General features: G+C 40.3%; 3 protein-coding genes across 3 annotated transcripts in view; all 3 read left to right on the top strand.

Annotated features, from left to right (window-relative positions):
* Positions 1 to 15,523: 15,523 nt before the first annotated feature.
* LOC124287300 (ependymin-related protein 1) lies at positions 15,524 to 22,102 on the top strand. Its single transcript, XM_046723798.1, has 6 exons — positions 15,524 to 15,693; positions 17,651 to 17,758; positions 19,646 to 19,739; positions 20,296 to 20,472; positions 20,978 to 21,076; positions 21,999 to 22,102. The coding sequence occupies exons 1-5, from the start codon at positions 15,568 to 15,570 to the stop codon at positions 21,064 to 21,066; spliced, it is 594 nt and encodes a 197-aa protein (XP_046579754.1). The 5' UTR covers positions 15,524 to 15,567; the 3' UTR covers positions 21,067 to 21,076; positions 21,999 to 22,102.
* A 14,981-nt stretch (positions 22,103 to 37,083) lies between these two features.
* Positions 37,084 to 43,645, top strand: LOC124287305 (ependymin-related protein 1-like). The gene is made up of 6 exons (XM_046723801.1): positions 37,084 to 37,209; positions 38,900 to 39,010; positions 39,453 to 39,546; positions 41,495 to 41,663; positions 42,258 to 42,364; positions 43,562 to 43,645. Exons 1-5 carry the CDS (start codon positions 37,084 to 37,086, stop codon positions 42,358 to 42,360), a joined length of 603 nt encoding a protein of 200 aa, XP_046579757.1. The 3' UTR covers positions 42,361 to 42,364; positions 43,562 to 43,645.
* A 26,762-nt stretch (positions 43,646 to 70,407) lies between these two features.
* LOC124287297 (ependymin-related protein 1-like) overlaps positions 70,408 to 72,089 on the top strand; it is a 4,559-nt gene continuing 2,877 nt past the window's right edge. Inside the window, exon 1 of the mRNA XM_046723796.1 lies at positions 70,408 to 70,533. Within this exon, the coding sequence (XP_046579752.1) occupies positions 70,408 to 70,533 (126 nt within the window). The remainder of the gene's footprint in view (positions 70,534 to 72,089) is intronic.

Here is a 72,089-nt window from a genome sequence, read left to right on the forward strand (position 1 = left end):
TCCAGATAACCCAAGCTGCCTGTTAGGCACTAGCAGCCTAATAGTCTCACGACTTATTTCACCGGGTACCCATTACCACGGATAACCCAAGCTGCCTGTTAGGCACTAGCAGCCTAATAGTCTCACGACTTATTTCACCGGGTACCCATTACCCCGGATAACCCAAGCTGCCTGTTAGGCACTAGCAGCCTAATAGTCTCACGACCTATTTCACCGGGTACCCATTACCCCGGATAACCCAAGCTGCCTGTTAGGCACTAGCAGCCTAATAGTCTCACGACTTATTTCACCGGGTACCCATTACTCCAGATAACCCAAGCTGCCTGTTAGGCACTAGCAGCCTAATAGTCTCACGACTTATTTCACCGGGTACCCATTACTCCGGATAACCCAAGCTGCCTGTTAGGCACTAGCAGCCTAATAGTCTCACGACTTATTTCACCGGGTACCCATTACTCCGGATAACCCAAGCTGCCTGTTAGGCACTAGCAGCCTAATAGTCTCACGACTTATTTCACCGGGTACCCATTACTCCAGATAACCCAAGCTGCCTGTTAGGCACTAGCAGCCTAATAGTCTCACGACTTATTTCACCGGGTACCCATTACTCCGGATAACCGAAGCTGCCTGTTAGGCACTAGCAGCCTAAAAGTCTCACGACTTATTTCACCGGGTACCCATTACCCCGGATAACCCAAGCTGCCTGTTAGGCACTAGCAGCCTAATAGTCTCACGACTTATTTCACCGGGTACCCATTACTCCGGATAGCCGAAGCTGCCTGTTAGGCACTCGCAGCCTAATAGTCTCACGACTTATTTCACCGGGTACCCATTACTCCGGATAACCGAAGCTGCCTGTTAGGCACTAGCAGCCTAAAAGTCTCACGACTTATTTCACCGGGTACCCATTACTCCGGATAACCCAAGCTGCCTGTTAGGCACTAGCAGCCTAATAGTCTCACGACTTATTTCACCGGGTACCCATTACCCCGGATAACCCAAGCTGCCTGTTAGGCACTAGCAGCCTAACAGTCTCACGACTTATTTCACCGGGTACCCATTACCCCTGATAACCCAACCTGCCTGTTAGGCACTAGAAGCCTAATAGTCTCACGACTTATTTCACCGGGTACCCATTACCCCGGATAACCCAACCTGCCTGTTAGGCACTAGCAGCCTAATAGTCTCACGACTTATTTCACCGGGTACCCATTACCCCGGATAACCCAAGTTGCCTGTTAGGCACTAGTAGCCTAATAGTCTCACGACTTATTTCACCGGGTACCCATTAGCCCGGATAACCCAAGCTGCCTGTTAGGCACTAGCAGCCTAATAGTCTCACGACTTATTTCACCGGGTACCCATTACTCCGGATAACCCAAGCTGCCTGTTAGGCACTAGCAGCCTAATAGTCTCACGACTTATTTCACCGGGTACCCATTACCCCGGATAACCCAAGCTGACTGTTAGGCACTAGCAGCCTAATAGTCTCACGACTTATTTCACCGGGTACCCATTACCCCGGATAACCCAAGCTGCCTGTTAGGCACTAGCAGCCTAATAGTCTCACGACTTATTTCACCGGGTACCCATTACTCCGGATACCCAAGCTGCCTGTTAGGTACTAGCGGCCTCATAGTCTCACGACTTATTTCACCGGGTACCCATTACTCCGGATAACCCAAGCTGCCTGTTAGGCACTAGCAGCCTAATAGTCTCACGACTTATTTCACCGGGTACCCATTACCCCAGATAACCCAAGCTGCCTGCTAGGCACTAGCAGCCTAATAGTCTCACGACTTATTTCACCGGGTACCCATTAGCCCGGATAACCCAAGCTGCCTGTTAGGCAATAGCAGCCTAATAGTCTCACGACTTATTTCACCGGGAACCCATTACCCCGGATAACCCAAGTTGCCTGCTAGGCACTAGCAGCCTAATAGTCTCACGACTTATTTCACCGGGTACCCATTACTCCGGATAACCCAAGCTGCCTGTTAGGCACTAGCAGCCTAATAGTCCCACGACTCATTTCACCGGGTACCCATTTCCCAAGATAACCCAAGCTGCCTGTTTGGCACTAGCAGCCTAATAGTCTCACGACTTATTTCACCGGGTACCCATTACCACGGATAACCCAAGCTGCCTGTTAGGCACTAGCAGCCTAATAGTCTCACGACTTATTTCACCGGGTACCCATTACCCCGGATAACCCAACCTGCCTGTTAGGCACTAGCAGCCTAATAGTCTCACGACTTATTTCACCGGGTACCCATTACCCCGGATAACCCAAGTTGCCTGTTAGGCACTAGTAGCCTAATAGTCTCACGACTTATTTCACCGGGTACCCATTACCCCGGATAACCCAAGCTGCCTGTTAGGCACTAGCAGCCTAATAGTCTCACGACCTATTTCACCGGGTACCCATTACCCCGGATAACCCAAGCTGCCTGTTAGGCACTAGCAGCCTAATAGTCTCACGACTTATTTCACCGGGTACCCATTACTCCAGATAACCCAAGCTGCCTGTTAGGCACTAGCAGCCTAATAGTCTCACGACTTATTTCACCGGGTACCCATTACTCCGGATAACCGAAGCTGCCTGTTAGGCACTAGCAGCCTAAAAGTCTCACGACTTATTTCACCGGGTACCCATTACTCCGGATAACCCAAGCTGCCTGTTAGGCACTAGCAGCCTAATAGTCTCACGACTTATTTCACCGGGTACCCATTACTCCAGATAACCCAAGCTGCCTGTTAGGCACTAGCAGCCTAATAGTCTCACGACTTATTTCACCGGGTACCCATTACTCCGGATAACCGAAGCTGCCTGTTAGGCACTAGCAGCCTAAAAGTCTCACGACTTATTTCACCGGGTACCCATTACCCCGGATAACCCAAAGCTGCCTGTTAGGCACTAGCAGCCTAATAGTCTCACGACTTATTTCACCGGGTACCCATTACTCCGGATAACCGAAGCTGCCTGTTAGGCACTCGCAGCCTAATAGTCTCACGACTTATTTCACCGGGTACCCATTACTCCGGATAACCGAAGCTGCCTGTTAGGCACTAGCAGCCTAAAAGTCTCACGACTTATTTCACCGGGTACCCATTACTCCGGATAACCCAAGCTGCCTGTTAGGCACTAGCAGCCTAATAGTCTCACGACTTATTTCACCGGGTACCCATTACCCGGATAACCCAAGCTGCCTGTTAGGCACTAGCAGCCTAACAGTCTCACGACTTATTTCACCGGGTACCCATTACCCTGATAACCCAACCTGCCTGTTAGGCACTAGAAGCCTAATAGTCTCACGACTTATTTCACCGGGTACCCATTACCCCGATAACCCAACCTGCCTGTTAGGCACTAGAAGCCTAATAGTCTCACGACTTATTTCACCGGGTACCCATTACCCCGGATAACCCAAGCTGCCTGTTAGGCACTAGCAGCCTAATAGTCTCACGACTTATTTCACCGGGTACCCATTAGCCCGGATAACCCAAGCTGCCTGTTAGGCACTAGCAGCCTAATAGTCTCACGACTTATTTCACCGGGTACCCATTACTCCGGATAACCCAAGCTGCCTGTTAGGCACTAGCAGCCTAATAGTCTCACGACTTATTTCACCGGGTACCCATTACCCCGGATAACCCAAGCTGACTGTTAGGCACTAGCAGCCTAATAGTCTCACGACTTATTTCACCGGGTACCCATTACCCCGGATAACCCAAGCTGCCTGTTAGGCACTAGCAGCCTAATAGTCTCACGACTTATTTCACCGGGTACCCATTACTCCGGATAACCCAAGCTGCCTGTTAGGTACTAGCGGCCTCATAGTCTCACGACTTATTTCACCGGGTACCCATTACTCCGGATAACCCAAGCTGCCTGTTAGGCACTAGCAGCCTAATAGTCTCACGACTTATTTCACCGGGTACCCATTACCCCAGATAACCCAAGCTGCCTGCTAGGCACTAGCAGCCTAATAGTCTCACGACTTATTTCACCGGGTACCCATTAGCCCGGATAACCCAAGCTGCCTGTTAGGCAATAGCAGCCCAATAGTCTCACGACTTATTTCACCGGGAACCCATTACCCCGGATAACCCAAGCTGCCTGCTAGGGCACTAGCAGCCTAATAGTCTCACGACTTATTTCACCGGGTACCCATTACTCGGATAACCCAAGCTGCCTGTTAGGCACTAGCAGCCTAATAGTCCACGACTCATTTCACCGGGTACCCATTTCCCAAGATAACCCAAGCTGCCTGTTTGGCACTAGCAGCCTAATAGTCTCACGACTTATTTCACCGGGTACCCATTACCACGGATAACCCAAGCTGCCTGTTAGGCACTAGCAGCCTAATAGTCTCACGACTTATTTCACCGGGTACCCATTACCCCGGATAACCCAACCTGCCTGTTAGGCACTAGCAGCCTAATAGTCTCACGACTTATTTCACCGGGTACCCATTACCCCGGATAACCCAAGCTTGCCTGTTAGGCACTAGTAGCCTAATAGTCTCACGACTTATTTCACCGGGTACCCATTAGCCCGGATAACCCAAGCTGCCTGTTAGGCACTAGCAGCCTAATAGTCACACGACCTATTTCACCGGGTACCCATTACCCCGGATAACCCAAGCTGCCTGTTAGGCACTAGCAGCCTAATAGTCTCACGACTTATTTCACCGGGTACCCATTACTCCGGATAACCGAAGCTGCCTGTTAGGCACTCGCAGCCTAATAGTCTCACGACTTATTTCACCGGGTACCCATTACTCCGGATAACCGAAGCTGCCTGTTAGGCACTAGCAGCCTAAAAGTCTCACGACTTATTTCACCGGGTACCCATTACTCCGGATAACCCAAGCTGCCTGTTAGGCACTAGCAGCCTAATAGTCTCACGACTTATTTCACCGGGTACCCATTACCCCGGATAACCCAAGCTGCCTGTTAGGCACTAGCAGCCTAACAGTCTCACGACTTATTTCACCGGGTACCCATTACTCCGGATAACCCAAGCTGCCTGTTAGGCACTAGCAGCCTAATAGTCTCACGACCTATTTCACCGGGTACCCATTACCCCGGATAACCCAAGTTGCCTGTTAGGCACTAGCAGCCTAATAGTCTCACGACTTATTTCACCGGGTACCCATTACTCTGGATAACCCAAGCTGCCTGTTAGGCACTAACAGCCTAATAGTCTCACGACTTATTTCACCGGGTACCCATTACTCCGGATAACCCAAGCTGCCTGTTAGGCACTAGCAGCCTAATATTCTCACGACTTATTTCACCGGGTACCCATTACTCCGGATAACCCAAGCTGCCTGTTAGGCACTAGCAGCCTAATAGTCTCACGACTTATTTCACCGGGTACCCATTACTCCGGATAACCCAAGCTGCCTGTTAGGCACTAGCAGCCTAACAGTCTCACGACTTATTTCACCGGGTACCCATTACTCCGGATAACCCAAGCTGCCTGTTAGGCACTAGCAGCCTAATAGTCTCACGACTTATTTCACCGGGTACCCATTACCCCGGATAACCCAAGCTGCCTGTTAGGCACTAGCAGCCTAATAGTCTCACGACTTATTTCACCGGGTACCCATTACTCCGGATAACCCAAGCTGCCTGTTAGGCACTAGCAGCCTAATAGTCTCACGACTTATTTCACCGGGTACCCATTACTCTGGATAACCCAAGCTGCCTGTTAGGCACTAACAGCCTAATAGTCTCACGACTTATTTCACCGGGTACCCATTACTCCGGATAACCCAAGCTGCCTGTTAGGCACTAGCAGCCTAATATTTCTCACGACTTATTTCACCGGGTACCCATTACTCCGGATAACCCAAGCTGCCTGTTAGGCACTAGCAGCCTAATAGTCTCACGACTTATTTCACCGGGTACCCATTACTCCGGATAACCCAAGCTGCCTGTTAGGCACTAGCAGCCTAATAGTCTCACGACTTATTTCACCGGGTACCCATTACCCCGGATAACCCAAGTTGCCTGTTAGGCACTAGCAGCCTAATAGTCTCACGACACATTTCACCGGGTACCCATTACTCCGGAAAACCCAAGCTGCCTGTTAGGCACTAGCAGCCTAATAGTCTCACGACTTATTTCACCGGGTACCCATTACCCCGGATAACCCAAGCTGCCTGTTAGGCACTAGCAGCCTAATAGTCTCACGACTTATTTCACCGGGTACCTTTTACTCCGGAAAACCCAAGCTGTCTGTTAGGCACTAGCAGCCTAATAGTCTCACGACTTATTTCACCGGGTACCCATTACTCTGGATAACCCAAGCTGCCTGTTAGGCACTAGCAGCCTAATAGTCTCACGACTTATTTCACCGGGTACCCATTACTCCGGATAACCCAAGCTGCCTGTTAGGCACTAGCAGCCTAATAGTCTCACGACTTATTTCACCAGGTACCCATTACCCCGGATAACCCAAGCTACCTGTTAGGCACTAGCAGCCTAATAGTCTCGCGACTTATTTCACCGGGTACCCATTACCCCGGATAACCCAAGTTGCCTGTTAGGCACTAGCAGCCTAATAGTCTCATGACTTATTTCACCGGGTACCCATTACTCCGGATAACCCAAGCTGCCTGTTAGGCACTAGCAGCCTAATAGTCTCACGACTTATTTCACCGGGTACCCATTACTCCGGATAACCCAAGCTGCCTGTTAGGCACTAGCAGCCTAATAGTCTCACGACTTATTTCACCGGGTACCCATTACTCCGGATAACCCAAGCTGCCTGTTAGGCACTAACAGCCTAATAGTCTCACGACTTATTTCACCGGGTACCCATTACTCCGGATAACCCAAGCTGCCTGTTAGGCACTAGCAGCCTAATAGTCTCACGACTTATTTCACCGGGTACCCATTACTCCGGATAACCCAAGCTGCCTGTTAGGCACTAGCAGCCTAATAGTCTCTCACGACTTATTTCACCGGGTACCCATTACTCCGGATAACCCAAGCTGCCTGTTAGGCACTAGCAGCCTAATAGTCTCACGACTTATTTCACCGGGTACCCATTACCCCGGATAACCCAAGCTGCCTGTTAGGCACTAGCAGCCTAATAGTCTCACGACTTATTTCACCGGGTACCCATTACTCCGGATAACCCAAGCTGCCTGTTAGGCACTAGCAGCCTAATAGTCTCACGACTTATTTCACCGGGTACCCATTACCCCGGATAACCCAAGCTGCCTGTTAGGCACTAGCAGCCCAATAGTCTCACGACTTATTTCACCGGGTACCCATTTACTCCGGATAACCCAAGCTGTCTGTTAGGCACTAGCAGCCTAATAGTCTCACGACTTATTTCACCGGGTACCCATTACTCCGGATAACCCAAGCTGCCTGTTAGGCACTAGCAGCCTAACAGTCTCACGACTTATTTCACCGGGTACCCATTACTCCGGATAACCCAAGCTGCCTGTTAGGCACTAGCAGCCTAATAGTCTCACGACTTATTTCACCGGGTACCCATTACCCCGGATAACCCAGCTGCCTGTTAGGCACTAGCAGCCTAATAGTCTCACGACTTATTTCACCGGGTACCCATTACTCCGGATAACCCAAGCTGCCTGTTAGGCACTAGCAGCCTAATAGTCTCACGACTTATTTCACCGGGTACCCATTACTCTGGATAACCCAAGCTGCCTGTTAGGCACTAACAGCCTAATAGTCTCACGACTTATTTCACCGGGTACCCATTACTCCGGATAACCCAAGCTGCCTGTTAGGCACTAGCAGCCTAATATTTCTCACGACTTATTTCACCGGGTACCCATTACCCCGGATAACCCAAGCTGCCTGTTAGGCACTAGCAGCCTAATAGTCTCACGACTTATTTCACCGGGTACCCATTACTCCGGATAACCCAAGCTGCCTGTTAGGCACTAGCAGCCTAATAGTCTCACGACTTATTTCACCGGGTACCCATTACCCCGGATAACCCAAGTTGCCTGTTAGGCACTAGCAGCCTAATAGTCTCACGACACATTTCACCGGGTACCCATTACTCCGGAAAACCCAAGCTGCCTGTTAGGCACTAGCAGCCTAATAGTCTCACGACTTATTTCACCGGGTACCCATTACCCCGATATAGCAAAGCTGCCTGTTAGGCACTAGCAGCCTAATAGTCTCACGACTTATTTCACCGGGTACCTTTTACTCCGGAAAACCCAAGCTGTCTGTTAGGCACTAGCAGCCTAATAGTCTCACGACTTATTTCACCGGGTACCCATTACTCCGGATAACCCAAGCTGCCTGTTAGGCACTAGCAGCCTAATAGTCTCACGACTTATTTCACCGGGTACCCATTACTCCGGATAACCCAAGCTGCCTGTTAGGCACTAGCAGCCTAATAGTCTCACGATTTATTTCACCAGGTACCCATTACCCCGGATAACCCAAGCTACCTGTTAGGCACTAGCAGCCTAATAGTCTCACGACTTATTTCACCGGGTACCCATTACCCCGGATAACCCAAGTTGCCTGTTAGGCACTAGCAGCCTAATAGTCTCATGACTTATTTCACCGGGTACCCATTAGCCCGGATAACCCAAGCTGCCTGTTAGGCACTAGCAGCCTAATAGTCTCACGACTTATTTCACCGGGTACCCATTACTCCGGAAAACCCAAGCTGCCTGTTAGGCACTAGCAGCCTAATAGTCTCACGACTTATTTCACCGGGTACCCATTACCCCGGATAACCCAAGCTGCCTGTTAGGCACTAGCAGCCTAATAGTCTCACGACTTATTTCACCGGGTACCCTTTACTCCGGAAAACCCAAGCTGTCTGTTAGGCACTAGCAGCCTAATAGTCTCACGACTTATTTCACCGGGTACCCATTACTCCGGATAACCCAAGCTGCCTGTTAGGCACTAGCAGCCTAATAGTCTCACGACTTATTTCACCGGGTACCCATTACTCCGGATAACCCAAGCTGCCTGTTAGGCACTAGCAGCCTAATAGTCTCACGATTTATTTCACCAGGTACCCATTACCCCGGATAACCCAAGCTACCTGTTAGGCACTAGCAGCCTAATAGTCTCACGACTTATTTCACCGGGTACCCATTACCCCGGATAACCCAAGTTGCCTGTTAGGCACTAGCAGCCTAATAGTCTCATGACTTATTTCACCGGGTACCCATTAGCCCGGATAACCCAAGCTGCCTGTTAGGCACTAGCAGCCTAATAGTCTCACGACTTATTTCACCGGGTACCCATTTTCCGCTTGGTGAACAGGGTCATTTTTTTTAACAAACTCACTTGCCTAAAGTGAGACCACATGTATCTTATTTGCTTCGTTGTGGGGCAGGACTGAAGGCCTAGAAACTGTCAGGAGTCATACACGGTCACCCACCCAAAGACTCTCTGCGCCTAACGTTGCTTAACTTCAACTGATTGTGACCCGAGTTCCATGCACAGGACCGCACGCCACATGTGTACCATGGTGATGTCTTTCAGTGTTTGCATACTTTTGTGTTGAGTTTTGACGTTTCGCATTTAGTGTCCAGACTTTGGTCAGCGATCCACGTAACAGCAGCCAGTGGTTGCGTCATGCTGGAAGATCCGGGTTAAATTGATCTTCAGCAGCCCATGCTTGTCGTAATAGCGGTCAGACTCGCTGACTTGGTTGACACATGTCATCGTATTCTAGTTGTGTAGATCGATGTTCATGATATCAATCACTAGGAAATCTGGTCAGACTTGGTTATTTACAGACAGCCGTCATATAGTTTGAAAACTGCTGCGTGCGGCGTTAAACAAGAAACAAACAAACGTCATTTTGGTCAGCCTGACAGGCACTGGCCTTTCGGAGTAGCAATCTCCGGACGAAGGGCGTTAAAGTAATAGGGACTCCAGAATCAGAATATAGAAAAGAGAGCCGTTATACCTTTAAGCCAGACTATAACATAAATTTTTAATCTGGGCTTTACAGTGATGATACTTCCCCACTGTAACGCTTGTGTCAGAAAGATGTAAAAGATTGTTTATGTTTGTACAAAATTTTTGTTAGTCTCTCTGAACTCGAAAGATTCCATGATATACTTGGTATATTATATGTTAACATAAAACACAATGGAGAACAGAGATACCCACAGTTTCAGACGGAAGAAATGAAAACCTGCTGGGACTGGGTTTTTTTTCTGTATCAAAGCAAAATTCATCCAGTGGACATTCTATATAGTTAACCTCTGTGAAGTACACTTTTCTTCAATGAAGCAAAGCAGAATAGGGACGATTGTGTAATTCATAGCTGCAAGATGTATGCCATCGTTCTGTCACAGTCGCTTCATGCTATCAACTTGACTGAATCTACTCACATAGAATGTTAACCAAAGTTGCGAAAAGAGATTCACTAAATAATACAGCTACGACAAACTGTGATGAGCAGACCAGGAGGATAAGAGAGAGAGGAGATAAAAAGAGTTTAAAAAGTGGGGGTGATTGTTATCATGAGACAAATATTAAATGGGTAGTCTCCCTTCCGATTTTTTTTATAATTACAGCTGCAATAGTTAATGGTAACATACTGATACTATGAAAGTTATGGTTGTTGCGAGACTTTTGCCATTATGTGTATATAGAAGATGACATGTAAAAACTTATTTTCATTGATTGAATTTAGTTTTACGCCGGACACAGAAATATTTCAGATATATGGCGGCGGTCTGTAAAATAATCGAGTCTGGATCAGACAATCCAGTGCTCGACAGCATGAGCATCGGCCTACGCAGTTGGGATACCATGACATGTGTCAAGGGGCCTGACCACCGCGATCCCGTTAGTCGCCTCTTGCGACAAGCATGGAGTGGCTCTAGATCAATTCTAATACGGATCTTCACAGGTCTGCCCAGTTACTTGGATAGTTAACTTTATTCTCACCCTATTCCTAAAACGTTTGCATGGTATTCTCACTGTTATCATGACATTATCAACAGAATATTACATTACATGGACGTGCTGAATCAAACATGCGCAGAACGCCTGATATATTACTTCGTCGAGATTTACGAGCATGGCGTAAACAAGTCTGACACGCGAGAGGTGACCAATGAAAACTAAGAAATATGAATATCGGTAGCTGCCTTTGTAGCTTGGCTGTAGCAATATCAATCAAGAACAACAGGAGGAGTGTGATAACCCAAAGTGCCTGATTTATTGAACTAGCATGCTAATGGTCTTTCAACGTTACGGACTTGTTTTTACAATACACCAGTTCATATGTAAACTGTATCTTCACAGTAAAGCGAATATTTGAACCAAATCTAGTTTAGAACACTTGACTGAAGTAAGTGGCTACATTTACTCTAGTGATAAGTCTAAACTTTGATGGCGCTAGCAATATTATTCTCTACATATTCGCTGCCGTCACACACCCCTATCTGAGTTGGACTAATGTGTCATATTATTCTATTATATCCCTGATAGTCTCACATTTATGTTCATAAGATATTCACCGTTACACACACTTCATACCTGAGCGCTGATTTATGTTGGATGTTATTCCGTTCATAATCCGTACACATATTTCTTATATTTCACCGGGTACCCATTACCCCGGATAACCCAAGTTGCCTGTTAGGCACTAGCAGCCTAATAGTCTCATGACTTATTTCACCGGGTACCCATTAGCCCGGATAACCCAAGCTGCCTGTTAGGCACTAGCAGCCTAATAGTCTCACGACTTATTTCACCGGGTACCCATTTTCCGCTTGGTGAACAGGGTCATTTTTTTTAACAAACTCACTTGCCTAAAGTGAGACCACATGTATCTTATTTGCTTCGTTGTGGGGCAGGACTGAAGGCCTAGAAACTGTCAGGAGTCATACACGGTCACCCACCCAAAGACTCTCTGCGCCTAACGTTGCTTAACTTCAACTGATTGTGACCCGAGTTCCATGCACAGGACCGCACGCCACATGTGTACCATGAGTGATGTCTTTCAGTGTTTGCATACTTTTGTGTTGAGTTTTGACGTTTCGCATTTAGTGTCCAGACTTTGGTCAGCGATCCACGTAACAGCAGCCAGTGGTTGCGTCATGCTGGAAGATCCGGGTTAGAATTGATCTTCAGCAGCCCATGCTTGTCGTAATAGCGGTCAGACTCGCTGACTTGGTTGACACATGTCATCGTATTCTAGTTGTGTAGATCGATGTTCATGATATCAATCACTAGGAAATCTGGTCCAGACTTGGTTATTTACAGACAGCCGTCATATAGTTTGAAAACTGCTGCGTGCGGCGTTAAACAAGAAACAAACAAACGTCATTTTGGTCAGCCTGACAGGCACTGGCCTTTCGGAGTAGCAATCTCCGGACGAAGGGCGTTAAAGTAATAGGGACTCCAGAATCAGAATATAGAAAAGAGAGCCGTGTACCTTTAAGCAGACTATAACATAAATTTTAATCTGGGCTTTACAGTGATGATACTTCCCAGTTTACACTGTAACGCTTGTGTCAGAAAGATGTAAAAGATTGTTTATGTTTGTACAAAATTTTTGTTAGTCTCTGAACTCGAAAGATTCCATGATATACTTGGTATATTATATGTTAACATAAAACACAATGGAGAACAGAGATACCCACAGTTTCAGACGGAAGAAATGAAAACCTGCTGGGACTGGGTTTTTTTTCTGTATCAAAGCAAAATTCATCCAGTGGACATTCTATATAGTTAACCTCTGTGAAGTACACTTTTCTTCAATGAAGCAAGCAGAATAGGGACGATTGTGTAATTCATAGCTGCAAGATGTATGCCATCGTTCTGTCACAGTCGCTCATGCTATCAACTTGACTGAATCTACTCACATAGAATGTTAACCAAAGTTGCGAAAGAGATTCACTAAATAATACAGCTACGACAAACTGTGATGAGCAGACCAGGAGGATAAGAGAGAGAGAGGAGATAAAAAGAGTTTAAAAAGTGGGGTGATTGTTATCATGACAAATATTAAATGGGTAGTCTCCTTCCGATTTTTTTTTATAATTACCTTTGCAATAGTTAATGGTAACATACTGATACTATGAAAGTTATGGTTGTTGCGAGACTTTTTGCCATGTGTGTATATAGAAGATGACATGTAAAAACTTATTTTCATTGATTGAATTTAGTTTTACGCCGGACACAGAAATATTTCAGATATATGGCGGCGGTCTGTAAATAATCGAGTCTGGATCAGACAATCCAGTGCTCGACAGCATGAGCATCGGCCTACGCAGTTGGGATACCATGACATGTGTCAAGGGGGCCTGACCACCCGATCCCGTTAGTCGCCTCTTGCGACAAGCATGGGTGGCTCTAGATCAATTCTAATACGGATCTTCACAGGTCTGCGTTACTTGGATAGTGCTATTCTCACCTATTCCTAAAACGTTTGCATGGTATTCTCACTGTTATCATGACATTATCAAATGAGAAATATTACATTACGGACGTGCTGAATCAAACATGCGCAGAACGCCTGAATGTATTACTTCCGTCGAGATTTACGAGCATGGCGTAAACAAGTCTGACACGCGAGAGGTGACCAATGAAAACTAAGAAATATGAATATCGGTAGCTGCCTTTGCTTGGCTGGCAATGTCAATCAAGAACATGGAGGAGTGTGATAACACAGATGAATTGCACGAGGATCATGCATGAACTTTCTGAAAAACGTGCAAAAATAGTGCATGTGAACAGTTTTGTTAAGAATTCGCCAATTTTCCCTAAGTTTCATGATTTATTGAACTCATGACAATAGTCTTTTCAACGTTACGGACTTGCTTTACAATACACCAGTTCATGTGTAAACAGTATCTTTAAGCAGTATGGAATATTTAACCAAATCTAGTTTAGAACACTTGACTGAAGTAAGTGGCTACATTTACACTAGTGAGTCTAAACTTTTGATGGGTAGTATATATTCTCTACATATTCGCCGTCACACACTTCCTATCTGAGTTGACTAATGTGTCATATTATTCTATTATATCTGATAGTCTGACACGTATGTTCCCAAGATATTCACCGTTACACACTTCATACCTGAGCTGATTTATGTTGGATGTTATTCCGTTCATATTCCGTACATATTTCTCAAATATTCACCATCAAACATTTTATACTGAAGAGATGCAGTATCTGATAGTCTGACAAGTATATCGTCTATATATTCACCGTAACAGACATCATAAACTGAGTTGACTTAAGTTTGATGTTATTCCGTATATATTCATAAATATTCCCCATCAAACATTTAATACGTGAAGAGACGGTATACCATATATCTGATAGTCTGACAACTTGAGTATACTGTCAAGATACTCGCAGCCACATACCTCATATCTGTGTTGATGTATCTTTGATATTATTCTGTATATATATTCCCAAATATTCACCATCATACACTTAATACATGAGACGTCGCAGCTTAATATGTTTGATAGTCTGACCAGTGTATTCTCAGATATACACTCTCACAAACATTATGCGTGATATGTGGAAATGTCTAATGCCTGATATAATGCTCGATATCTTCTTAGATATTCGACCCGTAAAGGTCCGGGTTAGAATGTTGGCCTTCAGTAATCCATGCTTGTCGTACAAGGCGACTAACGGGATCGGGTGGTCAGGCTCGCTGACTTGGTTGACGTCATCGGTTCCCAATTGCGCAGATCGATGCTAATGCTGTTGATCACTGGGTTGTCTGGTCCAGACTCGATTATTTACAGACCGCCGCCTTATAGCTGGAATATTGTTGAGTGCGGCGTAAACCTCAACTCACTCACTCACACTCTTAGATATTCACTTCATATGTGGCATGGCAATGTGTCTAATGTTTGCTAAAGTCTGATACTAAACATCAAGTTCGTCCTGCCCAATCAATGTTACAATTCAGGTTGAAGTGATTTCCCTTCGGAAACTTCTGTAACTCATACGACTTCATATAAGAAAGACTCTTTTCTATTCCATATCTGTATACTGAAATAGTAAGTTGATTTTAGCAACGTTTTGAACATTGCCACGACTCACTCACTGACTCACTCAGTGACACACTCATTTGGCATGACAATAAACACATTGAAGAGCCAAATCGGATATGGAACGTTAACATCAACTGGAAGTTCACATTTATTATAGTTAATGATTTATAATAATAATAATATAATATAATATAATCATAGTTAATATTCAGGACATATTGTATGGCTGTGTTCTAAGTAACACTTTTGCAGCCACATATATATGATAAGCTTCGCAGGGCGATCACCTTGTTACATAATTATATTACTGTCTTTCATATTTCTGTCTGCATGTTACATTGAATTACTTATTTTTATTAATTTATCACGTAAACGTCGAGTGTTTCATTTCGGGAAAAAGCTTATGCTTCATAAATATTCATTTTAGCTCTATAGCTGCATCACGTGATAATCCTCTCTGTGGATAAAAGGGACACAGTATCGAATTTCGTTCGTCGGGACGAGTTTGGCAGAAAACTTGGTACAGGTACATCTCCAACGAAACCCTTCCATCATGATCCTCCAAGCTGCACTTTTCTTCGCTGGTCTGACTGTTGTCAGTGGCAGCATCTGTTGTCCACCCAAGCAATTCAACGCATTCCAGTATGTCACCTTTGTCAACTCCACGACTACTTTGCGCGTAAGTACAGAGCCCGTCAACCATGATTGACATATGTTACCACTCTCTTTCTGTAAACTTCCAGGTAATGCTTTCGGAATGAGCCGAGTGATCAGGTATGCCTAAGCTTCAACGGAACAGTAACAATTATATGGAAGGAATCTCTTCTGAAAATCTCAGGTTGCAGCATCGTTCTTCAGTTCGGAAAAAACAATACATTGTATGCTATGACAGATTAACGTTTCAGGTTCTAAAACGTCTTAAAGTCTGTCAAACACTCAAATGACTGTTATATTAATACTTTTCATTATAAATGTCAAAATTAAATCAGGTTCCTCCGAATTTTATCTTAAATCGTATATTCTTTAAGAAAGACGTCCGTAATCACTCGTGTCATTTCCGAACAAGCCGAATGGCAATTCCTGGCCGTTATATCAATCATCGGTTATTCAGAAGGTAAACACAGTTACAAGGTTACTTTCACTTGGATGCCTTTTGGATACAAACTATTTCTTTTAACACAGGCATACTAGGAAGAAAGTCTATGAGCGAAGTACTAATTCTGATTGATGTGTTGTGTTTTCACACAACCGTTGATCGATAGAGCGATGAGTTAATCTTAAGTTACAGTGACAGGCGTGTGACTGTGTGTACTTTAAATGTTTCACATAGCTGTTGCCCAGCAATCGTTCATAAACTGATGTGGTGTAATAGTTCGCACATTGGCCTAAAAACAGTGCACATAGGCATGATGCACACACAAATCGATTTTTCTCTTCAGAAAATACCGACCTTCACAAAACAGGTGGTATTTGCTTCAAACACAGGCAGATTGTAGCGCAAATAGGGTTGCGCAACAAAGAGAAAATGACCAGTCTAGGAAGACTGTCATTTTCTCTTTGTTGCGCAACCCTATTTGCGCTACAATTTGCCTGTGCTTCAAACCAATATCCTCTGTTGTCTTCTTCTTCTCAATAGCCTCTATCCCCAGCTAACAATTTCACGTTGTTGTCACAACGTTGTCACAACGTTATGCTTTCGTTGTTACATCGTTATGCTGTGGACTCCCATTTACGTTGTCACAACGTTGTGGCTTGAGGTTGTGGTACGCCGTTTTTACGTCGTCACAATGATAAAGTTATTTCATGCCATCGCACTTTACATTATTTTAACGTTCTATTCAACGTTCATAGTTGAATAGTTTTCCCAGTAATGAACAGTACATAAGAAAACAAAGCAGAAATTCTCTTCAATGTTTAGTCGTCAATTTGGATGTTGTTTGGTCGTGTGTATTTTGAAGCTGTAGCTGAATAGTGAAGAAAGAATCTCAAAGTGAAAAGTTTTACAGAAAATTCTATCGTGACACCAAGTTATAAGAAACGTTGTTATAACGTTGTGCGGAGGCCAAAGCATAACGTTTCCTCAACGTAAATTTGCAACGTTGTTATTACGTTATGATAATCCGGATTAGAATTGAACTTCAGTAACCCATGGTTGTTGTAAGAGGCAACTACAGGGATCGGGTGGTCTGGCTCGCTGACTTGATCGACACATTCATCGTATTACAATTGTGCAGATCGATGCTCATGCTGTTGATCTCTGGATTGTCTGGTCCAGACTAGAATATTTACAGACCACCGCCATATAGCGGCGTAAAACTAAACTCGCTCACTTACTTACTTGACCTGAATAGTAATTTGACCCATGACATTAAGAAGGTAATTGAGCGCAATTTGGCATTTTAGAATTTGGAATAACAATACTAATATTTCTTCGTTTTATGACCCGTTGACAATTAAACTTAGCAAAAAAAGTAATATATCATGTCATGCCATTAGATATTAACTATGGGAAAAGGAACGAATCGTGTGTTTTTAACCTGCCATTGAACAGCACGTCCTCTTAGACACGGTTTTTCCAAAACACAACTGATTTTTGAAAGCGAAATGAAGAATGCGGCGTTTTGATTTCTTTTCAGGCCTTGTATTTCATCGTTTACGACGGTGTCAACCAAAGATATCTCATCACCGGCGACCGCAGCAACAAATTCGTCGGGACCACCAAAGTGATCTATGACTACAAGAAGGTAAGGAAGATCCCCAACGGCCTTTTCGACTCAATCCATGATGCATTGTAACACTGTGACTCGGAAGACAAGCACAATGAAGCTCACGCTCATGTTTTCATGCGAGGTTAAGCCTCCTTACTTTTTACTATTGGTCCCCCCTGGCATATACGTTTTTGTATTTTACTTCACATTATTTCCGTGATTAGGCCGACGGCCCATATTACAACACATAAAAACCCAGTATCCCAGCTAACAATTTCGGTTATGCTTTCGTTGTTACAACGTTATTCTGTGTGGCCTGACGTTGATATACGTCATTTTTACGTCGCCACAAGGTTAAAGTTATTTAATGCTAACGTATTTACGTTGTCTTAACGTTCTAATGTTTTGCTGTCTACCTTCTTCAATCATTATTCCATAATTAGGGCCCCTTGCCTCTAGGCAGGAGACCTGTTGTAATCGTTCGGATTATTATTATTTTTTATTCCGCCGAATTTTGTACCAAACATACATCCTAAACTAATGCTCCGAATCGCTTACAAAAAAATCACACAGATGCCCACCGAGGTGTAGATATCCCCCTTAAAAATCTCTAGGCTCTACACCCAATAGCAAGGGGGAGATAATTAAGAATTAATTCCCAACAATTTTGAGTGCACGGGTCAAGTCGCTAAAATGTACCGTTTGGCAGTTATTTTTGTTCTCAGTTTTTGGCGATGTTTTTCAGCATTTTCCTGAGTAGTTTGTTCCCAAAAAGTGCTGAGCTCGAACCATCGGCTCTAGACATTCTCATAACTGAGGCTCAGTAACCATTGTGCAAATTCTGCACAAAACGTGCCAGGATAAAGTCTTGGTGATTCCAGAACACTAATTGTTTTGACCGTAGACCGAAGAACAACTGAGATACCGCCTTTCAAAGAGCGAACTATTTCTTCTCCAGAACTTCTTAAAAAGGTACATGACCCCCGCGACCCGCTATATTTGGAAGATCCGCTCGCCTGTCAAAAACGTGTTCTGGCTCCATTTTGGACGATTTCTAGCCCTCAAATACAATTCAAACATCCGTAACTCTGAAACCATCCGTCCAATTTCGACCAAAATGTACCTGTACAAGTGGGCTATTAGTGTCGATTATAACTACCGATTGCAGTAATGTATCTCCAAAGAAAACAGAGGGACAAGTGAAATTATATTTTCCACACGTTAGTTGCTATCTTCGTAGGTTCTCCAGAGTACACAATGAAATGTGGCCATATGTATCTCAAACGTTAGCTGATCAGTTTCTGTTCTTCGGTGCATGTGAAAAGTATCACCGTTTGGTACATATCGTCTTCGTGATTGTTAGAGGTAATTAAGATAGCTATTTGAACAAAGTGTTCTTCTGTGTTTAGAGATTCATGATACCCAAGTTATATATTTTTGGTATCTAAGAAAAAAGTTTTTGTGATGAATTTATCGAAACTTAAGAGCATTCGACTAGCAGTGATATGATTCATATTAACTAAAACTAGTACTACTTTCATCAGATATGTGAAAGACACAATAGGCTAGATGAAACTAAAGCCAAGGAGCCTACATCGTTGCTTGTAACTATATTTACTATATCTAAATTCACTCAAGGCTATTCTATATGCCTTCACCTTTTTGTGTAATACTGACTGACTGAGTTTGGTTTTATGCCGCCAAATGGCACCAGAAAATGGGCACATTGTACCCATGTGGGGATTCGAACCCGGGTCTTCGGCGTGACGAGCCAACGCTTTAACCACTAGGCTACCCCATTGGCCCTTTATGTGTAATAAAAATGAAATACTTCTTCATATTGGGTGATAATAATGATGAGTATGGTTGTGTCACGAAGACTGATTTCTTTATTATTTCTAAATAATAACTATTTGTTTGCAGAGGATTGCTTACAGCATTGATGCAGAGGCACGTACCTGCACAAAGTTTCCCGTTGAGGGTAATTTCGAGGATCAGCAGTATGTCTGTGTTCCAAGTAAGTCATTTCAGATTATATCTACAAATGTTTGAATGTTCTATCCCGTGATCAGACTTCGAACAGAGAATGTCCCAAGTCACCTTTGAAGGTCCCACGGAAACCTTGCGGAAAACTGTTGGAGTGTGGGTAACGGAAACCCTTAGAAAGTGGGCAATTGTAAATTTCCGTTATTACGGAAACTCAATGTAAAAGAACGTAAACTCACTATATTCTAGGTGGAAACGTTTCAGTTTCAGTCCACTTTCTATCAAGTTTCCGCATTGCGGAAACCAAGTTATTTTTGCTGTGACAAGTCGACTAATAACGGTCGGTGAACGTTTGTTATTGAGATACTGATTGTATGTCATCATGTTATCAACCACTGGTTTACATGGTCCAGACTCAGAAGAATCGTAGAATCACGAACGATGAACATACGAAGACAACTGAGCTGGAAAATATCATGGTCAATCATTCGATACGGCCTGGAACTACTTTTCATGATATTTTCGGGACTTTTCCACTTTTCATACACCATAGATGAAATTGTCTTTGAAATACTGTTTTATCTCAGGTGGCGCTGAATCTGTGGGTCCTTTGTTTTACGGCTACAATCAGAGCAGGTTGAATTCACAGGCGTACGTCTACAACAGCACCGCCCCCGACGGGAGTTTTCAGAACGTCGTCACAACCGTCTCACAGGATGACTGCGTACCAATAGTTATCTGCGCGACCATAACCGGCGGTCCAGGTTGGTATTGCATAGTTAGAGAGTGGAGCTGAGAAGGTGACTGACCACACTGTAGTGAGTGGATGATTTTGTGAGTGATCTTACTTAGGCCATTCGCCCGCATCGACCGGAACTCTCCATCTAACACGGCTCAGGGCCAAATGCTCTATCTCCTTCCAGGTCTTTCCTATCAGCTTTGCTTCCGCATCCAGGTACTCCTGGGCCCTCCTCTCTTCCTTTTCCCTTGTGGGCTCCAAGACGAGCGCATGTAAATGCCCGCTTTGAACAGAGCATAAGAATTATCGCTGTCTGTGAGCTGAATGTTTAGAAAGAGTGCGATTGTCATTTCGTACAGAATAGATGAGGTTCTAGATATGCTTTGAAGCAGTCTCCTTAAACTCAGATCTTTATTGCCTTACAACACCTTTCTGCTTGAAGGTGAGCGTTGATGTGACTATAGTATAACTTCTTGTGACGAGAAACAACAAGGATAAATTGTTAACTGTGAAATATCTTCTCCCCCCAGGAGGAAACTCTGTTTACACTGTCGGGTACAACGACTTCTATCCCGGCATCAGGGACATCACCGTCTTCGACATTCCGCCATACTGCTAAGCCTGATACCGTACGTACATCGACAATATCAAGTGTGTAATTCCAATAATGTGCAAAAGCACCAAATTCTACCCCATCACTCAATAACATAACAACTACAATAATGCTCTATGAGCACTAATGATTCATATTTCCCTCACTGACTGACGGGCAAACTTTCACTCAATGGCTTAGTCAACATGACATATTATCCATTTAATTTGTGCCACAGTCAACATCAATTGGCAGCTTTTCACTCAATGACAGAGCTGCCATGACATACTATCCATTTACTCTGTGCCACGTCAACATCAGTTGGCAGCTTTTCACTCAGTGACAGAGCTGACATGACATACTATCCATTTACTGTGTGTCACAGTCAACATAAAATACCAACATTTCACTGAATGCCTCGGTCAACATTTAATCCAATCATTTCACCAAATAGCACAACACTCAGTGACTCAGATGTCTGACAAAATCCTGAACCTCAAATGCTAACATTTTACTCAATTGCACAATCAACATCCAATAGCAGCTTTTCATTCAGAGGCACAGTATGAAATACTATCCATTTATTCAGGTCAACACTGAACATTACAATTACACTCGATACCACTGGGACTTTTAATCGTGTCTCAACAGTGAAAATTAAACACTCACTTTTCACACCGTAGCAAACTCAACAATAAAGATAGACTTTCCACCTAATGACACGGCAGTGAATCTGTTATAGTGTTCCTCTACTGCATTCCGTCACATATTTATGACTATTTTTGATTATTCTTGTTTCAAAATGACGAGTTATGTCCGGGGTTACAATACATTACAGCATTTCTTCAGAATATGATCCTCCGTTTGATACAATTTAACTTTAAAACCGATTTCGACCAAACTGATGTTCCTTGGCAACTATACGAATTTGTATACATATAATTTTGTTTTTGTTTCAGAACATTGCTGAAAAGAAACACAAGGATCTGAGCTCCCACTACAAATGTCTATCTTGCAAGATATTCATGTTATAATTAATAAAAAGCATTTCAGAAAAAAAGTTTCTAACACTATGCTTTTGTTTTTCTACGACAGTGTTCCGACAATAAATCGAAATTAATTGAAAAAAATTGTCCAAATACAAAAAAGACACACCAAGGGTTGAAGTGGCATGCTGGTTGGTCACACTAGTACTGTGGACAAACTATTGTCTATTCCTGGAGCACAAACAATGACCTTACTGATTGATCGATTGATTGATTAACGCCACACACAGCAATATTCCAGCTATATGACGGCGGTCTATAAATAATCGAGTCTGGACCAGACAATTAAGTGATCAACAGCATGAGCATCGTTCTACGCATTTAGGATATGATGACATGTGTCAACCAAGTCAGCGAGCCTTACCGCCCGATGTCGTTAGTCGCCTCTTACGACAAGCATTGGTTACTGAAGATCAATTCTAACCCGGATCTTCACGGGTTGTACGTGTACTGAAAGACGCTGTTGCACCCTACTTATCATAACGCTAATATTTCTGGAACTGGAGAATATCGTTTTGGGGTTTCCTTCAGAAATGCTTTGTCCACAAACAATATTCACTATCAGTTTTATCGCATACTTTCACCATGCATTGTGTTGATATACCTTATCTCATACCAGTGAGAAAGCTGGTTCTTTAGCGTATGTCCAGCTCTATATTCTAATACATTCATCTCCCCTACTTGTTGGGTGGTGGTAGCCTAGTGGTTAAAGATTCGCTCGTCACGCGGAAGACCCGGGTTCGATATTGCAGGGAATATTGCTAAAACGGCGTAAAACTAAACTCACTCACTCACCTCTTTTGTCCTCGTTTAGTGGTTAGAAGACAATGTTTATTCTCTTGGGACATTAAAGGGACCCTGTCAGGTAGTGCAGGTTACTTTCTCCGACGCCCGAGCACTTTCAAGCGTTACACGTTCAATACATACTCAGGATAAAACATCACTGTTTTAATGTTCAGAAATATACTCCAAAGACCATTGTAGAGTATAACATATGTTATATTTGGGATTACACTTTCTTAGTAAAGTACAGATTCTAGTACTTTTTTGTGGTTGAGTCCCATCCGGGATTCGAACCCACACCCTCAGAGTCAGGCACCTAATCGCCAGCACACAAAGTCTGACGCCTAGACCGCTCAGCCACCGCGGCTTCCACAAGAGTAGATACATGTGGTTGGTGTTTGGTCTGGGGGTTAAAACATGTAGCTAACACTGCTCTTGGCTGTGTTGCAGACATGTTGTGACATAACAAAATAATTAAGTAGATCAAGTCGCAAACGGTCGCCACTAAAGCAGCAGGTTATTGCTCACTTGCCAAGGATCTTATTCCGATTCAAACCAACAGCAAGCAAAAGGCGACAGTCGAAACCTCTGAGCCAACCAACCATAAGTTATGGCAAACTGAAATCATGTTCGCTGTTCCCAGCTGCATTGAGCAACAGTCCAGCTACATCCTGAGAACATGTGACTTAGGATTTGACAAATTAGTGTCATTTAATGCCACCCAGCATGATTCACATATCTCTTCACTCCCATAATGACTACTCCCAGTTTGACTACCCGCCCAATACTCAACCTGTTCCGGTCAAATGGGTTTTAATTTCTAGCTCTCTCCCCTCCATCAGGTAGACTGTTCTACCATAATAGTATATACTAAGCGTCATTAATGAAGGGTCAAGCTATGGGTAACTCTATTTCTTAAAAATCTTCGTTTTTGTTTAAAAACATATACAGCTGAATGTTCTAAGTATGGAAAAACACACCAGGCCGTTGAAATGTTATTATTGAGTTCTTTCTCGTCAGATACAGTCTGTTACAAATGGCATATGTTTTATTCAAATTGTCAAAAAGGAAAACCACCTGCCACTTAAATGTCAATGATTTGCACGTGCAAGTCACTCTATCCATGGAAAGTGGAGGACAATTCAGCTTGTCCAATAAACACGACCGATACAATTTTCTCCTCGGACAAGGTTTTACATTATTGTCACGAATTATAATAGACGGAAAAAAACCCATTTATTCATTTTAGTTTCTCATACCGTACACAAGGCATGTAGACTGTTTGAACATAATCTTTGTGGCAGACGTGAAAATTTGGGTCTTCATTGCGGGCTAAATGTGGGACAGTTCGTTGCAGAACGTGGTTGGAAGTCAAGGAGGGCCCTGGTGTAACAGACGGACGCCGTTGCAGGCCCGCGGGCGCCACACGTGACGTTCAGGTGAATTTAATTTGGCTCCCAAATTAAAAAAATCGAATTTTAAAAATCAAATCAAATGCAAACAAGACACACATGTCCCCGAAAATACCAACAACAGCCAACAGAATTGGACAGATGTTTGTCTATCATTCCTATTGTCCTCACAAGTACACTTTCGGATGTTTGAATGCTTGGGTCTTCCTCAGCAAAGTCATCTGCATCATCGGTCTGATAGAAGATCTTCTACCTTACTGAGAGGGGTGGTGAGGTAGCCTTGTGGTCACTCGTCACGCCGAAAGCGCGGGTTCAATTCCCCACATGTGTGTGAAGCCCATTTATGGTGTCCCTCCCCGTGATCTTGTTGGAGAAGCAGCGTAAAACCTTACTCACTCATTCCTACCTGAGGCTTTGATTTGCCCTGGAAGCAACAGAGGGTGAGACAGTTTACATCACACACAACTAGAGCAACCGTTGGCTTGGTTTCAAATCACTCACAAAATCAGATACTTTAATCACTCACTCGGACGTATCAAAGCAGAATTTGAATCAATCTACTTCATTGAAATAGAATATTTTACCCTCATAGGATCTTCTCTAGCCGTAAAAAAGAAACGAAAAAAAAGATTCTGATGAATATCTTTTACATATTACTTTCTTATCTTGTACATCGCTTCAACAACATTACATCGCTTCAACAATTTTCCATCAGTATCACTGGGAGCGAAACAACGTGCAAGGGTGCATCGTGCATCTCATGCGGCAATATGAGACACGACACATACTTTATGTATCAGTATAGTCGTTCACTTACTAAATTATTTATACTCGTCTACAGAAGTTTCAAGTTTATTAAAACCAACCAAAAAACATATGACATGCGTCTGGAGCTAGCTTTTCTTTTGGATCCTGCTTTTTTATATAAAAGATGTTTCTACACACTTTGACGTGAATAGTCATATGTATCGTATCGTGATACTTATCGTATCAGGACCTATCTTTGTTGTTTTGCCCTTAAATATCACCGCTGGGGACACATGCAATTGGCGTCATGTATCACATACATGAAGGAGATTCGAGCTTGGGTTGCATGACATATACAAGCCTAAAACATCAAATCACATCGAAGCACCTGATTAAACAAAAACTACTATACCACCATGGGGATTAATGGGGAGTCCTCCTGCACCAAAGCACATGTTTTTATTACTAACGAGGCAACCAGATAGCATAGACATCCTCTGGGATTAGGGTTCTTGCGTAAACATCTGAACCCATTGCTGAAAATGTATCCCCTTTTCGCACGAGGGCGAAAACGAAAAACGGCCCATGTGTCTACACGCCCCAAAAGTCGCCTTCCTGCGAAGACACCGTCATAGACAGTAGCCATGTTCACCATTTACTTGCAAAACCAAAAAGCATAAGCATGCTCATCTTATATCTATCATTAATACTAATAGTTACTGAGACAAAAAATATAACAAAGTAGAAATAGGAATCTTGGAAATATTTGACCATTTGCGAAACATCATTTTGTTAGGTTCTGGTAATCTTACGCTTCTTTGCACGTTGACGTTTCCTGATATTACATTGTATAATGTCACTGTAAAGGCTGAGCATAGAGCATAAACGTCTTCCTTTCATTATGATAAGGGCATTATGTTTCGACATTGATTGCGTGAACATTGTTAAAGGGAATAAGTGTTGTCACTCAAATCTGTATGCTATGATTTGCCTTCAGTATTCTTGTTTAAAGCTGCTCTCTGTAATATTCCAGATGAAATAAGCATTGGTTGCTGCAGGAACCCGGCCCCCGATTTCTCGAAAAAAACTTTAGTTTTTACTCAAATTTCAAACTGAGTCTGACAATTTGAAACAGCTGATTTTTTAACTCAGCCGCAATTTTTAAAATAAAAAGGCCCAAACAACTTCAGTAATCTATCCACCAAGTCAAATTGTCTACTATGTATAAGTTTAATATTGATTTCAGTTCATTCTGGGAAATGCATTTTCCTGCGTTTTCTCAAATTTGAGTAAAAAGTCTAACTTAAGTCAAAACTCAGACTTAAGCTTGTTTCGAGAACTCGGGGCCAGGTGCGATGACACGATATAGTTATATAAAGATAGACATAAGCACAAAATACTCTTTTGATGGCACAATAAAGAAGAAATTGCCATCCATATACATGTACTCGTCTTATATTATGGACATTTTTCTCGTTCTGCAGGTACATTTACTAACTTTGTTGCAATAAAGCCAAGCAGTACGCATGGCAGTCACGTGTTCAAGATGAATAATGTGGGAAACACCTGGAAACACATCACACCACATGCCGTTATTATCGGTGACGGAGGATGCTCACCTCGTAGACATTGACTTATCTAAGGGCATCTACTCTCAGCAAAGTGACATCTTTAATATGAATGAGTTGCTGATTTGAATACAAGGAAGAGATCTTTTTCCTGTAAACTGATGTAGAATATATATGGACTTAATGAGACTATTTTACATTTTACAAACTCAGGCACGACGTTCAAGGAAGTAACTGTCCACAGTACAATGCCACACTGTTTGCTTTGTTCCCGACACAGTACTGTACATTATGTAAAAGTACAGTACATGGCAAACTACAATAAGAACAAAATGCTCTCTTGATGTCACAGTGCACAAAACATAACAAAACACGCTTCATGGTCGCAATATGCTGCACAACATGCTCTCAGGCTTGTACAGTACATGGATGGCACGGTACATTACATGGAAAACTACCCGACCTGCTGGATGGCTTACAACGAACTGTGGAAACGCGAACCATCACATTAATTTCCACGTCAATATACTTTTTTTCTAAAATTCAATTCTCCGCGTAAATATTTAGACAACACATGCGCTAAATAAGGATGTATTGGTGACTTTATAATATGTCAAAAATGACTAATGGAGTTTTCAGTGTTGTCCTGTGTCAGTGAATGGTATCATAGATTTCCATAGAATTCAACACTGAGAAGTGCATTTATGTTCATGACGTATCTGGATATTTTTTCCACATGAGTGAAGATGGAAGAGGAGGGATTCATTTATTCATTTATTCATTCATTCATTCATTCGTTAAATCACTGATAATGGTAGAAAAGAAATCGACGATATAGGTCAATATTGTCAATGAAACAACGTTGCGATTTAGGTTGTTCAATATTCTCAGGACGAAAATCAGATAGTTTTGGGCCTGGCTAAGAAAATTAGATATGATCTTAAACTTGATGGCAAATCGAACGTAAAGGCAGGTCAGGCTAACCGACGCCCTACTCAGATGCTAAGCCCAGACCATCACTTGTTATGTTTTCATCTTACCGTTAAAATACAGCCTTCATTAGTCAGAAGCCTAGCCAACATCCTCTGGGAAACAGGATCTTCGTTTATGATGTTCTGACAAAGTACAGGGTGCGTATTGCAGCTAATATCATGGTCAACACAAGGAACAGAGGATCTTTTGGACATGGAAGAGTCAAGGTGTGATATTCGTCAAAGCCAAAGGTCCTGCAAATCAGTATGAAATCGCAATACAAAGAACTCCTGAAATCAATGAAATCGACTTAAACTAACAAAAGAGAGTCAAAACGAAACCAGTGACGATTCATGAACAGATTTTGTGTATCTGAGAAGATGATTTCAACACTGGTTCGAATTCTTATTACCCGCAGTGGAAATATTTTGAAATGATGACGAATTCATTTGCTGTTTCATACTGCAGTAATATTTGTCTTTGATCATTTAGTTCATTATAAAGTTGATTTCATGATAAAAGGGTTACCGCTTCAAAGACGTTGTTCCCCTTTGGGCTTTGCATTTCCTTCATCATTTCTGCTGAACAATTTTCCAATGGATTTAGATTCAAACCGAAACCAGAGACGATTCACGAACAGATTTTGTGTATCTGGAAGGTGATTTCAACAATGATTCGAATTATCATGTTTATGACTGCAAAATAAGGTGAATGTTGCCAGTTCATAGAATAAATAGAAATGTCTTTCTGCCAAAGCAAAGACAAATGCTTTAGAACTGTGCTCATTTGAGTTAATGATAAGAATTACATCGATGTTGTTGGGTTTTATGTATTAGTTTTGCTTTTTGTTTTCTCATGCGCTCAGTGGGAATAGTTTGACATCATGACAAAACAAATACAGTGCTATATGTCTTTGATCTCATTTAGTTCAGTATCATATTGAATTCATGGTATATGGATTACTGTTTCATAAAAAACAATCTCTTTATAACACGATATGGAATAGTTTGACAACAGGACTGTTGTTATACAGCAATATTTGTCTTTGATCTTATTTGGTTCAGTATCATTTTGAAATCATGATAAATAGTTTACTCTTCCATAATTGGGAAAAGGTGATCTCATTACCCGCCGTGATATTATTTTGACATGATGGCAAAATGATTACTGTTTCATAGTGCAGTAAAATTTGTCTTTGATCATTTGGTTCATTGTAAAGTTGATTTTATGATAAAAGGATTACCGCTTCATGCTAACAAACAAAAAAGACGTTCCTGTGGTCCTTGCATTAACTTCATCATTTCAGCTGAAGATTGTTTATATTAATTTTCCATCCATTTAGAAAAAGGCGCACATGCATGCGCATTATGTGGCGTGTCACAACCGACGGTACATTGTGTCAAGTTATGTAATACATGACACAATTACTGTAACATCATTTTATGCTACAATATCATTTTTAATAATTCACTTATTGGTTATCTTGAGTACTATTAGTGTGTGATCATATATTGTTCGACATCTTTTTTTTTTATGTTAACACAATCTAAATTACTGTCTCACAATACAGAAAATCTCTATCCTATTTGGTTCTTTTTCTCCGTTCACCATTGTATTTGAAGGTTGTTGATATCTGCCATTGATTTGCCGGTAAATGAATGGAGTATACTCAATTTTTCACCAGGACAAACACGTGAACAGTATTCTTAAATTTATTGAAACTTCAAAATGACTACTGCTACTCACCAGGTGTTGGACAATCCTGTTCCATCAAAACATCAAAGGACAGGCTTGACTCCCCACACAATCGTGCATGTTCATCTTTCGGTACAAACAACAGCCACATGTATGATGGTGACAAGATAAGTTGATATAACGATGACCCAGCAAAGAAAAAGCATGTTTGCACTGTCGGCATACCTGGTTATATAAGGTGTCCTCTTATCCCCGGACTTTATATTACGTCCTTGCCCTGAGACGTGTTTATCTATCGGGTCTTTACCAACATATTCCACAACCACGTCTGATGCAGCATCTCAGGACAAACAACTTTATATTATTCATGTTACTTTGTTCAACGTTTGTTCCTTTTCTTTAAATAAAAGCGACAAAACCCTTCCACATTCATAAGAAATATCTGCCAAAAGCACAGTCGATTGTACAATTGTGACTATATTATGAGCGGATATTTGTTTCAGCAGTATTACAGCTGTATGATGTCGTTTGTAAACAAATCGGGTCTGAACCAGACAACCCAGTGATTATCACCATGCGATACGATGACAGAGCATGTGTTTATGAGTCACTATAAAATAGTGATGATACCAGGTGTTCCAGAAAAAGTGTTCCCAGCGTGGCACCCGTCATAAGTATATGCTGAGTCTAGTCATTTTTCCATAATTCTGGTACGTACTCCTACTGTGTCAGATAACCAAAGACTTCACGTTGCGAAATCCAGTGCTAATGAAAGTTCACATGATGGGTGAATGTGTAGGTGCGTTGTTCTTTTCTTGCTGGACTACGGTCAACGTTATTTCTATTTGCTGGATACTCATCTTTGATGCTGTGATACAATACACACTGGCGGTAGGTTTGTTTATAACTATGTTTTCTACATATTTTCTATCTGCAGGTTACCTACGCTCTTCAGAGCCTTTGCCTACATTGCAAATATCTGTTCATCTTTTTGTTCTATCACTGTGCCTGGGTGATGTTTACCCCAATCCAGTCCCAGATGAGATTAAGATTGTTCATCTCAACTTGCGCAGTTTACAAGATTAAGCCTACGTGAAATATGGTTACATAGTATATTCACAACAATGCCATTTGTACCTCAGGGTCAGACATACCTTTCAACCTGTCATATGGTAACTTGGCTATCTTTATGTTAGAGATACACTATTTGGGAAACAAATAAATCATTTAAATATGATGGAGCTTGAGGATAAATCCGTCAAAATCAGCTGTACAAAGAGAAAATATTTAATAGGTTCTTTCTACTGTCATGATAAAATCCAGACATATTGCCAATTAATTGGGTTCATTCTCCTGTGCTGATAAAACCCAGATGTTTTGGCAATTAATGGAATGTTCTGTTGGCAACGCTATTGGTATGAACATAAGCAGTATTATTGCAGGTGACGTTTATGATGATATGTAAAGTGACAGACAAAACATAGTTCAGCTGATGCTGCAATATGGTTTGAAACAATTAACTATTGATCTAACTGGGAAAAAGCAGAAGTTAAGTACACTTAAAGAAATAGTATTTGCTTCAGTTACATAATAAAAAAATTATATCGTACAGAGTTACATTTGTACATATATCGTACTATACAGAACAGTGGTCATTGTCCATTTGTTTTTGTTTGTCTTTGGTTTGTTTATTTTATTTTTTTTTTTTTAAAGATGCTTACCTCATGTCCCTACACCAAAACGGAATAAATATTATTATGAACTATAAATGACTAAATAATTACGTAACAGCAATGTGATTGGCAAGATTTAAGAAAAGCATGCTAAATATGCGGACCTCGCCTTTGAAGTGTCTCGGTTGCATCGCAAGTACAGTGTCGTCAGTCTTCCCATTGTTCTCTCTGCCCTTGGTTTTGTACCTGCTGATCTACCTTCAGACACACTGGGTAATACGAAAGGATGATGTGTTGGGGAGCCTTCATATTCTCCGGAAAGTTCTTGATGGGTTCGACAAGGCAGCGTTTCCTGGGAGAAGTTCCATTCGCTGTCTGGGCTGCGTGTAGATAGGGCAAGGGCCCTGAGCTGATGATAAGCCGGATTGTGCCAGGATCACCCGAACCCTCTCTGCTGCATTTTCATCTTAATCTGTTAAACACATCAGGCATAATTTGGAGGTGAGGTGAGGTGAAATTGGGTTTAACGCCGTGCTTGAGAATATTTCGCTCATATGACGACGTGCATGCGTGTGTATGTGTATGTGCGGCTGCTTGTACTAGCCCAGACTTTAGCTTGTTTTATAGTGCTAGCCCACTGAGATACCATGCCGCAGTGAAGCATGAATACCCCACTCAGACACATTATACTGACTCCGAGCCGACCAGTCCTTGTTGTACCCATTAATGCCGAGCGCCAGGCAGGGACCAACAAGTACCCTATTTTAACGTCTTTTGGTATGACGCGGTAATACTGATGTTGACAAAATAGCAACTAAGATAACTGCATTACTGACGAACACCTGTAGCAGACACATACCTTACTGAATAGTGAATGTCAGACAGATGAATAACGACATTCGGAATTAAATGTAAACGTTATCGACTTCAAATAGCAAAACGAGATAACAACGACTCTGCTCTGATTAGGCATATTTCAGAGTAAGAAATATTACGAAACAGAGTACTAACGGTCCGGTAACAGAAAGTATGATTTTTTCTAAAATCGATGAAACAAATAAATTAATAATAATCGAAGCAACATTAACGACTGTGGAAACTATAAACCTGTCGCACTTACAATCTGTAAGTGTAAATTATGTTAGAGATAACAATTACTTTTCAAACTTACAATCTGGTTTTACTGTTTATCAATGCTTTTATTGTCATTTTATTGCAATGTGACTGTAAAAGCTGAGCATGGAGCATGAACCATGATAAGGACATAATGTTTCGGCATTGACATCCTTTAGATGGTTAAATGAAAATTAATAATTGTTTTCCCAAAAATCTGTTTGATGTGATTTGGTCTCAGTGTTTGCTGTTTAAAGCGGCAAAGAAATAATCCCGATGACAGTGGTTGCCACAGGAACCAGGGTTGATAACACCATGAACATTACATGAAGACTGACCATTTAGTCACAAAATGCATTTACTAATTTAGCGGCAAGCCAGTGGTTCCCTATATCTACTAGGTTTTCTAACTTAGCGGCAAGCTGGGGTTTGTCAATGTTGGACAGTGGCTCGTGTGGGTTGCCGACAGTCACTTGTTCAAGATGAGTAATATGCGGAAATACCTTGAAACACACCATAACAGCTTACAAGACGGGGTTATTACATGGGACGCGGATGCACATGCCGTCCGTGTTTCTGGACATTATTTGCACGCAGTCTCTGACATACATACAAGGAAGTGTTCCTTTTTCTGGAAACGGAAATGAAATATTTGTGGCTTTTTGAGCTTTTTTACAAAATCAATCGTGATATTTAAGAAAGTAACTGTCCACAAAGGTTTTGTAACATTTAATGACAAAAATATTAATCCCAAGCCCGAAACACGTAAAGTAATCTCACTTAGCAGCTGTTCACTTTTCCGACTTGTTGAGGATGAACTTAAGCCACATTTGGGTTATGGATCCATAGAAGCTGCAAGAACCGTGAAGATCCAGAGTAGATCTGGTCTTCAGTAACCCATGCGTATCGTAAGGGGCGACTGACAGGCGTAGGGCGGTTGGGGTCGCTTACTTGGTTGATACATAGCAAATTGTCGCCTCTTGCGACGATGGATAACTGAAAATCAGTGATGATGGCAGGTTTTGGCGCAAATGGAACACAGTTTGAATTACAACTGCTGTGTTGATGTACAGCCATTCCGATGCTTATATGTAAACTTGATTTGGTTTTCAACACATTGGGGGTCAGTTTAAATACCTGGGACAAGACATGTCCTTTGTAGTTGACTCGGCATACTTATATATGCTACTTCAGTCCGCAAGTAGAAACATCAGCCCAATTGAATTGAATAAAGAACATCAGTGCAAAAGAATAGTTTTACTGTCTATCCTACGAAACAGGATAAAGGGAAAATACAACAATAGAAAATATATGAATGGGTCACTAAACATCAGTGACAACACAAGATATTCGCTGAAAGGGTAAGACCTACGTACCTACCAGATGTGTCGACATATTTTACGACATAAGTTTATTAGCTGAAGATAATGCTTTGGGAGTACGGTGTTTAAATCGGGACATCGTTTTATAGTCAAGGTGTCCTTTCGACATCACGACAACGCCAAGCAACAGAGCGTCAGGATACGCCAATATTGCAATACAGCCAAAAGCCAAAACGGATACCTTTCAAGGACAAAACCATAACGTTAAACAACGTAACACAATATGACATGTTGATAACGTGATACGACATTGGAATATGGTTACACAATATGCGGAAATGGTGACACAGAGCTATATTGATATTGCGATTTTGTCAGTCGCCATTTGTGAAATGAGTGAGTGAGTGAGTTTAGTTTTACGTCGCTTTTAGCAACATTCCAACAATATCACGGCGGGGGACACCAGAAATATTGTACATATTGTACCCATGTGGGAAATCGAACCCGGGTCTTCGGCGTGACGAGCTACCCCACCGCCCTTTGTTAAATGAAGGAACATCCAGATCTAATGTCTGATCATAAGAGAAGAAATGAGATAAACACAACTCTGTTCTTCCACAAGAAATTATTCAAGTGGAAGACGCGGTAGCTGACTGGATCAGGCGTCTGACTTTGTGTGCTGGCGTTTAGGTGGCTGCCTCTGAGGAGGTGGGTTCGAATTCCGGATGGGACTCAACCCAACAAAAGTACTCTAAAAGCTGTACTTTACTGAGAAAAAGTAATCCCAAACATAACATATATAATACATTTGACCACTTTCTAAATGACATTGTGTATTCAAAGCATTGTGTATTCAAATAATTCAACGACAAGTTGTGTTCATCGTTGAGGCGGCAGTCATTTGAACAAATTTCAAACGTGGACCTGTCACCAAATCCTACAAAGTATGGTAAAAGAACAAACTGTAACGTTTTAGGAGCATTTCGTATTCGTGATGTCATATCAATTAATCATTATGTACTCCTTAAAAGGAGGTTGAACACTTTTATTGCACACCCAAACGCTTTACGAATCCAAACACACTCAAACTGTGACACCTGTCCAATATGAAGACATTACACGGAAAATAACAATGTCAAGATCATGAGTACTCTGTGGGATAGTACAATAGTAATTATGAGAATTGCCTTTGGACTGTTACGGTTTCTGGCTCCAGGTTTGACCAACTTCGTTGCTAGATAACCGCCTCATCATATGCCATCAGGCCTGTGCAGTATCAATCATCGCATTCAACGCTTTTCTCACACTGTAAATATGGGGAAAACAAAGTTTGAGATTACAGAAATGGTGGTAACTTATCATAAACACACTCAAACTGTGACACCTGTCCAATATGAAGACATTACACGGAAAATAACAATGTCAAGATCATGAGTACTCTGTGGGATAGTACAATAGTAATTATGAGAATTGCCTTTGGACTGTTACGGTTTCTGGCTCCAGGTTTGACCAACTTCGTTGCTAGATAACCGCCTCATCATATGCCATCAGGCCTGTGCAGTATCAATCATCGCATTCAACGCTTTTCTCACACTGTAAATATGGGGAAAACAAAGTTTGAGATTACAGAAATGGTGGTAACTTATCATAAACACACTCAAACTGTGACACCTGTCCAATATGAAGACATTACACGGAAAATAACAATGTCAAGATCATGAGTACTCTGTGGGATAGTACAATAGTAATTATGAGAATTGCCTTTGGACTGTTACGGTTTCTGGCTCCAGGTTTGACCAACTTCGTTGCTAGATAACCGCCTCATCATATGCCATCAGGCCTGTGCAGTATCAATCATCGCATTCAACGCTTTTCTCACACTGTAAATATGGGGAAAACAAAGTTTGAGATTACAGTGGTAACTTATCATGAAAGAACATGTCACAGTTTGATTCTGGAAACCCATCAGTCCACAAACTGTGGCCAGTTTCTGACAAAGGATTTGACAAAACTCAACATGCAATTATGAATATATAAAGGATGAAAAAAAGGAAATACATTTTGTTTGAAAACTCAAAATTTAAACTACCTCCCATGGGCGAGGAAGATTATAAAAGAAACTGTTTCACTTTTGCATACGTAGGTGAGTATAAAATGGCCAGACAATAACTTGAAAATCAAAATAGTTAACAGGCATATTACAAACTCTAACAGTTTATGAAAATATTACACGTGATATTTACAATATAATATAGAGATATTATAAGATACAAAATTAGGCCCGATTCAGTTTTATGGAACACGTTAGTGGGGCCTTGAACGTTTAGATATTCTATAAAAAGTACTTGTGTAAGTATGTAAATTGTTTCTGAACGGAATATCCAGCACGTAAAAAGCAAGGTTGAAGCAGGACAGTTATTACATTAACAAATGTTACGAGATGTTTATTGCAACAAGCAGCATGAATGTATAAGCCGTTAGTCACAGTGACCCCACCCCAAACCATGACTGAGCCACCTCCAAAACGACCGCTCGTTCTGTCTATCGTTAACGTTAGGAAAGCGTTCATTCTGTCTGTGACACACACTGTTGCACCTGTTGGAAGACCGAAATAAACCTTGCTTCACCTGCTTCTCCAAAGACTTGCCGTTTTTAGGAGTGTGACATATGTCTCGATCAGCACAGCCATTGGTCTTCCTCGGTCTACGACCGGTGGTCGACTATTAACCATGTGTTTAATGTTCAAATTAGCACTGATGTTGCGACAGAATACACCTGTCATACGTGCCAACAACTTGCAATCGTGTGTTTTCTTAAAGTATACGTATTGCCATGTTTTAGATCTGCCGTTTATTTAGAAATACGTCCAGAAAAAAAGTAGAGCTCAAACTGAAACATACTCCAGAAATGCTATTGTATGATAGCCTGTCTGGACCAAACTTTTGAAAATTCGTTGGTCGGTGCCCGAATGTTAATGTCTTATGCCTGATGATACTGTGCATCAGATTCAGATTTTATGCTACAATTCAAGTTTTATTATCTTTCGAAAGTTTCTGTAATCACTTGCTACAAGACAGACATGTTTTCACGTTTCAATCTCTGTGCATGTATACTGAGCAAGTCAGCATGGTGTTTCTATCAACGCTTGGAACGATGTTTCATTTTCATCACAGCCTGTGGGTAGAAACCGACTCATTCTATTTCGTACGACATAAAGTCAGAATCTACGTGAAGATGATAAGTTCGTTATTGGTTAAGTTAATATTCAATATGTATGGTATTCACACATTCAGAGGAACACTGCAACGGTAATTTAATTATTTTATGACAAATGGAATACCCCTAGGTGTGGATTACACGGCCATTGACCTGTATATCATCCAATCAGCTTATTCCCCATATAAAGGCGGCTCCGGATGTTCATCATGAACGTCAAAGGTGGATGAATCTATTTATATGATGTCTATCCTTCCCATGAATGTTACATAAATGTATTCATGAACGAACCGTCAAGGCTTTTATCTTATTATTTTAGGGTTTAAAAATGACATGATATTTATACACTGAGAATTAATATGGAACATAAATAGGTCACCTGAGATATTTGGCTGCATCACGTGATGTTCCTCTGTGTGGATAAAAGAGGAACAGGTTCGAATTCCATTCGTCAGGGTGAGTTTTGCAGAGGGCTTGGTACAGACACATCTCAAAGAATGATCCTACAAGCAGCTCTTGTCCTCGCTGGTCTGACTGTTGCCAGTGGCAGTCTGTGTTGTCAACCCAGGCAGTTCAACGCGTTCCAGTATGTCACCTATGTCAACTCTACGTCCACATTGCGTGTAAGTACGGCATCCATTAACCATTGTTGTCATATGTGACAATTCTCCCCTTTCAATAAACTAGGAGGGGATGCGTTCGGTTTGCCCCAGAATAAAATATAAGAGTAATCGTGAATGCTTTAGCTGAAACAAAACAGTTAAATACATGTGAAAATAATCTCTTCTGAAAATCTCTGAATGCAAGATCGTTTTACGGTTCTGACTGATGTTGTATGTTTTCATACATTCCTTGATAGACAGAGAGGTATGTCTGTAAGTTACACTGAAAGGCGGGTGGCGGTGAAAACTTCAAACCGTTCACGTGCGTGTTTCTTTGCAGTGATTGCTCATAAACTGAAATTCTTCAAAGGCATTTGGAAGTTGGTGTAGTAATACAAGACAAATCTTACGGATAACAACTTCTTGATTTATTTTTCACAACGTTTCTGGGCTACTTCTTGCACCTAGTTCTTGCACCTTCTTCAAGTGGATGAAGAAGTTGCAAGGACTAGCCCAGAAACGTTGCGAAAAATAAATCAAGAAGTTGTTATCCATAAGAGGTGTCTTGTATCGCTCATAAACTGATATGGCAAATTTGTAATTGCCAGGGGTATTTTGCATATTGGCCTCAGTATAGACACGTTGGAACCATGCATACAGAAATATTTTTTCGCTCCTCTGCATTGACGTAACGGCTTATTTCTGACAAAGAACTGAAAATATGAAGACTGATTTTGGCTCATATATATGATTATATTTTCTGACATTTGAAATCAAAAGTGGTGGGGAGAGTGTGCCTCGATTAGAGATACCACATATACAACTCCAAAATAAAAGAATGTCTAATTTAAAACATCCACTTCATCTTACTAGTAGTTAATATGCCATTTCATGAAAATTAAACTGAACGAATAGTGATTTTCATCTTTTTCAAGAAGTACGTTTTTTCAGTTTTGACTTAAAAAAAGGGCAATAGTCTTCTTTACAATGAAAGACCGCAAAACTACTTTAATCGTACAGCTTGTCACAGGACGCCCAGCGTTTGCTTTTAGGTACATTTAGGAGATAAAACATTTTCTGAAACATTCTGTCTAAGTTCCCCCTAAAATATGTTTTTTTAAACCTTTAATATTCAAGGATGCGATGGCCAACGTCAGGCAAACGGAATTGCTTCGAATTATTAGTTCCTTTTTCGGCTTTTGTTTCATTTCATTGGACATTAAATCAGAAGTGCCAGTTTCTAGCTCAGGCCGAAAGCTAGAAGCATAGGACTTTCTGGTTCGGAGGGCACAGGGATATTATTCAATCTTTGAACATTTGCTACCAATGGGCTGGAATGAAATCCAGCTGAATATGGCATGTTTTGAAACCAGTAGACACTCATAAATATCACACTGAGGTTTGAATATTCCTGAAGCATCTCTTGAATGCATGTGCTATGTCAGTTACAGGTGCATTTGTCTTGTTCGAGGTTTCTGCCTCTGCCGAGGGTATGCTACGGTGTTTGGCCCTTATATAGCTGGAATGTTGCTGCGTGCCTTAAACAACAAACAAATAGGTTCTAGAAAATCGTACTGAAGAGTCTGCTTATGATTTGGCAAGTACTTTAATATATGTGTCTCGCTGAATTTAAGATTTAAGAAATATTGTCTTTGTTACATTAATAAACTGATAATTCAAAACATCTCGCCTTATTTTGGCATATTTTCAGGCCTTGTACTTCATCGTCTACGACGGTATCAATGAAAGATACCTCATCACCGGCGACAGAAACAACAGGAAATTCGTCGGGACCACCAAAGTAATCTACGACTACAGGAAGGTAAGGAAAACCTCCAATGTGCTTTACGACTGGATCCATGATAAATTGTCGCATGGCGTCTCAGTGGACTTGGGCAAGAAAGGTTTTTGACAAATTCTTTCATGCCCTTCTTGGGCGGTGGGGTAGCCTAGTGGATAAAGCGTTCGCTCGTCACGCCGAAGACCCGGGTTGGATTCTCAACATGGATATAATGTGTGAATCCCATTTCTGGTGTCTCCAGCCGTGATATTGCTGGAATATTGCTGAAAGCGGCGTAAAACTAAACTCACTCATTCAGGTTTTTCTTCCATGATGTTAGTTAAACCTCTTAACAATTGTCACGTCCTTGACATATTCGTCTTCGTATTGTGTGCATTTGTATGGGCATTTGTCACAAAGACTGGTTTCTTCATAATGACTGGTTTCTTCATAATTTCGAAATAATTATGCTTTTTATTTGCAGAGAATTGGTTACAACATTGATGCAGAGGCACGTACCTGTACAACATTCCCAGTTCGTGGAAACTTCAGGGATCAAGAGAATGTCTGTGTTCCAAGTAAGTCATATGAGAATAAATCGACAAATGTTTGAATGTTTTTATCAAACACATTTACTTCAAGCAGAGTTGGTCCATGTTGGGCTTGAAAGTCCCAACAGTCGATCAATACCGTCGATCACTGTCACGGGAAGATATACCAATTGTGTCTCATAACCACTGGTTTATCTGGTCCAGATTCAATCATTTACTGGTTTGTTCTATATGTCGACGAATATGCTTTAAATGTAAAGCCGAACCCTTTCATTTTGATCCCAAATACCTGAATGTACGATATCTGAAACCTGTTCAGGTTCCAACAGCCTTATTACAGGTTATCAGGTTCCAACAGCCTTATTACAGGTTATCTCAAATCTATACAGGATCCAACAGCTTTATTACAGGTTATCAGGTTCCAACAGCCTTATTACAGGTTATCTCAAACCGATCAGGATCCAACAGCCTTATTACAGGTTATCAGGTTCCAACAGCCTTATTTCAGGTTATCTCAAACCTATACAGGATCCAACAGCCTTATTACAGGTTATCAGGTTCCAACAGCCTTATTTCAGGTTATCTCAAACCTATACAGGATCCAACAGCCTTATTACAGGTTATCAGGTTCCAACAGCCTTATTACATAATCACAAGTACAATGCCTATTTATTCCCAGTTCCTAAATAATTATATAAGATTATCCTGAGGTTGGAAATGACCTCGTTGACAGTTTTGAGAAGCAAAAGTTTAAAAGTTACAGATGGTTCTACTATGTCAATTCATTGTCATATGGAATGTACTGATACCTCCTACCAATTATCTGGTACTGCCAAGATTCAGGCAACGTTTTCGATTCGATATTGATTGCATATTGTTTTACACCGCAGTCAACACAATTCATATAACCGGCGTCTGGCTACAGTCGAGTCCAAGCAGAGGCAAACCAGTGGTTGACCATTGATTAACACTGACGACGCACAATATAATGATCTACCCGTTGGGATTATGATGTTCAAGTACGTTGCTAGGCTGGCAGATGTTAGCCCACTGCATGTCTTTACAATTTACATTTGTATAGACTGAACATGCAATAGTTTTTTTTCCGTTTGGGATTCTACATGTTCTTGTGGACATAATTATGTCTGATGCAGTTCCATTTTGACTTGTACCATACGTTCCCTAAGTATTTCAGGTGAACAGTTGACTAGACTTGGCATATGTTTATAACGCGTGCCACCTGTGGGGCAGCATACGCTCACTTTTTCGCGAACACCTGGCATTATCACTATTTGATAGTGATTCATAAACACATGCTTTGTCATCGTGTCAATCACTGGGTTGTCTGGTCCAAACCCGATTGTTTACGAACAACATCGTACGGCTGTAATGCTGCTGAAACAAATACATGCTCTTGATATTGTCAGAATTGTACAATCGTCTCTGCTTTCAGCAGATGTGGAAAGGGTTTTGTTGCATCTATTAATATATTTAGAGTTACAACTTATCCAGCTAGTAAATATTTACAGCCCTTGCCACTTTAAATAGATTTATGAAATATCGTTAACTCTTGTATAGTGATGGCAAGCCGTTCCGACTAACTAAAATTTGAAAGCGCAAAATATTGTCCATTTTGCTTGCAATAAACATTGTCGTTGAGTTTTGATCAAATGGTTTCAGTCTGAGAAAGGTTCTGCAGTCAGGTAACGTTGTGCTGTTATATATTATTAAGAGTGCATCCCGAACCGAGTCTACTACACTTTTTTGAACTTGTTTTAAAGTACAATTATAAATTACACACATGCAATTGCATTTTGAAAAGTTCTCTTCGGTGAAGAAATATCAGGGTCCAGCCAAGATGCGATACGATCCCTGGCAAGGTACTTAGCAGAGCTTGTACGGGAGAGTTGCCACTTTTACAAACCCCTGATATGAAATGGTCGCATCCTGTCTCAAAAGAAACGTTTTATCTCAGGCGGCGCTGTCTCTGTGGGTCCATTCTTTTACGGCTACAATCAGAACAGGCTGAATTCCCAGTCGTACACCTACAACAGCACCACAGCCGACGGCAGACAACAGAACGTCGTGACTACTATCACAGAGACCAACTGTGTACCAATAGTCATCAGTACGATCACATACGGCGAAGGTTAGTATGGGAGAGTGAGAGTGGAGAGGAGGGAAGGCACTATTGAGGGCATGAGTGACAAACACTCACAGACACCGGCCTTGAACAGTGCATCAGAAATGTTTTCTAAAAGACAGTAAAATTAATACCTGTTTGATCAGTAATTCTGTAGATTGTGTGCCAACTAAATTAAGGAAACTTTGGAAAATTATTGGTTTCATCGCAGCTAAGAACGTCCTTTTCGTGGTATGTCAGCTCACTTCCGTAGATTGGCCCGTGAAAAACTGATCTTCAGTAATCCATGCTTGTCGTAAGAGGCGACTGACGGGATCGGGTGGTCAGGCTCGCTGACTTGGTTGACACATGTCATCGTATCCTAGTTGCTTAGATCGATGCTCCTGCTGTTGATCACTGGATTGTCTGGCGCAGACCGCCGTCATATAGCTAGAATATTGCTGAGTGCGGCGTAAAACTAAACTCACTCACTCACAACAACAACAAAGAAAACTTGGATGCTTGATTGGCATTATAGAAGATGCTATTTGATGGACATAGAGATTTTTCTGGGTTGGATGAAAGGGAAACTTGCTTACTTTGACATATATTCTTACTCTCCAGGGGGAAACTCTAATACCATGGTCGGGTACAACGACTTCTATCCCGGCATCAGAGACATCACAGTCTTTGACATTCCGCCATACTGCAATGAATGATACCGTACGTGCATCGTGTATATTTTGGAACCTTGTGCAATGCACCATATTCTAATATCATATATCAGAATATTAGATATCACATTACATATCACTTGATAAAATAGTATGCTTGTCGTAGGAGGCAACTAACGGGATTGGGTGGTCAGGCTCGCTGACTTGGTTGACACATGTCATCGGTTCCCAATTGCGTTGATCGATGATCATGCTGTTGATCACTGGATTGTCTGGTCCTGACTCGATTATTTACAGACCGCCGCCATATAGCTGGAATATTGCTGAGTAAAAGTGAACTCACTCACTCATAAAATATTAACATTTCACTGAGAGAAATCAAATTACTATGATTCACTCGAAGACACAACAGTGAACAGTAAGGACTCACATTTCTCTCACTGACACAAGCGTCAACATGGACATAAACTTTCACTTTATGAAACAATCAACATCTAATACCAGCTTTCCACTCAGTGGCAGAGATGATAACAAGTACTATCCATTTACTATGTGGCACAGTCAAACATGAAATACTAGCATTTCACTCAGTGGCAGAGATTATAACAAGTACTATCCATTTACTATGTGGCACAGTCAAACATGAAATACTAGCATTTCACTCAGTGGCAGAGATGATAACAAGTACTATCCATTTACTATGTGGCACAGTCAACATGAAATACTAGCATTTCACTCAATGACACGGTGAACATTCGATTCTTTTCACCCAATAGCAAAACAGTGCCAAAACATCAAATAGTAACGTTTCACTCAATGTCATAATGAACATCAAATGCCATCTTTTCCTTCAGAGGCACAGTATCAAATACTATCCATCTACTCACTGACATAGTCAACTCAAAGCATTACAATTACACTCAATGCCAGAGGGAACTTTATATCGTTTGATCGAATAGTACAAAGTGAAATTTCACATCGTAGCACATTCAACATTAAACTCACACTTTCCACCAAATGACACTTCAGTGACATTGTCAAGTTATAGTGTTCGTTTACTTTATTCAGTCAGTTTTATACTAATGATTCTACAAGTGATGATAAGTGAAAATTAATTGTTTCAAGGTGACGAGCAATCAGACATTAACGATTTCTTTTATTGTCATAAATCTGACACAATTAAACATCATTGGCCAAACTACAGTTCCTTTGCAGCTACACGAACCTGTATATTTTTCTGTTTCAGAACATTGCTGAAAAACAACACTAGGATCTCTCGTTTCCAAATCACTGTGAAAATGTCTACTTTGCAAGATATTCATGATACGATTAATAAAGAGCATTTCAGAAATCAATTTCTTACATTTTATCTACATTTTCCGACAGTCTTACAAGTTGGGACGTCCTTGATTCCGGATTAGAATTAGAAGACAGTTAGTTTGTCTGTTTCCTTGCATTTAGGGTTTAGGAGGTTTGATTAATTAGACTGTTAATCGTTACTTTTCCTCAAATGTTTACAAATATACAACCATGACAAACAATACACGAAGCAGATACGATCAATAAGGTTAGTTGTTTTGGTCTTTTGGTTACAAAATGAAGCCTGCTCATATTGTGGCTGTACATTATGCATGTAATAGCAATAACATGTAACATGTAAAGTGAAGTGACACAAGTCGTAAACGTGTACGCTAACGCAAGAACAGGATCTTATCCTGATTCGAACCAGCGACAAGTAACAAGCAACAGCCGAGACCACTGAGCCAACAAAGCAGCCGGGATGACGAGACAAATGACATTAACAACAGACACCAACAAGAACAACCAACAAATGATGAACACAAACTGATAGTTTGTCTGTTTACAGTCGTAAATAGTCTTTCCTAGACTCTGGACAAGAAAAAACACACAATAACACTGAATGAATGATACCATCCAACAATGATATTTCTCTCATTTTAGGAAGTGTTAGGAGGTACGTATTCTAAATATTTGTTACTGTATCAACGTATTATTATACTGTTGTGTTTTGGTGTTTTGGTTCAAAATAACAATAGGTACGGAAAATGACACACAATAAATGAAGACCGCCTAATTTTCAATGACCATTTTGAACACGATTAATTAACTTACAGGTGAAAGGATGGCCAGGATGTGCAAGAGACGGCGGTCCAGAACCTTTATCGAAAATTTATTTTCTCATACGGATTTTATATCAGGGCTATCTTAGGAGAACAACTATCATTAGCAAAGCAGTGTTTGAAATAAGCCAAAAACCCAGACAGACATCAGGGCTGGTAACTTCAAAATGTTACCAGCCCAAAATGGATTTAGCCAGACCAGACAATCCAAAGAAAATAACTCAATTTTAGTTACAATGAATAATTCCATGAACCTGAGACATGTATTTACTATCTAGCAGTCTATTCACAACAGTCATTTTCAAGGAAATCCGACTCCGCGGTGTCGCTGTTTTAGTGATAATATATGTCAAGGTAATGCTTTGAGCTTGCGATACGATAGTTCAATGTTCAAACAGAAATTGTCAAGTCTAAATGTAACGCTCAGTTTGAGATTTTAAGATATGGTGAATTTACTCAGATGTATGGAACATATTACTAAATTTTTTACCAGACCATTGTGCTGGCTAGCTGTAAATTTAGACCGTCCGCCAGAAATCTAGCCCGTCTGACAGCAACAATCCCCTTCAACAACATTTATATCCACATCTCACCCGTGAAGATCCGAGTTAGAATTGATCTTTAGTAAACCATGCTCGTCGTACGAGGCGGCCAACGGTATCGGGTGGTCAGACTCGCTGTCTGGTGTGACACATGTCATCGTATCCCAACTGCGAAAGTCGATGCTTATGACGTAGATCACTGGGTTGTCTGGTCCAGACTCGATTATTTACAGACCGCCGCCAAATAGCTAGAATATTGCTGAGTTGACATTATTACGTTTTGTCAATTGTATAGCCAATTCCTTTTTACAATATGTATGTTCAAACACATTTTATGTAATATTGACAAGTTTTTGAAAATAATGGTTCTTTTGAGTGGTGAGTGAGCGAGTGATTGAGTATGATTTTACGCCGCTTTTAGCAATATCTCAGCAATACCACGGCGGAGGGACACCAGAAATGGGCTTCACACATTGTACCCATGCAGGGAATCGAACCCGGGTCTTCGACGTGACTAGCCAACGCTTTAACCACTGGGCTACCCCACTGCCCCTTGAAAATAATGACTGACAGTAGCATTTCCGAATCCTTATCTTTGTACATGTGTATCTTGTAATGTAGAGGTACCAGGCAATTATGTATGAAGGGGAGACAACCACTTGTCATTTATGCAACACAAAGCAGAGGTTAATCGACATACGCATACATCTATCCAAATTAATAGTGTTGTCGTTTCTTTTATCTTAACTAAACGATTCCTTTTGGCGATGAAATTACCTATCATTGTTTATTAAATCAAGTCAATGTGTTGGGCGCAAATAGGCCTCTTATTGGTCCACGTCGCCCTAAAACTATAAAACCAACCAACCTACTGATACTTAACTGAAACTATAAAACCAACTAACCAACGACTGATACTTTTAGTGAGGTAATCAATACCGCCACTGAAGCACTTAATACTTGGATTATCTCACTTAAAAGCCTTTTTTCTGAGCGCTAAATACTGTTAATTTGAATTGTTATTATTGTTGCTTATTTTCAACCTCCAAAATACAAATTTGAAGAAGTTAAGGGAGATAACCCATGTTGTCTTAAAATCCTGTATGATGTTAAAATTAACTGCAGTGTCTGATGACATGTGGATTGTATTTTGTATTTATCATGCACCTTATTGTACTTATGTTGTGTTATAACATGGAATTAATTTGTTGAACTTTATCTACACGTCTACTCAATAAAAAATCTTGAACTTGTTTCCATATTAACCATGCTAACACCCCTACATTGATACAGATTTCACTATAAGTACACAGCATAGCTTGAAATATAACCTTTATAGTTTTAAATGATAGCTGCCAAAACATGTGTCTTTAAGGACAGCCCAATTGTATTCGGCTGTTGACTAGTGGGTTGTTTGCTTACAGTCTGAGTAAATCTCTCAGCAATCAGCTCTCGCATTCATAGTTTGGCCCTCATTCTTTAAAGGCTCATGCACATTGAGCCCCACACAAAGTTAAAATCCCATAAGGATATGTTGACTCACATGTTATTATGCGTGTTAGTACACAATATAAAATATAACAGAACACTTGTAATGCGCATATATCCATGACTGATTGCATGTTCACATCACACAGTGAGAAAAGGCTTGAGAGAAGGTGAGGTGAGGTGAAATTGGGTTTTACGTCGCGCTGGAGAGTATTTTGCTCATATGACGACGTGCATGCTTGTGTATGTGTGGCTGCTTGTACTAGCCCAGACTGAAGCTGGTTTTATAGTGCTAGCCCACTGAGATACCATGCCGCAGTGAAGCATGAATACCCTATTCAGACACATTATACTGACTCCGAGCCGACCAGTCCTTGTTGTACCCATTAATGCCGAGCGCCAGGCAGGGACCAACAGGTACCATATGTTAACGTCTTTTGGTATGACGCGGTCGGGGATCGAACCCACTTCCTTCCGCTCTCCGGGCGGACGCTCTAACCACTACACCAAGGAGGCCGTCTTGTGATGTAGGATCGATTCTTACATGAATGGGAAAGTCAAAATATGGTAATCTGGCCAAGAAGTTTAATTTGAGCTTCAGAGAAGAAGAGATAGTTGTGACCTTAAAAGAGTCAAGTCTGTACAGTCTCTCAGGTACTGTGGCAGGTTGTTCCATAGGGTCGATGCTGCGTAAGTAAAAGTCCTTTTGCCATTTTGTGATGTAATTACTCTTGGGACAGTTAACAGGTGTTTATTTTCTGAGCGAAGGGTCTGCTTGGAGTATAAATTTCTACTGGTTTCTGAAGATAAGATGGTGCAGTATGATGAAGACATTTGAAAACGAAGCAGAGGATTATGAAAGAAATTCTGTGGTCAGTTGGGAGCCAGTGGAGCTGTTTTAGAAGAGGAGTGATTTCAGTTTTGCGTGTTAGAGTCACAATTATTGCAGCAGTGTTCTGGACACCGTTGAAGTTGGTAAAGCAGAGCTTTAGTTGCGCCGGAAAGGACACTGTTGCAGTAATATGCTTGTATTTAATTGAAAAGGGAAACAACTCCCCATAGGTGAGATATTTCAATAAAACTATTTAGCTACGTTAGAGGGGAGGGAGAATTCCTGTCAATATTGATCTAACCTCACAATGTATCAGGTCACCAAGAGCAATCATGGTATACCCCACTGCTTGACCCATACAACCTACAGCAAAAATACAGCATTACTGCAGCCAATGAGGACGCAGTATTGAATGAAAATGGTTCAAATTGTATTTGTCATCACTTCACTCTGATACGTTTTATTGTGGAGAAGAAGACTGACTGTATAAAAACATCCAAAGGAAAACTATAAACCTTTGATGCAAACAACGTAACTGAAATATTGTTATATTAAAGTCACGAGGGCATGTGCTTACTTCCTTTGCCTGAACATTTAGGAAATGTGAAGGCCATATAACGATAAACGTAGTTCAACCATCAGAGGAAACTTCAAAGAGCAACACTGGAGAGTCTATCTAACTACCAGTCTACCAAACCTGATCTGCACTTTCTTTGAGCAGACCCAACTCAAGCAGCCGCTATGATGGCCAACGGCATGACTATTAACCCCCTAACTGAATATAGTTGGTTGGTTGGCTGGTTGGTTGGTTGTTTAACGCCACACTCAGCAGTATTCTGCATGCGGTCTGCAGATAATCGAGTCTGTACCAGACAATACATATACATTGATCAACAGCATGAGCATCGATCTACGCAATTGGGATACGATGACATGTGTCAACCAAGTCTGAGAGCCTGACCATCCGATCCCGTTAGTCGACTCTTACGAAAGGCATGGGTTGCTGAAGACCAATTCCAACTCGGACATTCACTAATCCAATGTATTGGATGATGATATGCAGTTTATTACATCTTGTCAGTTGTATTAGTCAGTTCAGAAACACTTTTATTATACTGATGTACAGGCAGTTCATGTATACTTGACTAGTTTGTGATTAGCAGAAGGCAATGACTGACAGACTGACTGACTACGCAGTTGGGATACGATGACATGTGTTAACCAAGCCAGTAAGCCTGACCACCCGTCAGTCGCCTCTTACGACAAGACCAGTACTAACCCGGGTCTACATGGATTTAATGGAATATAGGGAGACACGCACTGAAGTTCTACCTGGTCAATATATGCAGAGTGGTGACAAGTCCGGATGTATCATATTACTTGATTTTGGCACTATCTCTACATTTGGCCGGGGAGAGTATCCAGCATTAACGCTTATACTTACTAAAACAATTATAACAAAATAAAAAGAAAACACTGTGGAAATATTTGTAAAAATGTGACACTTCAAAAGCAAATCCCCAATATAATAGGTTCTGGCAACCCTTTGCAAGTGGACGTTTTCAGAAAATAATTGGCAACACAGCATGGATTGACAAATCTTCAGCTTGTGTGTAACTGTTTGTGTCAACGGCACACACGAACGGATACAGGCACCATCAGACAACGAGCCGGCCTGTGTCAATTTGAAAGATTACCCGACCTTTATCAATGTAAAAGGTTACCCGACCTATGTCAAAGATTACCCGACCTATGTCAGTTTAAAAGGTTACCCGACCTATGTCAATTTAAAACGTTACCCGACCTATGTCAATTTAAAAGGTTTCCCGACCTATGTCAATTTAAAAGGTTTCCCGACCTATGTCAATTTAAAAGATTACCCGACCTATGTCAATGTAAAAGGTTATCCGACCTATGTTACTTTAAATGGTTACCCGACCTATGTCAATTTAAATGTTGCCATTCGATTAACATTCAAACGATGTGTGAAAGCAAAGGTGCGTTAAGTTAAATGTCTGAATAAATTTGGCAAATGTCACTGTAAAACATGCGAAACATGCATGAATGTCGTCCCTTCATCATGATAAAGATATATTTCTTTGTTAGAAGAAATAATTGTCGTCCCGCAAATATGTATGCTGCATCAGTATTTGACATTTAACACCATGTTAAATATTATATCTACAATATGACAGGGGTTGCGGAACAAGACAGGTTCGAGGACACTACATAACGGCATGCACATTGACCATTTTCTCTCGTTCTGTGGATAAATAACACAGGGGCGTATGCAAGACAGCCAGGTGTTCAAGATGAGTGATGTGCGGCAACACATCGTAACACTGCACAAGACGGCTTTAATCCTCGCTGACATCTCGTTTGTCTAGGGTGTTTGACGGTTTAGTATTTGAAGTCTTTTTGCTACGAAAGAGTTTCTAATATATGAGGATTCTTCCTTTTGACTTGATGAGACATAATGCAAATAATAATAATTCAGGACTGGGACTGTCCATTAATATATTTTTTACAAAACAACAATAACTGTCCCAACCAATAAACGAGTACACGCAGTCTTGCCAGCAACGTTTCCAGTTTGATGAGGACGAACTGAAGACACCTCTTCTTCAACAGCTTTATTAGGGAGCAGCGAGTGTCGGATTTCAAGCGGCAAACAATGAGTGAACTCTTTGTAACCAGTAAAACAATGATATTATATGGCGAAACGGCGGTACAAAGACATAACGCTTTTTTGCAAAGGAAAAATGATGGAAGATTCACAATGGGTCATTGAATATACAATCATCAAATAGCGGAAAGGGGAATAAACGCACTCGCAAACCCATACAGACAGCCGGACAGACATTGTATTCAGCCATAGGCCACTGGCCCAAAATACGTTAATATATATATATTTTGCATGAAGTTACATGGGTTTTACAGAAAAACATCAGAATTTATTTTCCCAAATTTATATAAAAATAGGCATAAATTATTTATAACATTTATGTTTTTGAAGACATTATGGAGACAATGTTGTGACAGAGGGCGTTCAAATATTATCCAGAAATCTTTCATCATAAGGGACATTGTTTATATCTACCGGTCTCAGAACTAAGTTTAAAATTACCACATCCAAATTTTGTCAAACAATTTTTTAAATATGTGACAATATCTAAACTGAGATAAGTTTCAACATTTAGGAGGGACTTGAAAAGTATATGATTAGAACACTTGGTTGTATTATGTACAATGCAAACCCATACTAAATCAACACACAAGAGTGCACCTTGCAGCTATAAAGTTGTTGCAATTACAATACAAAATGATTTAATCCTAACTGCAAGTTACTAAAATAACAAGCAAGAGTGCACCTTGCAGCTATAAGGTTGTTGCAATTACAATACAAAATGATTTAATCCTAGCTGCAAGTTGTGTCAAGACGGCAATCAGTTGAACGAATTAGAAACGTGAAATTATCACCAATTCCTCCAAAGTAGGGTACCAGTATAATCAGATATGTTTCAGAAGCGTTTCTTATTCGTGATGTCAAATCATAAAACATAGATCACTTAACAACAATTCATTTTGTCGTTAAATATCAGATCCATTATACAGTGCTTGTAAAGAAAGTTGGGCGTATGCCATAACACATTTTTTGCACACCCAAACGTTTAATAAATGATAACATATTCAAACTGTGACACGTGTCCAAGATGTTGAGAAATCTGTATGCTTTCAAAAGAATAGCTCTTGACTGTTACGGTGCCTGTCTGCCTGCCTCCACCAGGTCTGTGCAGTATAAATAATTGTATTTAACGCATTAGTCATACTGTAAATATAGAAGAAATACAATGTTGCATTTTGAAAGAAATGTGGTAAATTAGAACAAACTGAATAGAGTTGTGAAAGTTGCATTTCATCTCATCTCATCTTATCTTACTAGAAAGAAAGAACGCATTATGCAACAAAAGCTGAAAAAATTGTTCCATATTATAAGTACACGCGTGTATATTCTAGAAATAGAAATGCTCAAATAATGAATTGCAAGCCAAAACTTGCTAGTAGGCATATTCAGGAACCCTACAGGTTATGATAATATTACATAATATGCATTAAATATTTCATATAAAAACTGAGCCCGATTTTGTTGCATTGATAAGATCATTTTGATGAGAACAATTGGATGTTATGTCCAATTATGTAAGTGTGTAAATTTTTGAGGGGAAAATATAGCACACAAAATGCAAGGTTATAAGATTGACGTGGACATCTGTCTCTGTAGACTACTGCCAAAATCTTTATTTCCTTATACGTGTTTTGAACAAGGGTGCTCAATGGGTTGCGCACGGACTGAATTTGACAAACATAGAATGAGAACTGAGCTGTAAGGTAACTATGAGATGCAAATGTGTTCACCAGACCATAAACACAAGGTCAGTCAGTCTAAATATGTGCACGACCGTTCCACTTACATGCATGAACGATTTAACTTCGACCAAGTCTATCCCGAAGACCATTTGTGAATGTGGGCCTATTCCTGTAGAAGATCATTTGGGTTTGCACATTTTACTGTTGATCAGTTTTCATGCTGAGTATTCGTGCTTGGGGATACCAAAGGTATCAGTTTGCTGCAGCAGGAAATTGGTAGTGAATGCTTAGCACCATGTATTGTGCAAGATTTAGAATCTTTCCACTAACTAAAGGTAATCCTTTCACGCTGATAGATGGAAGTCACACCACTAGTTCATTCATTCTGTGTGGGAGTGTGACACCATGTCAGAGCTAATATTCTGTATTGGCATTTTAAAAGATGAATAACAAGAAAGGTACGATACGTAATGGATAACAACTTCTTTATTATATCATGATGCGACGTTTCGGTATAGATTCTTATACCGTTGTCAAGCAATATATAGAACTGGCATTGTCCATTTTAATATTTGTTTTCCAAAACACCAATAACCGTCACAACCAATACACACGTACACGCAGTTTTGCCCAGCAACTTCCACGTTTCCAGTTCGATGAGGACAAACTCAAGACACTTCTTGTGGAACAGCTTCATCAGGGAGCGGGCGTCGGGGTAGCCTAGTTAAAGCATTCAGTCGTCACGCCGAGGACCCGGATTCGATTCCACACATGGGTACAATGTGTGAAGCCCATTTCTTGTGAGCCCCGCCGTGATATTGCTCGAATAATTGCTAAAAGCGGCGTGAAACTAAACTCACTTTTTCATCAGGGAACAGCGGCTCGTCTGGGTTGATTGTTTATGAGTGAATTCTCTGTAACCGGTCATACCATAATATCATATTGAGTAACGGTGATACAACGGCATAACGATATTGCTATTTCGTCAGACGCCATTGTTTGAGCAAGGAAAACGGATGGCAGATCCACACTGAATATAAAATCATAAAGTAGCAGAAAGTGGAATAAATGCCCTCGCAAACCCATTCGACACACAAAGCACGAGAGCAGTTTTAAAGTCTTGCTTGATAACGGAATAATAATCTGTACCGAAACGTCGCGTCATTATAGTAAATAAATTGTTACCCATAACGTATCGCACGTTTCATAGAGTAAATACTAGGAATAGGTATTGCAGAGAATTTTCAAATTGCGATGCGAAAACATATATTGCGATATGTATTGCAATATATTGCAAGAAGTTTTTTTATACAAAAAACGACTTATAATCGAGTTAATGCTTGCTCCATGAAGCAAAAACACAAGAAGATCACTATGCTTGATTAAGCTTTAATAAAAACCTTTGATCATGACAAAATAGAAATATTTATAATATTTGGCACAAATGAAACCAAGACAAGAACAAATTTAACATCAACAGAGTGGTTGAACCCCAAATGCTGCCACACTGAAACCTTTGCCCTAGTATTTGGCAACGCAATAAATTGTTCGTTGTTGGGGGTCGCCATTTTGCAACAAACGCATGACTTCCAGTGTGAAAAACGGAAATATCCGAAGATTTCCAAGTGTTACGAGGTTTTCCGAATGCACTTCAAAATACCGGTTTTCGATCAGCATAATCGCAATACGTATCGTTTTCATGTCTAAACAGGTAAATACCGATAAACCGGTTATATTGCGCAGCCCTAGTAAATACTCTAGATTCCTGTTAACGGTCCTCTTATTTGCTAAAAGAGAACCTACTGACAATACCGACAGTGAGTCAGGTAAATGGACGATCCACTGTCAGCAAATTCTTTATAAATCCTAAACGGTCCTATTTGTGGTAGTATGTACTAGACATGTCAAGTCAAACATTGTAATACGGTAAAAATAATGGAACCGAAAATATAAGATATCAAGGAAACGTATGTTGTGTAACTTGCTCATGTAAATACCTCTCCAGGTAATGTGTCGACACAGCTGGTAATACGTTTTACAAGACAGTGTCAGACATAATGTACAATTGCTCAAAGGGAATATATAAAGCCAGTATTTCATAGTCAGTGGTATCTGCAGGTAAAGAAAAAATTTCTTTTACCCTCAAATTCCTACCCAGGTGCGCAGTCTGGGATTTCTGATACATGGCGCCTAAACTTATCAGCGTTTAAGAGGATGCAGCTGAGTCTGAAACGACAGTGGACAATTTGGCAGAATCTGGGACCATAATTCAAGTCGAGGTTATTCGCAATCCCATCAGAACGATTGATTTATGATTTGAATTCTTTTAATGAGCGTGCAGATTATTCCAAAACTTCCTTAGTGGCATTTAGAAATATGATGAACAACGGTTACATTATTAATTAGGTTGTATATCCACAGAACATTCCCCATTAACCCTTCAACATTGTACATCATTTACATGATAACGGTGTTAGCATCTACACTGAAACGTCGCTTGCATTAATAATAAAGAAGTTGAAAAGTATATATCCATTCCCAGTTAATCCTGCAAACATTGTGCATCATTTAAATGATAACGGTGTAAGCATTTACACGGAAACGTCTTTTATCAATAAAGACGTTCAATAGTGTATATCCATAAAACATTCCCCGTTAATACTAAGGTATTGTACATCACTTACTTCATAGATATGTTAGCATCTACTCTGAAACGTCGCTTACATTAACAATAAAGAAGTTGTATGTTGTATACCCATAAACATTCCTTGTTAATCCTGTACTATTGTACATCATGTAGATGATAACGGTGTAAGCATCTACACCGAAACGTCGCTTACATTAATAATAATGAAGTTGCATATTGTAAATCCATAGAACATTCCCCGATAATTTTGCAGTATTGTACATGACTTACTTGATAACGGTCTTAGCATCTACACCGAAACGTCGCTTACATTAACAATAGAGAAGTTGCATATTGTAAATCCATAGAACATTCCCCGCTTTACCTGCAGTATTATTCATCATTTACATGATAACGGTGTAAGTATCTACACTGAAACGTCGCTTACACCGATGATGAAGAGGTAGTATATTGTATTTTCATGGACAATTCTCCGTTAATCCTGCAGTCTGGTACATCATTTACTTGTTTACGGTGTTAGCATCTACTCTGAAACGTCGCTTAAACTGATTAAAAAGAAGTTGTATATTGTAAATCCATAGAACATCCCCCGCAAATCCTGCAGTATTGTACATCATTTACATGATAACGGTGTTAGCATCTACACTGAAACGTAAAGAGGTTGTATATCCATATAACTTTCCCCTTCATGATCAAATCTACATTTATAACCCTACAGCTGATTAAACATTTACTTAGGAGTAGATAACGTATATGAGAAATGACAACTGGTGGCCCGATATATTCTTGCCCAAGCGGCTTTAGAAGGTACGGACATTCTAGCCAAACCGAGAAGATGTAATTGTTGTACATAATTAATTAACATCAGAGCCATAGTTTTACAACGCACGTTTTGCTCAGTTAAATGTTTTCACTGAATACAGAAATCACAATCATCAGTTAAACCATGTGTCCATGGTCAAACACAATGACTGTAAGATCACAAATCCTATCTTCAGTCACGTTAACATGCAATTTTTGTATCTTGTCAGAGTGCTTTATGCGATTTCAGTATCATTTTTAATTGTATTACCTCATACCCCACATGTTTAACACGGGACGTTTAATGTTCACATGTTCAACACAAATTACACTTATTTATTCTAAGCTCAGCACTTATCACAAAGATGGACGGTAAAGAATAATTATTATATAAATGTACAAAATATTTTGACAGTAGTGCTGGGATATTATATTCAACAGACCAAATAAAACAACGAACGTTATCCATTTCGACTGAATATGTTTCACTTATCCTGACCGCTGTTATGCAACGGCCTTCTGACACACAACTGGTCTCTCTCTGTTCTAATAAGTGAAACTCTCTCCGTCACATGTATCGTCAATGATGTAACTTAGTCCCATTTCGTCACCCAAAAACCAGATTGTTCTAAGTCTTCAAAACTTTGTTTCGAGATAAACTGAATAAGTAAATAGTTTTTGGTTATGATACTGTTAAGATACAGTTTGATGTTCATATCATATATACCTGTTTGCTATTGACAGCATTGATTCAGGAAAAATGCGTCTATACACGTATTTAAAAAAAAAAATAAAGTTACTGAGTTTCCTTATTTTTTTAAGAACCAGATCGTTTCAAAGTTTTAAAGGATATTTCGAACAATGTTAGGCAATATTTCACTTTGGTACCATGATCTAAACACATGTTCATATCTACATCACGAAAGAAGAAACTAAGCATATGTAACTTTGATTCTGCTGTGTTTTGCCAGTTTAGAAGTGGCTGTGGGAAGTCTGAAGGAAAGAACTGTCTAAAAAACCCAATCTACTCTATTTTCACTGCAAGAAAAAACAAAGAAAAGCAACAGAGAACATCAAAATTGATTGAATCAAATGTCACTCTCACAAAGTTAGACATTAAAATGTTTTTATTACCCTTTGATATATGAGTGAGTGAGTGAGTGAGTATGGTTTTACGCCGCTTTTTAGCAATATTCCAGCAATATCACGGCGGGGGACACCAGAAATGGGCTTCACACATTGTACCCATGTGGGGGAATCGAACCCGGGTCTTCGGCGTGTCGAGCGAACGCTTTAACCACTAGGCTACCCCACCGACCCTTTGATATACGACAATATGTTAATGAATATACAATGTAAAGAAAGAATAATGTTGATATATAGCGCTCAGCCTTCATGTGAATTTTCGCTTGACCTCTACCTGCTGACGTCATCCCAACACTGACACAGGACGGAAGCTCCTGAATGAGAAGAAAGTACATGTAGGTTCTGAATTCCAAGGCGGAGGAAATAAATAGGTTTTATATTTTTTTTTGGTTTATTTCTAGGTCTTCGGCGAAACCAGTTACAGTCGGTCCGGAAATGAGAAAATAGAAATATATGATGTTGCCCTTATATTGACAATAATAATTATCATTTATCTTGAATGTCACTTGTCACTTCTGTATCATTTCATTCCCTTATATTGGAATGCTTTCAGAAGACGTCAAAATAATTCACACCATTTCCAGCTGACATCAAGATGTGGTCTCAGGTCCTGAGTGTCCAATGTCCATTTCAAGTGACTAAATCGAGTTTTTCCATTAGTAAGTGGCACAGAACACTCTGTAGCTATATAGCTTTTTTAATTTCTGGAGAGAGAACGTACGTTGTTAGCCTAAAAAGACACTCTCCGAGGCACATTCAGCCATGCCATTTTTTAGATAGAATACACGAAGAAACCGTTGTTTTCTGTTACCAAAAGTTGACATAGAACACTCTGGTTTTCAGGCAACGGTTTGTTTACATTACGATAGTTGGTGCGTTTGAAACTAAGTGACCCGTTAACAATGCTAAATTCAAAGTAGTTCACTTTTCTTCACAGTTTCTTTGATGTCACAAACTAATAGTATATTTTATGTGGAGGTACCTTGTTAAAATTAAGTTTTACCTCTCAGATTCCCTGAATTTTGTTACAGTATACATATGTCTGTTACAGTACTATTAATTCGGTTATTAAGCGTTAATGCCACTACCTTCACTGAGTAGAATTGTATGTAGTTATGCATTTTGTCATAATGTATGTGATTTATCATTTATGTCACATTGCATGTGAATTATATGCGAAGGGAGAGACGTTGGCATAAGTGGTTTTTCGCTTATTTGCCGATACCGCAACATATTTATGTGAAAAAAAACATATTTAGAATGATAGATTGAAGATTGTTACAATTATTTTGGATTCCTTCAGCTACAATCCTTGACTTCCTGCACATAACAAAAGCTGAAGTTAATTCAGCGAGTCGAGTTCTTTGTTTATTGATAACACAATACAAATTGGTATGTCGTACCAAACATATTGCAAATAATACCAATCCATTGTATAGTCATCCACCGAATACGGTGTATCGGCATCCGCATGAGAAACTGTATGTGTAATGCTTCAATGGTGCACAAAACCGGTTCATGAGAAACCGGTATACGAAAGCATACGTATTTGTAGCATAAATTATTTTTTCAGCGAAGTTTCTGATTGCTTCGAATATTTTGCGGCTGCAGTGGAGTATTTTCTGTGTATTTCAATTAATTACTCCAAGCAACGAGAAAATACTCGAAATAACGAGAAAATTCACGAAGCCACGAGAAAGTAATCGAAATAACGAGAAAATATTTGAAATAACGAGAAAATACTCCCAACGAGAAATGTCGCTGTAAAATATAGTTTATGCTACAAAAGTGGAAGCATTAGGCTTTCGCAGATATCCACCTGCTAATGGCGTTAGTGGTGACGTGGGCAACCGTTGTAAGTCAGTGGAGGAATGTGTCCAGATTGTATAGATTTTTGGATTAATAAGCTGTTCGGAAGAAACGAAACTGGAATTCTAGAGTACATGTTCCATTTCTGATCTGGGTGTTGACCATGTTAAAAATATACATGTCATTTATCACAATCCATTTGTACGGAAGCCTATTAGGGCCATGTCAAAAAAAATTTCATATCCCTCTTAACTGGAAATTTCCACTTAGGTTTCTTGAATTTTCCACTAAAAGACATGGCCCTAATAGGCTTCCGTACATTTGTTATATCTAAATGAATTTGTAATGTTTTGTTATACTCAAAATGCTCAAAGGAAACAATCCGTAGCACAAGCAGATGGACACACCAGCAAGGGGGACAATGAATAAAGACCTTACTCTATTATAAACGTATAATTCGCCCATAATTTTAGACATGAAGTTAAGCACCCCCTGAGTATACCTCGCGAATGAATTATCCCCGATCTTAATCTGTGGAGCATATCTGGGGCATGTTTGGTCGTCTTCTGCAACAAAGGGGTCCTCCTGTACAGAACCTGGTCCAGTTTGAAGCTGCTTTACACGAGGAATAGCGTAGGCTGACCCTTCAGAGGATCAGGAGGCTGACAGGGGGTATGAAGAGGAGAGCGCTGGCCGTCATACAGTCAATGGAGGTTACACTTTGTATTGACCTTGGATCGTGAAAGACACGCAGAATGACATTTTTAATGTTCACATTCACAAATAATTAAATTCAACATTAAATATTCCAGAGCCATACTTGTACAGACATGGTTTTGTATGTTTTTGGTTTTTTTAAATGAGCAAATATCAACATAAAATCAACATGGATCCCAATCATTTTGTCGCTTTTTTATAAGTCAAAGGATCGTACGAGTTAAAATTTAACGTCACCTTGGCAATACTGCAGCCATATAGTAACGAGGTCACCACGAGAGGTTTTATGAACGTTCTGAAAACCTATCATTGCAAAAATACAGGGGTGCTTAATTAAGTACTTTGTGTATATTTACAATGTAATATGTCTCGTCCGTACAGACGAGCATAAACACTTTTACAGTTGAAACTTGAAGGTATGATGTCTTAACTTATCTTTTACAGGAATGATAATGTTTCCTTCTTTTTTTTATTGAAGTTGAATATGATGTTTAACGCATTGTCCTTTATATTTTTAAAAAAAAAATCTCCTTTATTAAAAATGTAATGAAGTTGTTAATCTTATGTCTTGTAATGACAGTGAAAAGGTTAATGTTTTAGTGTCAAATCCTACCGTGTCGTTTATAACAGTCCAGCCCTGCATAAATATGTTAAGGGGACGAGTGCCTATTTACTTGTATCTTAAAGCTGTATATAGTCATTTGACTTACATTTGTACAGTTAATTGTGTTCAGAGTATCTCATAATTTCATGTTGAATGTCAAACCTTTAATGTATTTCAGCGTATACATCTTGTATAACATGTTAAGATGAGACTTGAATAAAAGGTATGTCCATCTTTCTGGCCCATTAATTTGATGTTTCTTTTTCCCAGTCACGCAGCTGAGGCAAAGAAATTAGAAATTAGGATCCAATTAGAATGATTCTTCACCTAAACAACTAAATATAATCATCGAAAATCTTTATATTGACGTTTCATATCAATTCATACAATTTTTAACATCACAGTTCATATTGAGGACGAAAACTGTGTCATTGCAAACGTCATCGCAAAATATTAAGTAGGAGAAAACTGTTAATTACACGGATCTGATTTATAGAAAAAAGCACTCCAAAATGATTACTAACAACAAAGGGGCAAGTACATATAATAATGTGTTCCAAAATTGTCCGTCATTTTTGTAAAAAATCTTTCTCTCCTATTACCTGTAATAGAAGGTCAACATTGGTCAATGTTCGCCATTGTTGTGTAACCGGTGGCACACTTGTGTTGAACACGTGGAACACGGGTATTACACAAGTGATACACGTGATCATCACGCGCACGGCTTATGTCACGCGTGGCCGATGCGCATAAGGGAAATGAACTTCTAGTCCGCAGTCTAGTTATTTGGCAGGATTTATGGATATCTAGGTCACGTTGAAATACAGATAGACATGCTATCTTCTTGATACACTAGTACATGCTATGGCATTAGTTTCGATGGCAGACATGGGGAAATCAATCGGGCACTAAAAGTTTGACATATATTATATTGTAGGGACGTGGATAATTATATCTGGTTATTGCATGCAGAAATGACACAGACATTTATTAGTGAGTGAGTATGGTTTTACGCCGCTTTTAGTAATATTCCAGCAATATCACGTCGGGGGACGTCAGAAATGGGCTTCACTCTTTATACCCATGTGAGGAATCGAACCCGGTCTTCGGCGTGTCGAGCGGACGCGTTAAGCACACGGCTACCCCACCCCCGAGAAAATTTATTAGCAGTTGAACACAGCACTAAAACATATATACATCCGAATATTGTGTGTTTCTTTGTCCAGTTCCAGGAAACCTACATACTTCACTTTATCTCTATCAGTGGGATACACATTTGTCGAAAAGGGGAAATTGTAAATAAGGAGTAAACAACACCCGGATAGTTTGAGAAACGTGTAACAGGGATATACAATGTGCGAGCTTATCTAAAGTGAGTGAGTGAGTGAGTTTAGTTTAACGCCGCACTCAGCAATATTCCAGCTATATGGCGGTGGTCTGTAAATAATCGAGTCTAGACCAGACAATCCAGTGATCAACAGCATGAGCATCGATCTGCGCAATTAGGAACCGATGACATGTGTCAACCAAGTCAGTGAGCCTGACCACCCGATCCCTTGAATCGCCTCTTACGACAAGCATGGGTTGCTGAAGATCAATATTCTAACCCGGACCTTCACGGGTCGATTATCTAAAGAAGTCAGATGGCATGCGATAACCGAGTTAAGATTTTAAGTCACATCGGCGTATTTCAGCCACATCCTGGCTAAAACAAGTAAGATATTCATCATACATAAAGATAATTATGAGAACCTGTCATCTAAATCTGTCATCTGAATCCAAATCTATACCACTGGAATAAAGTAACTGTGCATTATTTTATGTCACGCCATTTTAAAGCAAAAAGATAATAATATGATTTGTGGTGTTTCCCTTAATCACTGTTTAACTCTTGACAGGATAATATCGAACTCTGTATGATCTGACCGGAATCATCGTGACATGCCCTTGAAGAGATGTGGTGTCAAAACTCAGCATGGTCTGTGTCCACCGTTGGCGTTGATGCTGGCTTCACAACGACGACGCATAGATGGCACTAAGCAATTGAAAAAAGCTTGGGGAGGGGAATCTTGTTTCATGTCTGAACCAACGCTTGTCTCAATTCAGCTGACGTCAATGGCTGATTCTGGGCTTGACGTTAACGTTGCTCCATTGCATCCCAAGCGTGGTCGACAGGGGACAGGTCTGGAGAAACAGCTGGCCCGGGGAGTACCGGAATGTTCTGCTGTCTCAGGAAATCTGTCTCAACACGAGCGACATGTGGACGGGCATTTTCTTGCTGAAGCGTGAATGAACGTTCCTTGAATGAACGGCTGCACATGAGGCCCAATGATCTTATCACTGTATCGCAGACATGGCGGATTGCCATTGACAATGACAAGTTGTGTCAAGCCATGAGATGTGATGCCTCCCCATACCAAACCCCTTTCGCCACCAAATTGTCGACGTTAAACAACGCACGCGTTAGTATACCGTGCACCTCGCCGTCCTCTACACCCTTGCCCTGCCATCTGAGCTGTCCAAATGAAATCTAGACTCGTCAGTGAACAAAACACCATCGCAACCTTGTCTTCTTTACCGTAGATGCTGTTTGCACCAGGCAAGACCTGCCTGTCGGTGACGTTGGAGCAAAATTGGATCGGGCCGGATGTTTCCTCAGTCAGTTCCGTACAGCCTGGAATGATCCGAGCAGTCAAACTGGCAGTCTGGATTCCTTTCATGGGTCAAGCGAAGTTGGTTGTCTTGGACATGTGGACGGCCGGTCCAAAGCAAATCTCACGAGTTCCCGTGTTGAAAACGTCACCACAGAGATGAAATCGTGTTTCGATGGACACCAAAATGTATGGCCACTTCATTTTGTGCCATTCCAGTCTCCAGCATAGGCACCGCGCGGAGATGCTAATTTTCCGTAAACCGTGGCATGACGTACGCGCAGTTTAGGTTGAAATTAACGTGTTTTCCACAACATTCAGAGGCTGGAGAATAATCAAGCGTTCTTCAATTGTTAATATCAGGTGTGTGAACTTCAGGTGTCAAAAAGCATGCAAAAGATCTGGACCTTGATGGAATAAGATGTGGGCCATCACATTACCCGCATGTATAATCTTTGTGACAGTCAGTATCCTGAGCTATCCTCATGGTGGTCTCTTGTGTTACCACAAGATAACATTGTAATCCGTGGCCGAAATGCTGACATTTTGCTTACATAGGAGTGGATTGGGCTCATTAATATATCCAGTTTAAGTAAACTTAGGCTGAGCATTATTCGTTACACTGCTATACTGAGTCTAACAAACCCTAGTGAACTCTGTCACGAAACAATGCAGTGACAGGAATTTTATGTTCTGTGCATAGACACACCAACTTCAATATTTACAGATGTTTGGATTGACAAAAGACTGAGAGACTGCTGTCTCCATGCACATTCGATCAGAACTGAGCCACAACAAAGACGGGTAAAATTCGTCATTTCTCCACAAATTTCAGAAAGAGCTTTATAGAAGGAAAAGGGATTCTGTTTTATAGGCTGATTATCTGTACCCTAAATTACCAGGAATCTTGCACAGTCATGAATAAGCATTTGGAGTTAAAGTTCTTGTAGATTGGTCAGTTGCATCTAAATGTCTCTTCCAGATCTCTTCATTTCAGGATGAACCAGATTGTTGTAGCGTCATGATGAAATATGAATCGGCACCCTTGAGTGAGTGAGTTTAGATTTACGCTGCTTTTAGCATTATTTCAGCAATTTCACGGCGCAGGACACTAGAAATGGTCTCCACACATTGTACCAAATGTTTCAATATAAACGATATTTCAAGATGTTCGAGATATGTTCGCAGTAATATGTATTTATGTAGTTGGGCTCGGTAAATTCGAGACAACGGGGTCCGAATATAAAGCTAAAATACAGATGTTTGGACACCATAATCAGTGGCATGCCATTGAAACCTGAAGGCAGACTCTCTTTCACCTTCATATATTCTCGTTATGCTTCAAAAGGAGTGTGTTTTTTCTCCCAGTTTCTCACCTTTTTATGATGAATCAACCAAGTATCGTAGATCATTTTTTCACTGAATATAACTGAAAAATGACCAGCCTTGATTAACCACAATGTTGCAGGAAAATAGTATTGCTTTACGTCTTCAAATATCTACTCGTAGTTAATATCGAACACAGTACCTCAGTGTTTTGAATTTACGGTTCGACTAGTTGACTATTCGCCGCCCTGAGTAATATTGATTATTGAATAAAGCAGATCGCTAATTGCAGGTTCGGAGATATAACTGAGATACGTTGGTTAGAATGAAACAACTGACTTCATCACTTTTAATTTTACTTGGAGATTATCAAAACGCAGCAACAACTAAATACTGCATAATACTAGTCGTTATTTAATAAACCTTCGTTTAGCAAACCTAGATATACAAAAACGTTTGGAAATTCCACTCGGCGAAAGTCATGCACCACCAAAAAATAAATATTAATTGCAATAACTCACTGATTACGGACGTGATGTCGCCCATAGTTCATCCCAGTGTAGAGACAATTTTTTTGGAGTAAGATTAGCATAAAGCATGTTGAATGAGACGTTGCATGTGTTTACTGTAAAGCAATATCGACGGCGATATTCCAATTCGGATTGATATCTGTGGTAAAATGAGGCCGAAATTGTCCATAGGAATAAGATGGCAAATCATTGAAATGCGTAGAATAGCCATAGGCAGACAGCTGAATATCAGACATAAAACCATTAGCAGACTGGTTGCCAAACATGGTGCCGCTGGAGACGTGAAAGTCAAGGCTAGGTCAGGTCGACAGCGAAAAACAGATGCCAGGGAAGACAGGGTTCTTGTCAGGATGACCAGACGCAGTCCATTCAGTGTTCAGTTACGGAACCAATAGCGGCCACACCAGAGAGTCTCTTCGAGCACTGTACTGAGACGTCTCTATGCTGCGGGCCTGAGAGCAAGACGTCCTCTTCGAGGATCCCTACTTACCCCCAAACACAAACAAGATCCTCTAAATTGGTGCCTGGCAAGGAAGAACTGGAACATGAGGTCATGGCGCCGTATTCACTGGTCCAACGAAAGTCGCTTCTTGGGTTCTTGCTGCACGTCACTGATGGTCGTGCGAGGTTATGCGAAGTCCTTTTTGGTGGTAGTAGCGTCATTGTGTGGGGCTGCTGTTCTTTTGACTGTAAACTGGATTTGTTAATCATTCATGGGAATCTTAATGGACAGCGGTACCAAAATGAAATATTGAATCAACATCTGGTGCCTCATTTGGACAACCATGTTCTTGCCAGCCGCCCAGTATTCATGGACGACAATGCCCGACCCCATCGCGTACTCGCAGCTCGCCAGTTCCTTTAAGACAATGCGCCTGAAACGATACCATGGCCAGCTCGAAGCCCAGACCTGATTCTACTGTAGCATGTGTGGGACATTATGGGACGCAAGATCAAACTGAAAGATCCTCCATGAACAATCTGCGAGAATTATCTTGGAGTGGAGGAGTGGCGCAGGATAATAGTGAGAACAGGCAGAAGATTGATCGAGAGCATGAGATGAGACGACGTGTCAGAGACACCATTGCTGCCAGAGGGGGATACACAAGATACTGAAGAGACTTCACTTTGTAAAACTGTAATGTGTTTGCTGTATGTTTGTTATAGAAGAATTCTGCTGCCGCCATGTTTAGCCTTTGCGTCATTGGAATCAATGGGTTTTGGGGGTCATTAAATGATGCCGCTCAAAACATCGTTGTATGAGGGGTTTTTTTTTAGCAACAAATGTCCCATAAAATGCTCAAGAAAGACAATATCTTGATAAATAATCCATTGTAGACACGTTGCTTATGTCAACATCTGTATTACCGCGTCATACCAAAAGACGTTAAAATATGGTATTTGTTGGTCCCTGCCTGGCGCTGGGCATTAATGGGTACAACAAGGACTGGTCGACTCGGAGTCAGTATAATGTGTCTGAGTGGGGTATTCATGCTTCACTGCGGCATGGTATCTCAGTGGGCTAGCACTATAAAACCAGCTTCAGTCTGGGCTAGTACAAGCAGCGGCACATACACATACACACGCACGCACGTCGTCATATGAGCGAAACATTCTCAAGCACGACGTTAAACCCAATTTCACCTCACCTCACCGTTATCTCGATATTCGTTATCTTGACTTTACTGAGCCCTGTACAACCCCAATATGTAAAATCAAAACAATATGTAAAAACTAACGCAATATGAACAAACGTAACGCTAAACATAAAAAGTAACGCAATATGTAAAAGATTCACGCAAAATTTTAAAAAATGTCGCAATAGGTAAAAACAATTTTTCACGCAATTTATAAAAGATTAACGGAATATCTAAAATCCAGCTTTTTTTTTATTGTTTATAAATCTTGGCGACTGAAATTCATTTTTTTAAGAAACTTTACTTTATTGTTTTTCAAAATAACTAAGAAATTAATTCAAATCTGATCAAAGTAAAGCCGATAACTAAATAATATACATGCACAGAGATGCTTGATATCATAATCTATATTCGACAGTATCCAAGGAAATCATTTTATTCTTCATAGTATCTTTACATAAATTGTCATATGGGTTGTATTCATTATGTCCTATTCAAGAAGGTTTTACTTTTTGGCCTTTTTTATCCCACAACGCGCATGTAGCGTAAAGTTGGGAATATAAAATTACCCTCCGTCCGTCCAAACAACTGGTTTGCGCTATGTCAGAAGTTCAACTTGAAGTTATCAGTTTTTAGTATTTTTTTCTTTTTCTTTTCATTGTTTTTGTTGAGAGACCAGTTTTTCAGAGTTGTCCTATTTAGTGGTGAATTAATAGCAAATTATTTTCCTTTATGGAATTAATGTATTAGTTACTTTTCCTGGTAGACAGACAAATAGTTCTTTTTTAATCTCACCTCAAAATACACAAATGAAATGCAACAATTCCTAATAAAAAGTTTGAGCCATCCCATAGGAATTACGAGAGACTTGGTAAGCTGTTTCAGAAACACTTTGAATGAATTTTAGAGAAAATATCATACTTATCGTGATGTATTTACATATATTATATTACTCCAAAATGTGAAAATTATTGCATAAGTATTCATGTGTCGCTGGATACAAATATCTTTGATTAAGAAGTGGTAAATACATCTTGCAGTTTTAGGTATAATGGACATCAAGATGCATCCCAGGGATTCGGGCATTTCCATTCCAGTCATATCTGATTTCCTTCAATGAAGTCACAGGTAATATTGCTGCAAATGAAATCGAGTAAGACCAGAGACATTTGAAATTGGTTTTCGATGTTGATCGCTCAAACTGAATGGAATAAAGTTATTGTATTTGATGCAATTTAAGTAATATGGAATATTGATGTAAACGGGTAACAGGAGTCGCTGTGCAAGATTTAAAAAAACTAAATCCATAAAAAATGTCAATGCCAAGATCAAAGATACCTGCATAGGATTGGAAAATCACAAACCACGCCTAAGAAATTATGATCGTAAATCACCATTTATTGACATATATTGCCATTCGCTGTGTATTCTGTGACATTCATGTGATGAAAAGACGTAGTTTCAAACATTGTTACAAATGGAACCAGTTATTCTACTGTATATCGAAATGGAGACGTCTCGCTGTAATTAACGTCTTGAATAGCTGAAAAATTGCTGAAAGTGTGTTTAACCTCACTCACTCGCTCACTCACTCACTCACGGGACATATGGTGAATACCTGGTTCTCACGGTTGTCTCAAGAATCTTTGGGGTAGAGGTCAGAATCTTTTATGTAAACGGAAGAGTGACGCAAGTTCTCCCCAAAGATGCAGGTATTTAGGAACCATTCAAGTATTCCCTTAAACCACCGATCATTGTTTCATATACATAGTCAATTCATAACTATTGGCGCTCTCTCCTAGATCAGTTGCTAGGTCCGAAGTCGAATGGTCAGAGCTACCATCTCGATGCCAAGTGCATATTGCAATTAGTTCGAACCCCATACACAATGAGTTAAAATTGGAAATATTGCTACAACATGCATGTTATTTGAAACTGATTAAGAACGATCAATAGGTGGTTTTCTTTAAAAACCCAATTCGGTATTCACTATCTATCAAAAACGGAATGGACAGTTTCAAGGAGTCCGACCCAAAAGGTAAAACTTTCTTGAATAAGACGTAATGAATATAACCCAAAATACCATTTACTAGTATGTAAACAGGTGTTTGAAGAATAACATTATTCCAATAAAAAACTTTCGAAAAAAGATTCAAATATCTCTATATACCAATAAATTATATATTTATCGATTATACTTTCATGTATACTGAACAACGAGATAAAATTGTGTAAAAAAAAGTAACATGAAATTCATTTTGTCAGAAACATTGCGATACCTTAGTTTTAGGAAATAAGTCAATTTTTCCCAAATTCGTGAATATAATGGATTTCGATTGCCACCCCTAATATTCAAACCTAAAACTGGATTTACATGTTGCGTTAATCTTTTACATATTAAATTAATGTTTTTACATTTTGCGTTAGGTGTTGTACTTTTTGTGTTACAGACATCTTTTACATATTGCGTTATTGTTTTACATATTGCGTTAAGGTTTTACATATTGCGTTAGTTTTTACATATTGTCTTGATTTTACATATTGGGGTTGTGCAAGCCATACTACATGAATACATATTACTGCGGGCATATCTTGAAATATCATTTCCCTATCAAAACGCTCAATGAAAGAGGTTTCCATTTGCAACATTGGGTATAGCATTAAGAGGTACATCGATTAGTTATATTTTAAAGTCAACAAAAGTCATATTCAGGCAAGCATCACTGCAGATTCTACTCACTTGTCAGGGAAGACTGACTGTGAAAACAGTTAGGCGAATTCAGTCTGTCACTCAAATTTAAAGTAGCTTCAACAAAAAAATTGGGATGACACCTCGAAAATGTACTAGTATTTCATGCCTTCAAGACATTACGGTCGAATTACATTATAATAAATATATCGTTGCACAGGTATTCAAGAATCGCGCATATTTTTCTGGACGAGTGATTCAATGAAGGAGTGAGTGAAACGAGGTTTTAAGACGCAAAATTCCGGCAACATCACGCGGGGGAGACATGGTCTGGGCTTCACACATGCTGCAGGGGCAGTACAAGTAGCCTAACTGGGGAACCACCGACATTATGCTTGTCGTAAGAGGCGCTAACGGGATCGGGTGGTCAGGCTCGCTGACTTGGTTGACACACATCATCGTATCCTATTTGCGTAGGATACTACATCGTCATGTTAGGAAAAGTTAGGGCGGTGGGGTAGCCTAGTGGTTACAGCGTTGGCTCGTCACGCCGAGGACACGGGTTCGATTCCCCACATGGGCACAATGTGTTAAGCCCATTTCTGGTGTCCCCCGCCGTGATATTGCTGGAATATTGCTAAAAGCGGCGTAAAACTCAACTCAGTCAGTCAGTAGGAAAAGTTATTATAGTACTGTTATCTTTTATATCAGTTCAGAAAACTCCAGTGCACATACTGAAACTTATACCCTAATGCGTTTGCACCTTCGCAATACGTCAACATGCGACTCACAGGCTTTGAGATATAGTGTGAAGCACATCTTATACATGTGCATTTGAATGTGCTGGTGTGTACAATAGATCGCCTGTTTGGACAAAACTTTTAAAAGTTTTATTTGGATTCACGTTAATCTTAATCTGCTCATGCATATGCAAATATATTCAATGTTCGTCAAGCGGACTTTGTTGAAATTGTTACATTCTGTATTCTAGTATATTTATATAGCGTATTTATATAGCGTACATATCCACGCAACTGGTGCATGCTCAAGGCGCTGGTATAGCACCAATTTATTTCAACACGTCATTATCCACTGCATTCATTTTGTCAAACCGAGATGTCACACTCTTTATGCATACAGGTGTTTGGCAATGTGCTTGCCTTAGTCCCATATTGCATACCTGTTGCGACGATGTTTCTCATGTCGATAGTATGCTCAATATAATCTCAGATATCCACTGATATGCGTTGTGTCGATGTGTCTTATTCCTGATAAAGTCTGATATCAAATTGGTTTAAGACAGGCTTATTTCCAACTTTATGACTTCAATGATTATGAATGTTTTTTTAACAATGTTTTTATCGGTGTGGTATTTATGTCAGGGATTGTAGGCTGACACCGTTTCAAAAGCACCAAGATCTTCTGAAATATGATCAGTTCGTATTTGTCGAAGCCAATTTTCAATACTGATTGACACGTATATATTCTGTGGCACATTCATACACATGAAACTGAATACCTGAATGGAAACTAAATGGACTGAACTTCGCGGCCATTGATCATTGTATCAACAAACTATAGACATGATTTATTCATATAATGATGCCAAAACGCTACAGGTTCAATATTTTCTTATCTTAGTTTGGTAATAGCTGAGCTTTGTTTCAGATGTTTCACAGTTGTATTAATAACCGAGTCTTCATATAGCAGACCATTCATTGATATTATCTCGAGCACGACGTTAAACCCAGTTTCACCTCACCTCACCTCATTGATATTATACCGGAAAGCCCGAGCCCTCGGAATGCGGTGCTACTCTGTGAATGACGAATCCAAGTCTCAGAATAGACAATCAGTGCACAGAGAGCACATAAGATTAAAGGGGTTTCCTTTTTAAGTCGTGTTTCCATCCAACACAAAAGCGTTATAAGAATTAATTTATCGACTAAAAGTCAAAAGCCTATTTTCATGTTTCAGAAAAAACCCTAACATTTTACATACGTTCTGAGAATCTACATGTTTCATTACCATGTCATCTTAGCTCTGGAGATGCATCACGTGACACTCTTCTGTGAGGATAAAAGAGAGACCGATTCGAGTTTCTTTCGTCGGGGCGCTTCTGCAGAATTTGGCACAGGTACATCTCCAACGATACCCTCCCAGAATGATCCTACAAGTAGCACTACTCCTCGCTGGGCTGTCTGTTGCAAGTGGAAGCATCTGTTGTCCACACAAGCAATTCAATGCATTTCAGTATGTCAACTTTGTCAACTCCACGACCACTATTGAGGTAAGTACAGAACCCGTCAACTATTGTTGTTACATGTAACCACTCTATCCTTTCCATACATTCTAAGGGGTGTTTTGGGCTGAAACCGGAATGCCTTTGCTGGAACAAAACATTTAAAATCATATTGAAACAATTTGTTTCTGAAACCTTCCAGTGAACGTATTACTTAAATACAAAGAAGTTTCAAGTTGTTAAAACTCTAAAGCCAAGAGTAGAGGTAAAACTTTACGACAATACGATATGAATACTAGGTTTTCTTAATTTCCTGTGACAATTGACATATCTCTTTGGTATATTTTAGATACAAACTATTCCTGCAAACTAAAGCATACAAGGAAGAAATTATTTTATCAAAGTACTAATTCTGATTATGTATCGTGTTTTTGTTGACCCAAAGAGCACTGGCTTCTTGTGGGCTACGGAGAGGGGTGGGTGACAGCGTACACTTCAAAAGTTTCACATTCCTGATGCCCTGCCTGTGATGGCCCTGCTGTGATAGCACAATTTTATATGGTAGATTTGTAATAAAATTGACAAACTTAAGGATAACAACTTCTATATTATGAGTGTGCGACGTTTCAATACAGATTCATGTACCGTTGTCAGGCAGGAATGTAACATGCAGTGGTGGAAAAGTATATATACTGAGTTTAACACAGAAAACATTACATCGTGTACATGTACAGTCATCATGACATGCTTACTCTTCCTTCCATTGTATAACGGGACGGTATTCATATAAGCTAAGGCTTGTTTACCAATCCGGTATTTCTTTGGAAATAAATATGTTTAAATCATAACCTTGTCCTCTCAAACCAAATACCTCGTATAAAATGCATTATAAATGCATGCGATTTAACTACGCGAGTAAGATCTATTGACAACAAAAGCCCAATCTCTCGATTACAGACATTATACCTTGAACAATAAAGTAAAACAAGCACACTGTGTCTTGTTAGGAAAAACCGCACAGGGGTTTCAACTATAGTTAAAATGTCATGCCATGATACATGACCTATCTGAGTAGAAAACAATAGGTGTTTCTTTTTTGTTTTCTCTCTTTTATATAATGAAGAGCGCAGCAAAGTTTGTTTGTTACCGGGCATCCAGTATTTTCTTTTCAAGTAAAACCTGCGACAAAATTATTTAATAATTTCATAGCGCCCGTCCTTTTGTTCAAACTATAAATAGTCAAGCACGTGATTGTCTAGCCAGTCAAACGGAATCGCTTGGAATTATCATAAAGTAAGTTTTCGGTTTTGAATATGTTTTATTGGATATAACATCAGAAATGCCAACTGCTATCTTAGGAAGATACCTGGAGGTACAGGAGCTCCTGTTTCAAGGGATCCTTACACTGGGATTCTGATATTGTTTAAAACGGAAGTGCTGATAAAAAATGTATTTTCTGGCATGGAACTGGTTTGAATTCCTTGCATATTTTCAAAACCAGCAGTAACATTTAAGTATCACTGAAGCGGTAATGCAAAATGTTCAGTCACTTAGGGGTTCATTTATCTTGCTCGGGGTTTCAGCAACAAACCGAGAACAACGGT

Source organism: Haliotis rubra, unplaced genomic scaffold (assembly GCF_003918875.1).
Source record: "Haliotis rubra isolate DU_JTF1 unplaced genomic scaffold, ASM391887v1 Scf4, whole genome shotgun sequence".
Classification (NCBI taxonomy): domain Eukaryota; kingdom Metazoa; phylum Mollusca; class Gastropoda; order Lepetellida; family Haliotidae; genus Haliotis; species Haliotis rubra.

Bases quoted from the DNA above. Each gene is read 5' to 3' on its own strand.
- LOC124287300 (XM_046723798.1), top strand. From the start codon at position 15,568: ATGATCCTCCAAGCTGCACTTTTCTTCGCTGGTCTGACTGTTGTCAGT. The intron at 17,759-19,645 runs GTAAGGAAGATC...ATTTGTTTGCAG, and splicing joins TGATCTATGACTACAAGAAG to AGGATTGCTTACAGCATTGA. The intron at 20,473-20,977 runs GTTGGTATTGCA...TTCTCCCCCCAG, and splicing joins GACCATAACCGGCGGTCCAG to GAGGAAACTCTGTTTACACT.
- LOC124287305 (XM_046723801.1), top strand. From the start codon at position 37,084: ATGATCCTACAAGCAGCTCTTGTCCTCGCTGGTCTGACTGTTGCCAGT. The intron at 37,210-38,899 runs GTAAGTACGGCA...GCATATTTTCAG, and splicing joins ACTCTACGTCCACATTGCGT to GCCTTGTACTTCATCGTCTA. The intron at 39,011-39,452 runs GTAAGGAAAACC...TTTTATTTGCAG, and splicing joins TAATCTACGACTACAGGAAG to AGAATTGGTTACAACATTGA.